The 72,089-nt window shown below is 39.0% G+C and overlaps 2 long non-coding RNA genes and 2 pseudogenes across 4 annotated transcripts; 2 read left to right on the forward strand and 2 right to left on the reverse strand.

Moving 5' to 3' along the window:
- Positions 1 to 20,371: 20,371 nt before the first annotated feature.
- Positions 20,372 to 23,559, reverse strand: LOC306641200 (vacuolar protein sorting-associated protein 72 homolog; annotated as a pseudogene). The gene has a single exon. The product of its transcript is annotated as a vacuolar protein sorting-associated protein 72 homolog (transcript).
- A 442-nt stretch (positions 23,560 to 24,001) lies between these two features.
- On the reverse strand, positions 24,002 to 31,803 carry LOC306642064. The gene is made up of 2 exons (XR_013758366.1): positions 31,264 to 31,803; positions 24,002 to 24,296 (listed from the first exon to the last, which is right to left on the reverse strand). It is a non-coding gene; the product is annotated as an uncharacterized lncRNA (long non-coding RNA).
- A 2,837-nt stretch (positions 31,804 to 34,640) lies between these two features.
- On the forward strand, positions 34,641 to 35,311 carry LOC306642464 (dihydrofolate reductase-like; annotated as a pseudogene). Its single transcript has one exon. The product of its transcript is annotated as a dihydrofolate reductase-like (transcript).
- Positions 35,312 to 51,259: 15,948 nt separating this feature from the next.
- On the forward strand, positions 51,260 to 59,109 carry LOC306641229. Its single transcript, XR_013758074.1, has 3 exons — positions 51,260 to 52,550; positions 53,111 to 53,294; positions 59,015 to 59,109. It is a non-coding gene; the product is annotated as an uncharacterized lncRNA (long non-coding RNA).
- Positions 59,110 to 72,089: the final 12,980 nt, after the last annotated feature.

The raw sequence follows: 72,089 nt of genomic DNA on the forward strand, positions 1-72,089 counted from the left end.
GGTGACCAGCCTCAGCAATTGAGCAACACTCTGTCACAAAAGAAAAGTTGAAAAGGCTGGGGCAGTAGTCCAGTAGTAGAGCACTTTCCTAGCATGCATGACACTCTCAGGTCATCCCTGGTATGAAACAAAATTAATATTCCTTGATAATGACAGTCTCGTTTTCTTAACCATGAAGTGTGCATCTTTTTTTTTTTTTTTTTTTTTTTTTTTTTGGACTGGGGATAGAACCCAAAGATGCTTTACCACTAAACCACATCCCCAGCTTTATTTATTTATTTATTTATTATATTTATTTATTTAGAGACAGAATCTCACTAGGTTGCTGAGGTTGTCCTTGAACTTGTGATTCCCCCACCTCTGCCTTCTGGGTGGCTGGGAATTATAGGAGTGCATCACAGTACCTGGCTTTCAATTTCTTCATCTGCCAAATGAAGATGATATTTGAATCTACTTTAGATGTGTTTTAACACCAAATGATCCATTCTTTTATTTAATTTTCACACATCATTTTTGGTGACTCTATTCCACCACATTATACTAAGCAAAGTAAGATAATTTCAGGATTAATTTACATAAAATATAATAGGGCACACAAGCTGTCTCACTATTCTATTTATAAATTCTTCTTGTTAGTGTAAGTGAAATTTGACCTGTATGCTATGCATATCTGTTAATATAAGTAAAAAATCAAGGATTTTTGAGAAGAGAATGATTCTAATACATTTATTTTTTATTTTATTTTTTGGTACTCGGGATTGAACTCAAGGGCACTTGACCACTGAGCCACATCCCCAGTCCTAATTTATATTTTATTTAGAGGCAGTGTCTCACTGAATTGCTTAGGATCTTGCATTTGCTGAGACTGGCTTTGAACTTGTGATCCTCCTGCCTCAACCTCTTAATCTGCTAGGATTACAGGAGTGTGCCACTACACCTGGCTGATTTTAATAAATTCTTAATTTTCTCCACACATTAAAAATCTATTTTTTGGGTGCATCTCACAGATATATTTATTCATACCATGAAGCAAACAGATGTCATGAAAATGGACAGCAACATTCCAGTCTAGGAAAGCTTCCCAACTGACATATCTTGCTTAAATTGATAAGTACAGTGACATCTTATTTCAGATGCACTCCAAGTAAAGTGGGTGCAATACTCAAACATTTCAAAGCTTTAATTTGTCTCTCAGTACTCCTAATATTACAAATGAATAGACTCATTAGCCAGCTTACTGCACATTTCCTGGTAAATTGGGATACAGCATGACATCATGGGGTTCCAAACTTATTTATTTTTTAGTGGCACTGGAGATCAAACCCACGGTCTCACAACTATAGGCAAACATTGTACTTATAAGCTATAACCCCAGCTGGATTCAAACTTTTGATTTTTCCTGTTTCTAGAATGCAACTCATGGTCACTTTATCACTGAGATTACATTGCCCATACTTTGTATTTTTTATTTTGAGATGGGTTCTTGCTACATTGCTGAGGCTGGTCTCAAACTTTCAATCCTCCTGCCTCAGCCTCCTGAGCAACTGGGATTGCAGGCATGCACCACCACACCTGGCTCAAACATTTTTAATAATACTTTGATCCCACATGCCCCGGTGGTGGTGGGGAGGCTCTTTTGGGCTGTGGAGATAGCTCAGTTGGTAGAGAGCTTGCCTCAAAAGCACAAGGCCCTGGGTCCAATACAGCACCGCAAAAAATAAATAAATAAATACTTTGAAGCATCTCCATTCAGGACCAATGGCTCTGACCACTGTGCAGTCCTCCGAAAAAACCTACCCTCTGTGCAGGTGCCAGGCAGGGCCTGCCAGGAAGGTGCTGGGCATCACATTAAAAGGCACACATAGCATGAAGGCATATGTAGAACTAGGACAAATAGGTTAAAAATTCTCATTATAAACATTTTTAAAGCATGTCCTTTTTCTGTAAACTTTAAAAAATAAAGCATTTATTAATATCCAGAAATTATTGCAAGAGAAAGATGACTCTGAACATGGGGGCAGGGGTCTGGTGTAGTTCTTGGCACTGAAACACCTTCTGAGTAGAAGGTAGATAATATCAGGAAGGTCACAGGAGGAAACCCTGGACTGGGCGAAAGTTTGTGTAATAGGAATTCATAATGTCATTTACAACTTCAAACACCTCAGTTTAATTGCTCAGTTTTTAAAGATTTTTGGGGTATGAATTGCAAATATACTAGGAAATATTTTAAAAATTGCCTTAAGGAATGTTGAAATAAAGCAGTTCTAGTGCATTTGTTTTTATCATGGAAAAAAACTAAATAGCATCTTCTAAATATTCTATAAAAAATATTTTCCCTGATTAGAAATAATACAGATTCTTTATCTGCTTGAAATAAACTCTGAGGTCCCATATATTCTAGGTCCAGAATCCTTAACAAATTAGTTAACCTGCCTTTGCTTCAGTTTCTTTATCAGGATAATAATACCCTAAAAATCTATTTTTGATTCATATTTTGGTTCATGATTTTTTTCTGTATGGATCACATCAACAACAGTAACAAGTACTTACATAATATTTATCTCTGGCAGGCAATATTTTAAGGACATCAATCCTCAAACTTAAAAGGTAGGTAATTTTATTATCTCTATATTAAAGGTCAGACTACATTTAGCTAATAAGCAGTAGAGCTTGGATAAGAGCAAGATAGTCTAGAACGAGGGTTGTTCTTAGAAGACTGAGTGTAAAACAGCAACAGCAACAAAAACAAACATAGGACTAAGAGCTCTGTCCCCTTGGATTTTCTTTCTTTCTTCCTTTTATGCAGGAAGTCGGGAGTGAATTGAACTCAGGAGTACTTTACCTCTAAGCTACATCCCCAGTCCTTTCTATATTTATTTTCTGACAGGGTCTTGCTCTGTTGTGTGTTTCAAACTTGTGATCCACCTACTCAGGTTCCAAAGCAGCTGGGATTACAGGTATGCACTACTGCACCCAGTTTCCTTTGAATTTTCTTTCTCTATTTTTTGGTACCAGGAATTTAACTCAGGGTGCTTAAACACTGAGCCACATCCCCAGCCCTTTTCTTACATTTTATTTAGAGACAAGGTCTCAATAGGTTGCTTAGGACCTTGCTAAATTGTTTAGGCTAACTTTAAACTCATGATCTTCTGCTTCAGACTCCCCAGCTGCTGGGACTACAGGCATGTGCCACTACAACCTGGCCGAATTTTCTTAATGTGTTTTGGTATTAAAATCATGATTTCCCATTATCACCATGAATTTGAATAACAACATCTCAATTCAATTACTCTCTGGCAATTGAAATAGTTAAGTAGGTTTTGAGTTGCAGCAATGTTAGCAAAACATACTCAATCTAGAATAGTGTGTTGCAAAATATTTAAAATAAAGGTTTGCTGGGCACGGTGGTACATACCTTTAATCCTAGTGGCTCAGGAGACGGAGGCAGGAGGATCTTGAGTTCAAAGCCAGCCTCAGAAATTTAGGGAGGTCCCAAACAACTCAGTGAGACCCCCTCTCAAAATAGAAAAGTGAAGGGGCTGGGGGTGTTGCTCAGTGGTTACTGCCCCTGAGTTCAATTTCCAGTACCAAAATAAAGATTTAGAAAGTGGGATATTAGCAAGATGATGGAATAGGGAGTCCTAAGCTCCTGTTCTCTCATGGAGACACTGACTTCACAACAACAAAACAGTTCAAAATGCCTCTGTGAAAATTCCATAAATCAGCCAAGAGTGGTGTAGCACAGAATCAAGTGCCAACCCAAAAAAGAGCTCCAGGAAATGATTTGCAGTTTGGCTGCTTGAACTTCTCAATGCAATGCAGTATGATTGGAAGAAAATTTCCAACACCTGGCTATTTCCTCAGAGGAAAATAAAAAAGTCATGTATACATCTAATATGGGCCTTCCCAAGGGAATGGTATCTATCTTTTTTTCTTGGCTCAAAACACTGAGATGCAACAGAATATTTTGGCTGAGGTATGGGAAGCCATCCTTATCTAGAAGAATCAGACAGTTCCCTGCCTAGTTCCCAGTAAGAGAATGGCTCCCCTAACTCCACCCTATCCTGTCATCACAGAAGAAGCTCCTCCTTGTCTTGGCCCCCTTTACCTGTGAGTCTGTAAATAAAAGCTTGGCCTCTAATAAACTCACGTTGTTAGAGGCCAGAGCTGGTATGACCAGACCAGTATGCCCCCTCTCATTTAAAAGGAATATTAGCTTTTTTGTGTTTATTAAGTAGATAAGTTTATGGGTGATTGATTCATAAAGGGCCAACATCATCCTCCCGCAGTTAACCCTTGTTATGGGGTGCAACTTAAGAACAGCTCAATAACCACTGAGAAGTTTGAATTGAAAGTCTATTAAGCCGGCCCAGCTGACTGTCTCACACAATGCCCCAAAAGTGGTTATTGGGAGAACAGCCCCGACCATAGGGTTGTAGGAGTTTTTATACCAAAAATCACATCAATCATAAGTGTCTGTTGCTATGATTTGAAATTATAAACTAACATCATAAGATCATCAACCTAGGTACAAACTAAAGAACGGTTACTAACGTCCACACAATCGCCGTTCGTATGGCACATTGTTTAGGAGCAATAGGAATCAAAAGAGGGCAATTTTTCATTACATAAGAATTGCTATTTTGTATTGCTAAACATGTCATGCTATGTAACTGATGATGGGCACAGAGGCAGGATGTCCCATGGGAGAAGCTTATTTCCTACATAGTATGGAGTCTCAGAGTAAAATGGAGTTCTGTTTAGTCATTTTCCTTATAGTTTGGCCTACAATATTCTCATGGAGCCAGATCTCTCAGCCCATCACAACACTTTTCTCATCCACATGGGACATGGCTGAGAGACCCCCACATTTGGTGCCTGAACAGTGACTGTTTGAGAGGATTTTAGAAGAAAAAAAGAAAGGTAAGGTGTTGGCCCCTTTCCATGGGAAGCATACATATGTGAATAAGTTTAGTGGTAAAAAAAGGAAAGGGAATTTAATTGTGTGATGTTAAGCCTGGGGAATTCACTCTCTACAGAGAGAGAAATAAAAATAAATTCAGCTATATTCAATACTTAGAGTGAAAATTCAATGGGAAGAAACACAACTCCTACAGTCCTTGAAATATAAATGGAGATCTGATCATGTTAAATACTGACCTGTATGAAACTGAGAATTAACTTGGCTGAGATAGGTGCAAAAGTTTAGAATCCTGGTGAAGCCAGAATTGGGGACAGGTAGTTAGTGTAGAAATAGGGGATCGGGTCAATCGAGGAAATGGAGGCCATAAAATCATCTGCCTCTGGAAGTTGGAGACTGCCCCTGGAAGAAATGGAATGTCAAGGATCTCCGGAGCCATTGATTACCAAATTTACCTGCCTTTATCAAGAACTGCAAACAAGGAGCTGCTAATTAATGTCCCCTGGGCCCTTACCTGCCTGAATCACCTTGGCCCTCCCCCTGCCCATGGCTTTTCACTTAATGCAAAACCAGGCTAGTCACGTAGGCAGGAAGGAGAGATAAAGGGGGAGAGAACTGGAGAACAAAAGAGACTTTAACCTATAAAAGATGTAGGGTGTGCTCACTTCTTGGGACTTTTGAACATCAGCCATGGCCCCCTTCTCCCTGCTATAAAACCTGCTTAATACGCTTGCCTTGGCGTGCTTCTCTAGTGTTCAATCTTCAACATTAGAAGGAGCAGAACCTCGTCACCGGTAAATGGCGGTATCACTGGGAGGAAAGATCCTAATCAGGAATTCAGAGAAAATCTCTAACTTAAGAAGGGGAAATTACTTGTCGAGTTTCCTAGTTTAAATATGTGTGTTCCCTCCATAGCTTCCAGCCCTCCAGAAAACAGCATAGATCCTGCTCCTGGGTAGGGAGGATGGGAAAGCCTACTAAGGAACACTGCTGCTCAGGCAGAGACCCTCAGGGCCAGGCACCAAGATGAAAAGAGAAATAGTAGGAAATTGGAAGCACAATGGCAGCAGGCTGTAGCAATTAAAAAAAAAAAAATGCCTAGGAGGCACAATTGAAAATGTAGAGACAGTTTGGAGAGTTTGGAGTGCAATAGAAAACTTGATTTAATTTGAACCAAGATGTTGATTTATGGATTTGGGGAGGTTTAATCACAGGACCTTAGAAATACTACTATGAATTTCAAATCTAAGAGTCAGAAATATTCATCCTCAAGGATCTCATTATCTTCTGGAAACATATTTAAAAAGTTTTGAGAAGTGAAGCAGTACCCCATGGACAAAGAGATACTGAAGGCTGGGGACAAAATCTCTATTCAGAGACTGGAGAACAAAGTCAAAGGAAGATGAGTTAGCACAGGACTCTGAAATTTGCATTTTGAACTGTTCTGCTCTAGTTGAAGCCAGAATCAAGGACAGACAGTTAGTGTAGAATAGAGAATCTGGTCAATTCAAGGAATGGAGGCCATCAGAGTCTGGGAAGTTGGAGAATGCCCCTGGGAGACTGAAACATCAGTGTTTCCAGAGCCCTTTTGATCACCAAATTTACCTGCCTAACTACCCCTCCCAAAATGTTGCAGGCAGGTAATTGCTAATTAATCTCTCCTGGGCCCCTACCTGACTCTCCATTTGGCCCTTTCCCCTGCCATCAGCTTCTCACCTTTTGTGCCATGTCACTGGCAACTCCTGGCCTAGTTGGGGAAGCAGGAAGGAGAGACATAAAGGGGGAGGGAACAGAACAAAGGGAACCCTAACCTATGGGAGATGTAGGGTGTGCTCACTTCTTGGTATTCTAGATCATTAGTCAGCCCGAAACATTTAGAGGAAATTACAAAATTGGCATAAGGCCCTGATCAACCCTAGATGATCTCCTCCAGTTTGCATCTTCCATTTTTTTTAATAATAGAGATCAAGAGGAAAAGAAAGAAAGGGAACATAAAGACAAGAAAAAGGGCTTATTAAAGGTCATTCCAACCTCAAATGACAGAAACTTTTAATGCCTTGCAACAGCCCATGCAATTCACCCAATTAAGAGTTCAAAGTCAACTGCCTAGTACAAAACCTTAGAATAATTAATGAACCAGTAATTTCCCTCTACACTGTAGTTCTTAATCCAGGTACTTTGTTATCTGAAATTTCAGCAGCTGTGCGGTTTACTATATTAGATTAAAAAGATGCCTTTTTCTATGTACCCTAGACTTTAATTGCAGTATCTGTTTGCCTTTGAGGAACCAGATAGTGGATCTCAACTAACCTGGACAGTGTTGCCTCAAGGACTTGAAGATAGCCCTCACCTATTCAGACAAGCCTCAGGTAAGGATGTAACAAATTTCAGACATAAAACATCTGTAATTGTTCTCCAATATGTAGATGATATCCTCTATGTGTTACCACATAGGAGAAATATCAAGGGCTATTTCAGAGCTCCGAAAAATCAGCTGATAGGGATTATAAGATTTCAAAAAGCTTAATTATGCCATTAACAGGTTCAGTACTTAGAATTGCAACTGTCTCAAGGAACCCACAAGGTAGGCCAGGAAAAAATAACCACCATAGGACAATATCCTCTGCCCCAGACCATAAGGCAATTCAGAGGGCTTCCTAGGGACAACTGGATACTGCAGGATTCCAGGGTATGGGGAATTAGCTAAGCCCATTTACAGTCTCCTTAAAAAACTGTACCCCACAGAGCAACTGCCCTGATGTGAGAACCAAAACATACTAAAGTTTTATAAAATATCAAAAAGTAGCCTTACTTCAAGCCCCTGTTTTTTAGCTTACCTAAGGAAGAAGATTTAACCTGTTTGTCACTGAGAGGAAAATAACTCTAAAAATATTTACACCAAATCACTGGATAGTCAGTCATGGATGAACCAGGTCAATAGCCAATGGCATATCTCAGTAAGGAGCTTAGCGTACTAGCTTCATTCTCAAAAGTAGTGGAAAATTAAGGTCTCAGAATATTCTTTGACATCCAAACCTGTCTGAAAAATAAGAAATGGTTAAAATTCCCTCAGCATCAAGTTTTTGCTGGAACCAGTTGTCTCTCTCTTAGCTCCTTGCAGATCTCAGTGATGGCTTACATGATTGTAAATGGAGAAGACTGGAGGCTCAGTAGGAGACCAGTCTCAAACCCAGTAAAAATAAAGGGGAGGGGACTCCAAGTAATCTAAACTAAAAAGTAAATTGTATGATGCTTTACTAAAATAATTACTGGCCATATCATTTTTCCAGAACTTCTTTTTTCCCTTGAATTCTATATTTTTTGAGCTCATGACTTTTTTTGATCAGTCCTATTTTTATTCACCTTCAGTTTGAACATCTGTTACACTGCAATGGAGATTCCCTATAAAAACTACAAGGGGGGCTGGGGAGATAGCTTAGTCAGTAAAGTGTTTGCCTTGTAAGCACAAGGCCCTGGGTTTGATTCCCTGCACCAAAAACAAAACAAAACAAAACAAAAAAACTACAAGGCCTTTGCTTTTCTGTTATGTGTATATCATGTTGTCTGATATCATGTTGTCTGTCTATATATGTGCGTCCAAATATCATGTACATATCAAAATTGATATAAAATGAGTGCTCATGAATTAAAATTTGAAAAATGGATCCAGATACCTTTAATTTATGTGATTTTAAGGTTCAATTTAATTGGGTAAACAAATGAAAGTAACATGTCATTAAAATAACACAAAACTCTCTACGTGGTCAAAACTAATACCATGTTGCTCTCTATAAAATGGCTAATATCAATTGTTTCTAGAGCTTTTCTTCAATGGGAAATAGATGGCAAATACTATTTGAATACATATCTTGGATTTTACAGTAAATAAGTAAATTAGATTTGTCATGTATGGGATTACTCAAATGTGTTTGCTAGAAGACATCTGATTAATTTACAAAACTTAAAATGCTAACTGTTAAATAACATAGAGTACTCTTAACTCCTTTAATTCCATGGGGGTACATACTTAAACATTATTGGTGTTTTTTGTAGATCAGTAAATAAAAAGGGTTAAATTTGCTTTGTGTCATCACTAAAAACAACATTACAAAGAGTTAAATCCTAACAGGTACAATTCTATATACAAAGGGATCCAAAAGTTTCAACTGTGTTTCAGTTAGAATACTATAAATAACATAAATATTTCATCTCATCAAAATGCAGTACTTTATCTAAAATCAAAAATTTCATAAGAGTTGTTTCACAATGTGAACAAAAATGGGGTCAACAGCTAGGAAAGAGAAAAAATAAAAGGTTTTAGGTATGGAAATAAATTTAGTAGAAGGAAAAATTATTTCTGGGTAGGGAAGTCTTTGTGTGATAAAATATATGAGAGTCTAAATAAGTGCTGAGAAAGTCTGTGTGACTATAAATGGCAAATTTCAACCAGTTGTGTGTAACTAAGTTGGTTATATGTATGTGAGACAATCAGTTAAAGCTATTTAAATTTTTTTCTAAGGTCAAATACTAATGTACTGATATAAACCAAAGTTTAATCCATATGTTAAAATACAAAGATTTCTTTAAAACACTAATTTACTCTTAACATTGAGTCTGTTAAGTTTTATCTTTAGAACAATTAGTCTTAAAAATTAGAGTTTGTACAATTATGGTTAAACAACAACTGTTAGAGTATTATACTATGTAACAAAGTGTAAATTTTTTTAAAAGCTAAACTTGGTTAATATTAAATATGTTCATATCTTCCAGGTATACAAGTCTTTAAAGCAGAAAATTTATCAAGCTCTTCTCCAAACTAAATTTGTCTGTAATGGTAACTTTAAAACTTTAAATCTATAAGAATAGTGAATCTTATTGGGGATTTATTTATATCATTTAAGGTTCTATAATAGGCCCTGTTGTCAATAGGATATATGTAAAATTTTATGTTACCTTCACCACAGGGATAAAAATGTAAATGTATTTCTAAAGTTAGAACCTGATTTACATAAAGATTAATATCATGAAACATGAAAGCATTTTGCCACTTTGTACATGAAAGGAAAGTTAAAAGCTGTCTCAGCCTGTCCTTGGATCATGTTTTAGATGTAATGTCATACTGTGTTGGATGATGCTCATGTAGGCTCAGGAAACAATGTATGTAAACTTTGTAAAATGATGTTTTAAAGAGGAGGCAGGGATCAGCTTCAGAACTAGAACACTTAGGATTTGTGGAAGCCCCACCTTACCTGAAATAAGGCTCTGCCTCCCATCTTACTGCATGTTAGAATGGCTCCAAATATGCCAGACTTCAACTTATTTAAAGTTATAATCAAAAGATTTTTTGTTGTTGTAAATTATTGTGATTACAAACAGGGGCTATAATGTATAACTCAGCCAAGCTATTACACAAAGTAAATATGTTTTTACTGTTGTTAATTCCCATTTCATATTTTCCTTGTAACTGCTCTAACTGTTGCCTGATTAATGTTTTGTAGAAGTACTGCTTCAAGAACAAACGATTTAAATTAATTTGAGCTAATAAGGCATCACCTATAGGACAGATAATATAGACCCCAATAAATAAAAGGTAGTAAATAACTATAAAGTTATAGACATTGAAGGTAAAGTTTTAGTACTCTTACTTTATGACTGAAGAGGATGGCTTATTGGATGTGTAAGATCAAACTTAGAGATGGAGACTAAAATAAAGGGACCAAGAAAACAAGTATTTGGCTCTTGCCTTAAGAGTCAGCCTGAATCCACGGAACAAGAGAAGTTCTCTAAGGAACTTTGTATCCATGGGCCACACAACCTCCCAATCAGGGATATGGATGAGACTTCTAGAGGATGAAAAGCCAATCAGTGCACCTGCTGCAGAGGAGGGTCATTAGATAAGAGAGCCATTCCTGATGCTTCTAAGGGAAGCCACCTCATCAAGGAGACCCTACCTAGTGAATGGCACTAAAGGAGCTAAGAAGCTGCTCTCATGTTCCCCACAAGTGATCCCTGTGGGAACTTAGCTGAGTCATAGGAGACAGGAACAGATCAATTCAACCAGCTTGGTCTTGAACACTTAGGAAAACCATTAAAACAAATACATAGCCATTCTCTAGGCATTTAAAAAAGAAATAATATTAAGTGTAACTTAAGATGTACACTTGTATTAGCCACTACAATAAATAAAAACTGGAGGCTACAAAAGAGAGAATATTCAACATGTTATTTCCTCATTGCCTACCTGCTTTTGCAGTATTAGTCTGTCCATACACATCAAACCTGATAATGCTCCAGGCTTATACTAGTTCTTCTTTTCAACAGTTTTGCCACCAATTTTGTTTTGAACACAAAACAGGTATTCCTTATAATCCTCAAGGTCAAGCCCTTGTAGAACAAGCTCAATCATCTATTAAGCTATAATTACAAAACAAAAAGGGGGAGATAAGACCGCAAAATACCCTTAATCATGCTTATTTGTTTTTAACCCTTTTAAATTGTGATTCTGTAGGTACACAGTAGCTGAGAGACATATGTCTTCTGCTATGACAGGTCCATTGGGTCTAGTGGTGGAAAGATTAACAAACAGGACAATGGAAAGGACCAGATCCAATAATAGTGGGGGTAGAGGCATCCTTGTATCTTTTCAGAAGGAGCATTCTGCCCTATTGAGTACCCTGAACATGCCATCAAATGTGAAGGACCTGGAGCCAAGGTTTAAACTGTTGAAGATCGAAACAGAGATCAGCCCTGACCTCCAGGGAGAACAGGAAGTCAATGAGGAGATGGAAGAGGAAGAACCAAGTGAACCAAACAGTCCACCTGCCATCATGGGAACAAATGAGGAATCTGATTCAACAGACTGAAAGGATGCTTGAACAACAAGGCAAAGTTAAATACCTAATCACAATGATTGTGGCCATGTTAGCTCTATTGAGCTGTCAGATTGCCATACCCTCAGAACCAAGAGCCGGGGAACTCAAAGCAGCTCTCAGAACCAAGATCCGAACCTCAAATAACTGTCCATAATTTGCATTTTAAAAATTTTAGAACGTGGAGATGTGGGAAGCCATCCTTATATAGCAGAATCAGATGGTTCCCTGTCTAGTTGCACTGGAGAATGGCTCCCTGAACTCCACCCTATCCTGTCCATGACAGAAGAAGCTCCTCCTGGGCTTGGTCCCCTTTACCTGTGTCTATAAATCAGAAAGAGTTGGACTACTCCAGGTTGTAAGATGCCAGAGCTGGTATGGCCAGCCCCCTTCACACCACGTCTCATTTAAAAGGAAGTAATGGCTCTTGTGTGTTTATTGAGTAAATAAGTTTATGGGTAATTGACGGATAAACAGGCAACATCATCCTCCAGCAGTCAACTTTTTCTCATCCATGTGAGACATGGCTGAGAGACCTCCACACTAAGGGGCTTTGAAAACAAAGCTGAGCTCTATAGCATTCTACAGCACCTGGGGAGACCAAAGTAGTGCAGAGAGGCACCCAAAGGAGGAAGAGATTTATGATCAAGAAAAGAATGGGCAATCCTCTCTAATTGGGAAGTCACATGTACAAACTCAGAAACATGCATACCAAGAAAACATTTAAGAGGTCCTAGAATCTCTAGGGCTAATTAGTGAAGACCTATTTCTGTATGAATTCAGACTATAAAGGAAAAAGAGATGGCTTATTTTTCCAAGTGTCCAGATCTTATCAAAACATCACAAGCATACAATGAAATAGGGAAAGCATGGATAAATTAACAAAATGAAATAAATCTCCAGAATTCAACCTAAGGAAATGATATCTATGATTTATCCAAATAAGAATTTTAAATAACTAGCTTTAAAGATACACAATGACTGCCAGGCATGGTGGCACATACCTGTAACATCAGCTAACTTGGAAAGCTGAGGCAGGAGAATTGCAAGTTTGAGGCAATTCTGGGCAACTCAGACCAGACTCTGACTCAAAATAAAATTTGCAAAAGGGCTGAGGATGAGTTCAGTGGTACAGTGCCCTTGGGTTCAATTCCCAGTACCATAAAAAAAGATAGCCAGTGACCTAAAGGATAACATAGAAAATTGAACAAAATCAGGAAAATAATTAAAATTATGATTATTAAAATTATTAAAGATTACAAAGTTAACAGACTAGAAAACAAAGAACCAAACAGAAATTCTGGAATTGAAGAATATATAACGGAATTGAAAAATTCATTATAAGGGCTCAAGAGCAGACTTTATCAAGCAGAAAAATCAGCAAAGTTGAAGACAGGTCATTAGAAGTTATCAAATTGAAAGAGCAAAAAAGAAAAATTTAATAAATAAAAGTGAATGGACCCTAAGGGACTTGTAGAACATAATTAGGCAGATCAATATATGCATTATTGGAATCAAAAAAAGGAGAAGGAGAAGACAAAGGCGTAGAGAGCTATATAGAGAAATAACAACCAAACTATTCCCAAAGTTAAGAAAAGAAAGGACCATATAAATTCAATAGGCTCGGTAAATTCCAAGAATGAACCCAAGAAGAGTCACACTTAGATACGTTATAATTGAATTATAAATGTCATAGATGAAGATAGTTTGAAAGCAGCAAAGAAAATGATTTGTTCATGCAACAGAGTGTCTATCTGATTATCAGAATTCTCTGAAGAAACCTTGTAGACTGGAAGGAAGTGAGATGATATATCTGAAGGGAAGAAAGGAAAAAAAAAAATAAGAATACTATATATGGCAAAATTATCCTATGAAAATGAAGAAGAAATGACTTTCCCAGATAAAAATCTGAGGGAACTCATTACCATTAGAGTTGCCTTGTAAGAAATGTTTAGAGTCCTCAAACTGAAATGAAGGACTATAGAGTACATGAACCAAACAAAATATAAAGTTTCCTGGTAATGTATAGAATTCTATAATTTGTAATGTTGTACACAAATTGTATTATAAATCACTTAATTCTCATGTAGAGTTTATAGGACAAAAGCTTATAAAATAACTATAAATCTGTTAATGGACATATACATATATAACATAAAGACATGAACTTGTGACAACTACAGAAAGTGAATGGGGTAGAGATGTAAGGGAATAAAGTTTTTTAATGTGACTGAAGTGAAATTGCTAACTGTTTAAATTGTGTGTTTATAGCGCATGGGGTTATAAAAACAAAAAATTGGCCTTTTGTGACATTAAAATGATTTATGTAATCTGTTTATGTTTGGATATGAAGTGTCCACAAAAGCAGGTGACATGTTTAGATTATGAAAGGTGTGACCTAATCACTGAATCCATTTGATGTGTTAGTAATTTGAATGGATTTCTGAGTGGTAACTGTAGGCAGGTGAGGTGTGCCTAGGGGATTATATATTTTGTTGCTATCCCCTTTTGCCTCTTTCTTTCTGCTTCCCAGCTGGAAACACTTTTATAATCACTACTCACCTTGAAATATAACATTACTAGCATTCACAAATCCCCTTCTTGGTCTTTTTGTGATATTCTCTTAAAAAGGAACCAATATTCTGATTTTTATTTTATAACTTGGACTATTTTATGTGTTGCTAAGCAACAACAAAAGCCCCAAATCCCTTACACCATTGTAAGCCTCTGTAATTTGGGGTGTGGATTTTAAAATTATTTTTAGATATACATGACAGTAGAACACATTTTGACATATTATAGATACATGGAATATAACTTATTCTAATTAGGATCCAGTTGTGGTTGGATATGACATGGAGTTGTTACTGGTCCTGTGTTCACACATGAACATGGGAAAGCTATTCATTTGAGTATCTTTGCTATTCCCATTCCCCCTCACTTCCCCTTCTTTCCCTTTTGTCTAATCCAATAAACTGCTGGTCTCCCCCACCCCACCCTTGTGTGGCAGCATCTGCATAACAGAGAGAACATTTGGCCTTTGTTTTGGGGGGATTGGCTATTTCACTGAGCATGATAGTCTCCAGTTCCATCCATTTACAAGCAATGCCATAATTTCATTCTTTTTTGTTGTTGTTTAATGTTAGATCAAACATTTACTGATGTGCCATTTGTTATTTATGATGATAATATGAACTTAGTAACAGAAAACAGTTTTTCTGAAATTCATATTCAACTTCTATGAAATAGTGTAGAAAGTAATCAACCAATATTCTGACTGTTTAGCAGTCAGAATATTATATAATAACTAATAAAAGTCTAAATGTAAAAATTAAGAAATTCAAAATATAGAATATGATTTCTACACATCAATTCCTTTCTAGCACCATCTTACAAATTAAATATTATGCTTATTCAGTAGCTATAATTTCCGCCATAGGAGGAATTATTTGGGGAAACCAAGGATAGTTTATCCACTAATTAGTGACTTCAAGTAATACAGTAAGATTGGAGTACTCATAAAATTTATGCTATAAATTTCCAAGCATTCTCTAGTTACATTCCACAAATCTTGATGTATTTTCATTTTCATTCAGTTCAAAATATTTTCTTCATTTTTGGCCTTTGGTTTTTTGGGATTGCTTAATTTTGCTTAGTATGATATTCTCCAGCTCCATTCATTTGCCTGCAAATGCCATAATTTCATTCTTCTTTAAGGCTGAGCAATATTCCATTGTGTATATAAACCACATTTTCCTTATCCATTCATCTGTTGACAGGCACCCAGGTTGGATCCATAGCTTAGCTATTGTGAAGAGAGCTGCTATGAATATTGATGTGACTACATCACTGTAGTATGCTCATTTTAAGTCTTTTGGGTATTTGCCAAGGAGTGGGTCAAATGGTGGTTCCCTTCCAAGTTTTCTGAGGAATCTCCACGCTGCTTTCCAGAGTGGTCACACCATTTGGACTCCCACCAGCAATGTATGAGTGTACCTTTTTCCCACATCCTCACCAACATTTATCGTTACTTATATTCTTGATAATTGCCTTTCTGACTGGAGTGAGATGGAATCTCTTCATAGTTTTAATTTGCATTGCTCTGATTGCAAATGATGTTGAACACTTTTTCATATATTTGTTGACAATTCATATTTCTTCTTCTATGAAGTGTCTGTTCTGAGTTTATTTACCTATTTATTGATTGGGATATTTGGTGGTTTGTGTATTAAGTTTTTTGAGTTCTTAATATATCTTGGAGAATTATGCTCTGAGATGCAGGTGATGAAAATTTCCTTCAGTACTCTAGGCTCTCTCTTCACACTCTTGATTGTTTCCTTTGCTGTGAAGAAGCTTTTTAGTTTAATACCATCCCAGTTATTGATTTGTGATTTATTTCTTGCTCTTTAGGAGGCTTGTTGAGGAAGTCAGGTCCTAAGCTGACATGATGGAGAATTTGACCTATATTTTATTCTGGTAGGTGCAGGGTCTCTGGTAAAATACCTAGGTCCTTAATTCACTTTGAGATTAGGTTTGTGCAGGGGAGAGATAGGGATTCAGTTTAATTCTGCTACATATGGATTTCCAGTTTTCCCAGCACCATTTGCTGAAAAGGCTATCTTTTCTCCAATGTGTGTTATGGCACCTTTGTCTAGTATAATTGTATTTATGTGGGTTTGTCTCTATGTCTTCTATTTTGTTCTATTGATCTTCATGTCTGTTTTGGTGCCAATACCATGCTGTTTTTGGTACTGTAGCTCCTAGTAAAACTTAAGGTTTGGCATTTTGATCTTGCTTCACTTTTCTCGCTAAAGATTGCTTGGCTATTCTAAGCATCCTGTATTTCCAAATGAATTTCAAGACAGCTTTTCCTACTTCTATGAAGAATGTCACTGGAATTTTAATAGGAATTACATTAAATCTGCATAGCACTTTTGGTGGTATAGTCCTTTTGGCAGTATTTGTTCTGCCTATTCTAGAACATGGGAGATATTTCCATCTTCTGAGGTCTTCTTCAATTTCTTTCTTTAGAGTTCTGTAGTTTTCATTGTAGAGGTCTTTCAACTCTTTGTTAGATTGATTCCAAGTGTTTTATTTCTTTTTATGCTATTGTGAATGGGATAATTTTCCTAATTTCTCTTTCAGCTGATTTACCATTGGTTTATAGGAACAAAATTGATTTGTGGTTGTTAATTTTATTTCCTTTTGCCTTGCTGAATTTATTTATGAGCTCTAGAAGTTTTCTGGTGGAATTTTTTTGTTGTTGTTTCTACATACAGAATCATGTCATCAGCAAGTAGGGATAGTTTGAGCTCTTCTTTCATATTCATATCCCTTTAATTTCTCTCCTTTGCATAATTGTTCTGGGCTTGCCAGGCCTATATTTTGGGTCAAACTTGGGTGTACAGAACTTGGCTCCCCAGCTGCTGGCCCCCATGCATAGGATGCAAAATTGTTCCTTCCTCTATCTTCTGTGGGCAGCCAGGAGAGATGTGGCTTCTTTTCTACACAAGAATATTGTATAGCATGCCTTTCCGTTTAGTCAGGCAGTGTCTTTGATCTTCTGATCTCTCCATACCAAGACATGGCTCAGGTCTCCTAAAAAAGTGGGTTCATTTACTTCCCTTATTCCTCCCCTTTGCTCTGTGGTGCCTCTGGGGCCGCAGTGGAAGTGGGGATCTCTTCCCCTTTTTTTTTTTTTTTTTTAATTATATAAAACCTCCTTACAGTCTCCAATCTGTTTGAAAGTCCTGTGTTAAATCCACATAAGCCCCCCGATTTCACCTAAAAAATTAAGTACCATGTTTACAATTCCTATTAGTAGAGCATTTAAAAACTAGTGTTGATTAGGGCACTTAAAAACTAGTATATGGTTAAGGTACTAGGTTTTTATGAGAATATCTGATTGGGATTTCCAGAGTCTCTATTAGGTTATTTGGATTGAAGACCTGGATTTGGAATCTGAGAGACTCTGGGTTCTAACCTCTGCTTTAAGGCAGGAGCATGCCTGGCATATCAAGAAATATTGAGGAAGCTGGTGTGGCTTAGCATAGTGAAGGATGGAGAAGCTAAGGCTGGAGAGTTAGGGTGCGGACAGATCATATAGACCTTGAAGAGCACTATATGAATTTTGATTATTGTTTAAATGAGTTTTGCCAAGACCATGATCTGACTTGTATTTTAACAGAACCATGGCTGTTCTGTAGAAACATATTGAAAGTTGATAAAGGTAGAAACAGGGAAATCCAGAGGGAAAGATTGTGATAGTCCAAGTAGTGATGATGTTGACTGGATCCAGGTTGTAGCAGGGAAAGTAGCCAAAATAGTCAAATTTTGGCTGTATTTTGAAAATCAAACATATGAATGTTCTAAAAATTTGAATGGGGGATTCAGAAAAAGAGGAGTCAAGGGGAATGCCAAGGTTTCAGCCTGAGCCTTTAGAAGGATGGACTTACTACTGTATGAAATAACAGAGATTTCACAAAGAGTATGTAGGTTTGGAGGAGAGAGTTGATACAAGAGGCTCGGTTTGGAACAGTTTAAGTCCTGCAAGTCTATTAGCCATCCAAATTGAAAGGCCAAATAAGCCCAGAGTTCCAGCTGGAATACTATGAAGAAAACACTGGCAGATGGATGAAAATTAAAATCAAGAAAGTAGATATAATCAGTAAGGGGAGACATGTGAAAGGAGAAGGAAAGATACCCAAGGACTGAGCGCTGGCATTTTGATATTTAGTAAAGGGAGAGGACAAAACAAGTAAGAGGAACTGAAAAGGAGTAGCTTTGGGGAAACCGAGCAAGTATGGTGTCCTAGAAGCTAAAAGAAGAGCAGGCATTTACTCTCTTGAGGTATATGAAGGCTGAGAACTAACCACTGGATTTAACAACACAGCACATTGTGTTACTGAAGGGAACACTGGCGCAGGAGAAACGAGGTCATTTCAGGATCAATGTCCTTGAGTGGATAAGATGCTGTGGGATTCAGCATAAGACTTGCTTTGCCTTATTTCCAGTTAAAAAGCAAATCAGGTAGAAAATCCTCAAACCCAAAAGTAGTAAGCCATTTGACCAATAAGGAAGAATATCCTAATGAACCTGTAAAATTCTAGAATGAGACGGTAATCTCCTTAACTGGGAAGTTACTTCAATCTTTAAAAGATACTCTGTAAATAATAGGATGCTTTTCACTTGATCACCAGGTGGGGACACTCCTCTGGTAATGCTAAATTTCATCTCATTATTTAATATCCAAGTAGCTTGCTTACCATCTCTTGGTACAGTGCAAAACAAATTCCAAAATAAAATTTTTGAACACCAATAAAACACACACTTGGGATTTCTAGTCATTTTTTATTGTCACTTTCATAAAACAAAATGCAATAGGTTATTTTCTTATAAATCTAGTCAATGAACAAGTTGGAAAAAGAAACCTGAGGCAAAGCCTATTGCAGTCAATGTTCCAGAGATTCATTAATTTATAGTAAAAGACTAATATGACCCAGCATTTAACAGTTCTACTTCTGTAATAATGAGTATTGAGACTAAACATTTCACAAGGTTGAATTCTAAGATTTTAGCTTGATTCATAAATTATATACAAAATAGTAAAAAAAAACTGGCTTTGAAATATTCATTTTATAATATCCAGTTTGAGTTTTTTCATATTAAAATCATGACTTATTAACAATATTATATGAGATATTGTTTCACTTTTTTAAAAAATTTAAAGTTCATAGACTAAGTGAACGTAACATTAAACAAGCCAATTGAAATTCTCATACATACCTGGTGAGATTATAATAGTTCAGTCCCTATCCCAAAGATGAAAAGGAAAGGTGACAGGAGGTGAGCCGAGCCCATGGCCGGGGAAGAGAACAGGAAAGAGCAAGTGGAGCAAGAGGAGAGGTGCTTAGTCATTAAATGATGTGCTCACCTAGATAATAACAGTATCTAGATTTGGTCAGTCCTATTCAATTCTGTCTCAGTTTTGACAACAAAACCATGCCACTTAAACAGAAATAGCTCAGATGTTTGTAGAATTCATCTCAGCCCAACACATGGTGCCTTTGGCAAGGTAACCTCTGTAAGCCTGTTTCCAGCGAATGTTTCTGACATCATAACATTATTCTGAGGGTCAAGTGAGGTCGTAACTAGTAAAGAGCACAAAGCTCCTTAAACCATTACTATTGTAGTTTAATAATAATATATTGTCTTCCTAATTGTAATGACCTTTCAAGGGCAAAGGAGGCAGAAGTATCTATATGGTCTTGAAATTATCTATGAAGTTTCTATATGGTCTTGAAATTAAGTATCATTAACAATGACCTCTAGTAGAACTATTAGAGCAGTAACATCATTTATTAAATTAAAAGAGCTAAGCAAAAGATGCAAGGTTCCTATCCTATCCCTAAGCTAGTAAATTCCTTTATAATTCTTAGACTCTTTTTTTTTTTTAAGAATCTTTCCATTTTATTGGATTTTAAAAAACTAACAAAATGAGTAGGAACCAGGGGCAAAGAAGGGGGAAGACATAGAAGAGGAGCGGGCAAAGATCAGAGATATAAGGGGGTGAAGTAGAGAGGGAAGGTCAAGAGCCCATGTCCCGGCAGGACAGAAGTTTCTAAGAACTAAACATCTCTTCCTTTGATGACAATTTTCTGGCATAAGGCTCGGGGCCCAGAGCCAGGGAGGGGCTCAGGAGGTGGGGGACCAGGGCCAGGGCTGAGCAGTAGGACACCGTCCATGGGCAGCGATGTGCTTCTGTAGGTCTTACGGATGGTCTTGAAGTTTCAAGCAGTGGCACAGGGTATGTCTGTAGCAGGGTCACGAATCGAGCTGGAGGATGGGTCACTGGGCAGATCTCCCGAACACTGACTTTTGGGGGTTGACCTTGGGGGAACTATTCCTCAAATGTCACATCATCACTAAATGTGAAGAAGGCATGTGAGCAGTGAGCAGGTGGTACCACAGGTGCAGCCCCAGCATGGGGAGTCAATGCAGAAGCCATGGGAGCAGGATCAAGTCCTTCTACCTCCACATTCTCTTCCTCGGGGCCCAGCTCCCCAACAAGCGGCACTGTCATTGAATGAGAGGTGATCATGGGCCCTGGGCACTTCCGTTTCTCATGAACCTGCTTCTTTTTGTCAGCCTCAAGTCGCTCATGTGTCTCCAGTGAACGCAAGTTGAGCTCTCCTGTGACCTTGGCTTCCCTGAGAGGTTCTTCTTGGGTCAGTGGTCTCTCACAGTGGGGCCCCTTTCACCGCCGGGACTGGCCCTGCCTCTCCTGTACCTGAAGAAATGTTTGTGGAGGGTGTTCAGCTGTAGATTGATGCTCGGATTTCCAGCTGTCAGAGCCATCGTCCTGTAGTTCTAGGGACAGTAGTGCCTTCTCTTCTCGGGCCTTTTGAGAGCTACCAGCTGGGGTACTGACCTTTCAAGGTCTCAAGCTCTCTAGAGGCTCCTTATAGACTTTAGTGACTACTCGGCGCTTCCTTCTTGGCTCTTCTGTTTCTCCATCACTGGCTGGTTCATCCCCGTCATCAGTGTCAAAGTCAGAGTCCACCTCGTCCTCTGTGTCTGACTGGACCCCTTGACACTCATCATCTCCAGATTCCTTGGTGAACCTCTGCAAGTCATCTGGTAGAACCCTTCTTCTTCCTTTGCCTCCAGAAGCCCAGAAAGCCTGTTCCCTGGGTCTTCCTGGGGGGCCCCGGCCCCCAGCCAAACTCATTTTGCCTAGCAAGACCGTGGGGCCACCAGGGGCCCTGCTCACCCAGCTTGGTTCTCTTTAGCCTCTTCTTAAACAGATGAGCTACACATATTCATCTGTGGTAGTTAAATAAGTTATTCCTGTTCTCTCAGGCATATAGACATAGACAATTATGCCTTCATTAACACTGATGAGAAATATAAATGTTTTATAAGTAAAACTGCACATATGTTCAATTATTTTGTCTTTAAAATAGTGGAGAAATAGTATTTACCAAAGTGAAAAACAAAAGTAAGGTAAATAAAAGGATCAGGTGTTAGGGATTCAATTAATGGGAAACATCACAGATTTTATTAGCGCATTTCTCCTACCAGAATTCTGCAACTTACTTTCTGCTATGACACCTGCTTTGAACTGAAAGTGAATTATTGAGTAGTTAAAAATCAGACTGAGCAGGCCCCACGTGCCTGCTTCCACTGACTTCTTTCTTAATATACTAATGTGCACCTTTCTGAGAATGTTACAGATCACAGAAATTGAGTTTTTAGATTTTGTCACTTAAAAGGAAACCATGATGCCTCCACATCTCCAATCACCATCACTCTGCTTTATTACTCTGTAGTATTTAATCTTTTTCTAATATGCTATATAATTTACCTTTTTATTGCTATTTTATGTTTCATTCTATAAGAATATATGTGCTGCTGCTTGGCAGGGATTTTTGTTTCTGTTTCCTTTAAGTCTGCCAAGAACTTAGAACAGTGCCTAGGCATATAAAAGCAGATAAATGCTTTTACTGAGTGAATGAATGAATGAATGGAATGAATTAATAAATTCTTTTCTCCCTCTTTTAAAAAGACTCATGTATTCTTCCTTTGATCCACATTAGGTTTATAAGTTTCAATGGCATCTTTTGATATCTTTGGCTTCATACCTGGTTTCTGTTTTATCTTACTTAGGTACACGGTGCTGCAGTCTTCTAAAAGCAATCCCACAAGATTTTCTGGAATGACTAACCAAGTTGACCTTCCCTGCTACTGAAAGAACAGTAAATCTTGTGCATGAAACAATAACAATAGTAAGCTCAGCCTAGAAGCCTTTAAACACTCAATTTTACTGTAATTCCTTTTGTTCCAAGATTTTTGTTAATTGCTTGAATGAGTTGTTTTATTAAATTGTTAAGTAAACCTTGTGTATGTTTATGGTATACAGCATGATGTTTTGATACATATACATGTGGATTGGCTGAATCAAGCTAGTTATCATTTGCATTACCTCACAGACTTTTTTTTGTGGCAAGAACACTTAAAATCTACTCTTGGCAATATTCAAGTATACATTGTATTGTTATATAATTACTATAGTACATAGTAGATTTAACTTCTTCCTCTTATCTAAGATTTTGAGTGACCTGGCCCAAATCTCCCAAACCTTCTCCGCACCCAGTCTCTGGTCGCTGCTTCCATGTTTGACTTGTTTGGATTCCACGTGTAAGTGAGATCAGACAGTATTTCTTCCTTCTGTTCCTCGCTTACATCCCTTAACACAATGTGCTCCAGGTTCATCCAGTTGTTGCAGATGACCTGATCCCTTTGTTTTTAAGACTCAAGAGCCCTCCACTGTATATATGTACCACATTTTCTTTATGTATCAATCTGTTGGTAGAAATTAGGCTGATTCTCTATCTTGGCTATTGTGAATAGTGCTATAATGAACATAGAAATGAAGAAATCTCTTCAATAAACTAATTCCATTTCCTTTGTATGCATCCCTACTAGTGGAATTACTGGATCATATGGTAGTTCTTTTTAAATTTTTTGAGGAAACTCCATGTTGTATTAGTCCACAATCCTATCCACAGTTTATAAGGGTTTCCTTTTCTCCATATCCTTGCCAACACTTCCCTTTCACCTTTTTTGATAACAGGTGTGAGGTAATAATTGTAATTTTAATTTGCATTTACCTTATTAGTGACATTAAACGATTTTTAAATATACCTGTTGGTCATTTGTATTTCCTCTTTTGAGGAGGGTCTATTCAGGCCATTTACACATTTTTATATTGGATTACTTATTTTCTTGTTAAGTTCTTCCAGAGTCTTATATATCCTGGATATTCATCCTTTGTCAGATGTCTAGTTGGCAAATATTTTCTTCTGTTTTGTAGGTTGTTTCTTCACTCTGTTATTTCCTTTGTTTTTTAGTTTGTTATAATCCTGTTTGTCTATTTTTGCTTTTGTTGCTTATGTTTTTTTTGGTCATGTCTAAAATAATCGCTGCCCAGACCAATGTCTTAGAGATTTTCCCTTCTGGTTAATTCTGCTAGTTTTATAGTTTTATTTTTCATGTTTAATCTTTAATCCATTTTGAGTTGATTTTTGTGTAGTGTGTGAGGTGAATATCTAATTTTATTCTTCTCCATGTGGATATCCAGTTTTCTCAGCACTAGAATGACTTTTAAAAGATATTCTTTCTCTGTGGACATTTCTTTCTAGAAAAAATACTTCTTGTATCTATAACTACATTCTTTCCAGTAATCCTCCCCCTTTAATAGTATGACTAGGCCCCTACTGTTTTGTTATAATCATCATTTTCTCATTTACCCAATTAACACACACTTATTCCATTGTACCTTATAAAATTCTCAGTCACTGTTATCTTGTGTGTGTGTGTGTGTGTGTGTGTGTGTGCATAAAATCATATTGTTGCAGAAATCAATCTTAGTTCTAAATCGTGGTTTTAATTCTCTAACATCTTCTAAAACTGTTTTAGGTAGTAGAAAGTAATTCTTTTTTACTCTACATTATCTTTTTTTAAATTTTATTATAAACAAATGGGATACATGTTGTTTCTCTGTTTGTACATGGCGAAAAGGCATACCATTTGTGTAATCATAAATTTACATAGAGCAATGTTGTTTGATTCATTCTGTTATTTTTTCCCTTCCCCCCACCCCTCCCACCCCTCTTTTCCATCTATACAGTGCTTCCTTCCTCCATACTTGCCCCCCCAACCCTAACTATAACACTGACCATAACACTGACTATAACTATAATTCCCTAACCCTAACACTGACCCTTCCCTGCACCCCATTATGTGTCATCATCCACTTATTAGCGATATCATTCATCCTTTGGCTTTTTGAGATTGGCTTATCTCACTTAGCATGATATTCTCCAATTTCATCCATTTGCCTGCAAATGCCATAATTTTATCATTCTTTATGGCTCAGTAATATTCCATTATATATATATATATCACAGTTTCTTTATCCACTCAATTGAAGGGCATCTAGGTTGGTTCCACAGTCTAGCTATTGTGAATTGAGCAGCTATGAACATTGATGTGGCTGTATCTCTGTAGTATGCTGATTTTAAGTCTTTTGGGTATAGGCCAAGGAGTGGGATAGTTGGGTCCAATGGAGTGTCCATTCCAAGTTTTCTAAGGAATCTCCACACTGCTTTCCAGAGTGGCTGCACTAATTTGCAGTCCCACCAGCAATGTATGAGTGTACCTTTCTCCCCACATCCTCGCCAACACCTGTTGTTGTTCCTATTCTTGATAATCGCCATTCTAATTGGGGTGAGATGGAATCTTAGGGTTGTTTTGATTTGCATTTCTCTTATTACTAGAGATGTTGAACATTTTTCCGTATGTTTGCTGATTGCTTGCAGATCTTCTTCTGTGAAGTGTCTATTCGTTTCCTTAGCCCATTTGTCGACTGGATTATTTGAATTCTTGGAGTAGAGTGTTTTTAGTTCTTTATAGATTCTGGAGATTAGTGCTCTATCTGAAGTATGATTGGCAAAGATATTCTCTCACTCCGTAGGCTCTTTCTTCACATTGCTGATAGTTTCCTTTGCTGAGAGAAAGCTTTTTAGTTTGAATCTATTCCAGTTATTGATTCTTGCTTTTATTTCTTGTGCTATGGGAGTCCTGTTAAGGAAGTCTGGTCCTAAGCCGACATGTTGAAGATCTGGACCTACTTTTTCTTCTATAATCTGCAGGGTTTCTGGTCTGATTCCGAGGTCCTTAATCCATTTTGAGTTTAGTTTCGTGCATGGTGAGAGATATGGGTTTAGTTTCATTCTGTTGCATATGGATTTCCAATTCTCCCAGTACCATTTGTTGAAGAGGCTATCTTTTCTCCATTGCATATTTTTGGCCCCTTTGTCTAGTATGAGAAAATTGTATTTATTTGGGTTTGTGTCTGTGTCCTCTATTCTGTACCATTGATCTACCTTTCTATTTTGGTACCAATACCATGCCGTTTCTGTTACTATTGCTTTGTAGTAGAGTTGAAGATCTGGTATTGCAATACCCCCTGTTTCACTCTTCCTGCTAAGGATTGCTTTAGCTATTCTGGGTTTCTTATTCTTCCAGATGAATTTCATAATTGCTTGCTCTATTTCTGTCATTGGGATTTTAATTGGAATTGCATTGAATTTGTATAGCACTTTAGGTAGTATGGCCATTTTGACAATATTAATTCTTCCTATCCAAGAACATGGAAGATCTTTCCATCTTCTAAGGTGTTCTTTAATTTCTTTCTTTAGTGTTCTGTAGTTCTCATTGTAGAGGTCTTTCACCTCTTTTTTGAGATTGATTCCAAGTATTTTATTTTTTTCAAGGCTATTGTGAATGGGGTAGTTTTCCTAATTTCTCTTTCTGAAGATTCATCACTTATGTATAAAAATGCGTTGGATTTATGAGCATTGATCTTGTAACCTGCTACTTTACTGAATTCACTTATGAGTTCTAAGAGTTTTCTGGTGGAATTTCCAGGTTCCTCTAAATATATAATCATGTCATCAGGGAACAGGGATAGTTTGAGTTCTTCTTTTCCAATTCATATCCCTTTAATTTCTTTGGTTTGTCTAATTGCTCTGGCTAGAGTCTCAAGAACGATGTTGAATAGAAGTGGTGAAAGATGGCATCCCTGCCTTGTTCCAGTTTTTAGGGGGAATGCTTTCAGTTTTTCACCATTTAGAATGATATTAGCCATGGGCTCAGCATAAATGGCCTTTATAATGTTAAGGAATGTTCCCACTATCCCTATTTTTTCTAGTGTTTTGAGCATGAAGGGGTGCTGTATTTTATCAAATGCTTTTTCTGCATCTATTGAAATAATCATGTGATTCTTGACTTTAAGTCTATTGATATGGTGAATGACATTGATTGATTTCCTGATGTTGAACCAACCTTGCATCCCTGGGATGAAACCCACTTGATCATGGTGCACTATCTTTTTAATATGTTTTTGTATGCGATTTGCTAAAATTTTGTTGAGAATTTTTGTGTCCATGTTCATTAAGGATATTGGTCTGAAATTTTCATTCCTTGATGAGTCTCTGTCTGGTTTAGGTATCAGTGTGATATTGGCTTCATAGAATGAGTTTGGGAAGATTCCCTCCTCTTCTATTTTATGAAATACTGTGAGAAGTATTGGAATGAGCTCTTCTTTAAAGGTTTTGTAGAACTCGGCTGAGAACCCATCTGGTCCCAGACTTTTCTTTGTTGGTAGGCTTTTGATGACTTCTTCTATTTCAGTACTTGAAATTGTTCTATTTAAATTGTGTATGACCTCCTCATTCAGTTTAGGCAATTCATGTCTCTAGAAACCTGTTGATGTCTTTGAAATTTTCAATTTTGTTGGAGTATAGATTTTCAAAATAGCTTCTAATTATGTTTTGTATTTCAATCCTGTCTGTTGTGATATTTCCTTTTTCATCCCGAATTTTAGTGATTTGGGTTTTCTCTCGTCTTCTCTTTGTTAGTGTGGCTAAAGGTTTATCAATTTTGTTTATTTTTTCGAAGAACCAACTATTTATTTTGTCAATTTTTTGTATTGTTTCATTGTTTCAATTTCATTGATTTCAGCTCTGAGTTTAACTATTTCCTGTCTTCTACTACTTTTGGTGCTGGTCTGTTCTTTTTCTAGGGCTTTGAGCTGTAGTGTTAGGTCGTTTATTTGTTGAGTTTTACTTGTTTTATTAAATGCGCTCCATGAAATAAATTTCCCTCTAAGTACTGCTTTCACAGTGTCCCAGAGATTTTGATATGATGTTTCTTTGTTCTCATTTACCTCTAAGAATTTTTTAATTTCCTTCCTAATATCTTCTGTTTTCCATTAATCATATAATAGCATATTGTTTAATCTCCAGATGTTGGAATAGTTTCTGAGTTTTACTCTTTCATTTATTTCTAACTTCAATCCATTATGATCTGGTAGAATACATGGTAGTGTCTCTATCTTCTTGTATTTGCTAACATTAGCTTTGTGTCATAATATATGGTCTATTTTAGAGAAGGATTCATGTGCTGCTGAGAAGAAAGTGTGTTCGCTCTTGGTTGGATGGTATATTCTATAAATGTCCGTTAAGTCTAAATTATTGATTGTGTTATTGAGATCTATTGTTTCTTTGTTCAATTTTTGTCTGGAAGATCTGTCCAGTGGTGAGAGAGGTGTGTTAAAATCACCTAGTATTATTGTGTTATGGTCTATTTGGTTTCTGAAATTAAGAAGGATTTGTTTGACATACATGGATGAGCCACTGTTTGGGGCATAGATGTTTATGATTGTTATATCTTGCTGATTTATGCTTCCCTTAAGCAGTATGAAATGACCTTCTTTATCCCTTCTGACTAAGTTTGGCTTGAAGTCCACATTATCGGAAATGAGGATGGACACTCCAGCTTTTTTCTGAGTCCATGTGCATGGTATGTTTTTCCCCATCCTTTCACCTTTAGTCAATGGGTATCTTTTTCTATGAGGTGAGTCTCTTGTAGGCAACACATTGTTGGATCTTTCTTTTTAATCCAATCTGCCAGTCTATGTCTTTTGATTGATGTATTCAGGCCATTAACATTCAGGGTTATTATTGAGATATGATTTGGTTTCCCGGTCATTTGGTTCATTTTTAAATTTTATTTATTTATTTGTTTGACACAACTTGGTTCCTCCTTTATTTGACAATTCCTTTAGGATAATTTCTCCCTTTGCTGATTTGCTTCTTTGTTTTTCATCTCTTCCTCATGGAATATTTTGCTGAGAATGTTCTGTAATGCTGGCTTTCTTTTTGTAAATTCTTTTAGCTTTTGTTTATCATGGAAGGATTTTATTTCATCGTCAAATTTGAAGGTAAGTTTTGCTGGGTATAAGATTTTTGGTTGGCCTCCATTTTCTTTCAGGGCTTGAAAAATGTTGTTCCAGGACCTTCTAGCTTTTAGGGTCTGGATCGAAAAAATCTGCTGATATCCGTATTGGTTTCCCCCTGAATGTAATTTGGTTCTTTTCTCTCACAGCCTTTAAAATTCTGTCTTTATTTTGTATGTTAGGTATTTTCATTATAATGTGCCTTGGTGTGGGTCTGTTGTAATTTTGTGTATTTGGAGTCCTATAAGCCTCTTGAACTTGATTTTCCATTTCATTCTTCAGATTTGGGAAATTTTCTGATATTATTTCATTGAATAGATTGTTCATTCCTTTGGTTTGTTTCTCTAGGCCTTCCTCAATCCCAATAATTCTTAAATTTGGCCTTTTCATGATATCCCATAGTTCTTGTAGATTCTGTTCATGATTTCTTACCATCTTCTCTGTTTGTTCAACTTTGTTTTCAAGGTTAAATATTTTGTCTTCACTGTCTGAGGTTCTGTCTTCCAGGTGTTCTATGCTACTGGATGTGCTTTCTATGGAGTTCTTAATTTGGTTTATTGTTTCCTTCATGTCAAGGATTTCTGTTTGGTTTTTTTAAATATCTCTAACTCTTTATTGAAATGATCTTTTGCTTCCTGTATTTGCTCTTTTAACTGTCGATTGGTGCGATCATTCAGTGCCTGCATTTGCTCTTTCATCTCATCATTCAGTGCCTGCATTTGCTCTTTCTTCTCATCATTTGCTTCCCTGATCATTTTAATTATGTACATTCTGAACTCCTTTTCTGTCATTTCTTCTGCCATGCTGTCATTGGGTTTTATTGATGTAACATCTAGATTTGTTTGCAGCATTTTCTTTCCTTGTTTTCTCATATTGTTCAGGTATCAGTGGACCACTGAGATATTGCAGATTTCCTCTATTGACTTACAATGTCCCTGAAGATTTCTATATATATCCCCTCTTAGCCTTCAGTAGGCTGAAGTCTTGGAGGAAGTTGATAATGTGGTGCAACACAAGGAAGCTGCCTCTCTAGGAGTGGTGGCCTTCAGGTGGGGTATATTCCCTGCTAGTGGGCAGAGGTGCCTCCATTTGTTGATCAATGGTCATCCAAAGCGGAACTAGGCTGCGGGCTGAGGCAAGGCCTTTTTGGGCCTGCGTCTCTGGTTTTACCGTCCTTGTGGGGAAACTTCATCCGGCAGGGAAGACTCACGCGGTGGGGAAGTCTCGCTGGTCAGTTCCCTCCTAGAGGTTCCCCTCAATTTACAGCTACCGCCTGGGCTGGGCTGCCTTCCTCTGCAACGTTCCCAGGGGCCCGGCCCTACCTCCTGGGCCTGGGAGCCTCACCCTTCGCAGATGAATCTCCTTAGGCTGCCCCTCCTCAGAGAATCTGTCCCCAGTCCTTCAACCTTCGCTCCGCCCCTAAGCGTGTCTCTGTGGGGCTCTTCCACCAAGAAGCCTCCTAGATTCTGGGATCCTGCTCTGCACCTAATCGCCTGGCTATGCAGCCCCTCCTCCGAGCAGCCACCTGGGGCCCGTACAATCGCTCTGAGTTCCAGAGACCCGCAACACTCCTCTTCCTCCAGACAGCCACCCAGTATTCTGGTGCGGTCACTAGGAGTCCAAGAAACTCACTGCGTGCCTCCTCCTCTCACCAACCACCTGTAGCCCTGGGCAATGAATCACTCTGAGTCGAAGTGACCCTCCCCGTTCCTCCTCCTCCTCCAGGAAACACCCCTGGGTGTTCAGGAGCGGTCGCTCTGAGTGGCTCTGAATCCATGTGACCCGCTGCACACATTCTCTTGGCAACCGCCTGGAGCTCTGGTGCGGCCACTCGAGAACAAGCGACCCACCGCACTTCTCCTCCTGGCAGTCCCCCTGTGTTCAGGAGCGGTTGCTTTAAGTCCAAACACCAACTCACCAATCGCCTTTAAGTCCTACTCACCAATCGCCTTTCTCCTCTGAGCAGCCGTCTGGAGCTCTAATGCAGTCACTGGGAGTCCAAACGACCTGCTGCGCTCCTCCTCCTCCTCCTACTCCTCTGGGCAGGCCCTGGTGTTCAGAAGTGGTCTGAGTCCAAACAGCTCGCCACATAGCTCCTCCTCTGGCAATCGCCTGTAGCTCTGGTATAGTCACTCCGAATCCAGGCGGCCGCGCTCCTCCTCCCCCTCCTCAGGGCAGGCTCCGGTGTTCAGAAGTGGTTGCTCTAAGTCCAAACAGCTCGCTGCACTGCTCCTACTCTGCAAACCGCCTGTAGCTCTGGTGTAGTCACTCCGAATCCAAGCGGCCACGCTCTTCCTCCTCTGGGCAACCACCTGGAGCCCCAGTGGTTGCTCCAAGTCCCAGCGCTGTGCTGATCGGCCTCCTCTCCGATGCTCCCAGTTGTCTGAGTTCACTGCTCCAGCGGGGGGAGGGGCGTCTTGCCGGGCAGCTCTACTTCACAAAGTTCCCTGTGTTCCAGGACTACCGTCCCATCGGGGACGCCTCCCCAATGGGAGAGACTCACCCGGCTGCTTTGAGTTGGTCCCAAGTCTCTCAATATCTCCTCTTTTGAATCCTGAGTCCTGGAGCAACATGAAATGCAGCCACCCTCTAGGCCACCATCTTGAAACCAACATTATCTTTTTCATAGACTTCTAAGATTTCTTCCAACTTGGAAATAATTTTTGACTCAAGACAGTCCTGTGATACAACTTACTGAGAAAGGTTGCTGTTTTAGATTTCCTTCCACAACATCATCTTGAGATATCTTAAGAACTTCTTCCTTCATCTGTGTTTCTACCATGTTTTAACTCTTCTATCTAATTTGTGTATATTGGAGATACAATACTTTCAGAGTTCTACTAATTAATTATAGGGCTGCATGACACTTTGCTTTAGTCTAAAAGAAATGACAATAGTTATTAGTTCTTGGCTTCATATACTATGTTAACATAATAAAGACCTTTTTTGTTTCAAAATAATATTTTTATTATGTTTGTGGTTTATGCTATCGGCAATGCAACATTAGCATTTCTCCCAGTTCTTAGTTTTCCTCAATAGAGGCATTTACTTTAGAAGACATATTTTTGATGTTTTCTTTGTCAAAATTCCAAAGATATATTGTCATATGTCTTCATGTTCAATGACAATCTAGATCTCTTTCTATTCCAGGGATTCTAAATTCTAACTCAGAATTCAAGCTGTTTCGGATAATGAAAGACTATCAACTTCTGTCATTTTTCATTTCTTTCTTTTTTTTTTTGCTTTTGATTTTACATAGTCATTTTAAAGATTCTTGCTCCAAAAATCAATCTTTTCTTCCTCGATGCACAGAACTCATAATATACTAATATATGTAATGAAACTAAAGTGTAATGAGTGATTAACACATATGATGGGTAGTCCATTTGAAAGGGCACCATTTTTCAGTTTTTGTGCCTCCTATCAACTTAGGTTCAGGTTATTAATTTCTCCAAGACAAACTCTGATCTCCTTCTATATCAGGTTCCACTCAGACCCTCTTCCTATTCCGGACATAGATAGAATCGCTATAATACATATATTTAAAAATATATATTCAAAATATGTTCATAACTGTAACAGGAGTTATACAAGCTTTTGGTCATAAAAGTGTTTATAATATAGCATGAGACATATGGCATGAAACACTTGACTATGAAATAAATATGTTAAAAACTTGGGGTGGGTGGTGAGAGACCAGGGCAATCAATGAAAAATAAATAAATGGCAGAAGGGGAAGATGTGGGTGGTGTGGGTGTTGGGAGTCTTCTCAGAAAGTGAATCATTAGAGCAGGGGGAATATTTCATGTTCATGAAACTGCTCAACTACAGAAGAGTGAGTATAGAATCATATGTCATTTAAAATTTTGCATATTATGCAAATATTTATAGATATTGAACTTAAAATATTCACTGAAATACTTCTGCTTCTATTTTTGTGAATATTTACATATTTTTTATACTTTACAATCTTGTCCTGGAAAATCCCTGGGTATGATTTTGTTTATCAAGTTCAAAAGAATTTAAACAAAGGATTTGTTGTGATGAAGAATAAAGGGCAGATTGGGAGGGGTGAAAGGAGTGGGAAAAGGATCCTCCTTTTTTCCCTTTACTCTTTTCCCTAGAAGCTAAACAGAGATGAGATATGATTTGCCATCTTAGAGTGAAAAGAAGCTCTCATTCTTTGTCTGGAACATGGCAAAAATCATTCTCTAGTTAGATGTAAAATGACTGAATTGCAAGGTGAACTGTATTGGTGATATCTCATTTTCCCTCACCTACAGCACCCTCTCTTCCCAAGATCAAGCAATTTTCCTGTGTAATGAACTGTGTCTGCTCTCAAGTGGCCTGGAATTGAGAGGTCCAAAGTGCCTTCCAAGTCCTTGTTTCCTGTTTGGCATCCTGATGTCCTTTGCTGCTGTAAACACTGGTCTGTGTTTTCCAAGGCTATACAAAGGAGGAATGCAAAAATGAATAGAAATGTAGAACAGTTATATATATAGGAGAAAGGCTTCAAACAATTTTAAATTATTCAGGGAATAGTTTTCTAGCTATTGGGTTGTCAAATTCTTTGTATCAAATGCTTTTGTCCAGTTGATAGCCCTTTGGTCAGCTTTTTAGCAATCAGAGGGGAGCAGATGGAAGAAGGACATGCTTTGAAACCAACATCAAAAGTGGATTCAAGTGGTTTTATTTACGCTCATAACATACCTAAAATCTGGAGAAACTGAGTTCAAGGAAAGACAACAATATAAGTAAACTAGGTAGTAAGGAAAAAAAGAGAAATACAAACAGAATTCAAAACTATACATTTTCTTAATTTACTAGGTCTTCCATGGACATAGAAAACAAAACAGAGAACTGAAATAAATTTACTTGATATGCTCAAAATACTAATTATAATTTCTTATAATAGCAATTTTTAATCTTTTGTTAGCAGACAACATATGAATCATTTATTCTGTGAACCATTTCTGCTATAGTTTATGCTAAACATTTGATGTTTTATATATTCATAAATTACTTTTTGGCATTCACTGAAAATATCACCAGTTAGCTAATGAAAATGTCTGCTGGAAGATTATATATATATTTTATATGGAAAATGGACTTTTTTAAAACTAGCATATTTATTGGTGATTTTATAAATCAAAAACACAGTATCAATGAGTAGATTCAGCAAATAAGTTGAGCTACTAAAGAGAGAAGGTACTTATTTAATGACTAATTATATGAAAAGAAATAACAAAATTCCACAAATATTTACAACACTGTTAGTTGTTAATACCAAAAAATGTTGAAGAACGTTGATTCCAAATGTGTACATTTTACAATTTTAACTAGGAATGACTTTACTGTCAATTAAAATATAGCTACTGAAATAAAACAATGGAAGTACCTAAACCTTTATTTAAAAAAAAATAAAAAGATCAAAGCTAGAAATAAAACAACTTGGCTCTTTGTGGGCATTTTTATGATCTAGGAACACCTTACAAATTAATCTTGAAAGAAAAATGTAATTAAATTCAGTTGCATTTACATTAATGGAGCACCTTGGACAAAGTCTAGGTAGATAATTTCAGAGACAAAACTGGTTATAAACCCAAAGCCAGTCCTTTGCCAAACTCTTCAGGAAAAAAAAAAAAAAAGTAATGTTTTTCAAAACCAGATCAAGGTGAATTTAACATGAAAGAGCCTGATTCAGAGCTGGAGTGATCACTGATTTCATCCAGTATGGAACTTATTATATGTTTATAGATGTTCTTGTTGCATTTAAGTGTTTTCGTATATAGTTATCCTAAAATGGCAAGGAATTCAAATGTTTTCAGTGTGTGTGAATAAACTACCAATTTTGGAAAATTTTAAATCATGGTCAAACTCTAAATAAATCTCTAGTGACATCATGTTTCTTCAATCCTTTTCAAAAGTAAGCTGACAATCTCTTTAAAAAGACAAATATTGACAATTTCACGCCAAACTCCAGTGTCCGGGTGCAGCAGGCAAGCTGGGAGGGATCACTGCTACTATCTGGTTCGTCCCCTAAACTGCGTCATTGCCGTGTCCCAGAACATGGGCATGGGCAAAAATGGGGATCTGCCCTGCCCCCACTCAGGAATGAATCCAAGTATTTCCAAAGGATGGCCACCAACCCTTCAGTAGAAGGTAAACAGAATCTGGTGATTAAGGGTAGGAAGACTTGGCTTTCTATTCCTCAGAAGAATCGACCTTTAAAGGACAGAATTAATACAGTTCTCAGTAGAGAACTCAAGGAACTTCCATAAGGAGCTCATTTTCTTGCCAACAGTCTGAAGGATGCCTTAAAACTTACTGAGCAGCCAGAATTAGCAAGTAAAATAGACACGGTTTGGATAGTAGAAGGCAGTTGTGTGTATAAGGAAGCCATGAATCAACCAGGTCATATTAAACTGTTTGTGACAAGGATCATGCAGGAATTTGAAAGTGACACATTTTTTCCAGAAATTGATTTGGAGAAATATAAACTTCTTCCAAAATACCCAGGTGTTCTCTCTGAGGTCCAGGAGGAAAAGGCATTAATTACAAATTTGAAGTATATGAAAAAAATGATTAGTGTGAAGATGTTTTCTGATTTATTTCAAGTTATCCCTCCCTCTGAAAAATTATACATTTCCACCTTAGAATAAAAGACTTGTGTTAACTTAAAAAAAAAATAAAAAAGAAATATGGTCATTTCCATCTACTAAGCATTTCCAGGTTTGAGAGTATTCTTGAGGAAATTATCAAAAATCAAACAAAACAATACTGTATTACATAGCATTGTTTATTCTTTATAAAACAAAAATAAGTAAAAGTTTCAACAATATGAAACTGGTTTAATAAATTACACTTATCAGCTTGAATGTTACAATCATGTAAAACAAATGTAATGGTTATGCAGCTATGTAGGAAAATGGATATATGTTAAGTGAAAACAGCATAATACTAAATTATATGTTCTTATATACATGGAAAAATTAACAGTTGTAACTACCTTAACTATACATGTGAAATAACATTGAACAATACAATCTTTATTGAATAACACTTTGGGGGTAGGATTTTTTCTCTGAGCACTACGGAATGGAATGGTTGTGGCAGGTGCTTATCTGTCTCCTCATATCCCTTCTGAGTCCAGACCACCTTCATGCACAGAAGTAGGCCCTGCAACAAAATGAAACAGAAACACGGAGATGCAGAGGCAAGTGATGGAAAGGCACCCCTGTACATTTAGAGGTTTCTGATTCTTGATTTGTGAGACCTGACTTCACTCCTACTTTTGGATTCTGTGAAAAAAGAATCATTAATATCTTTATGATAAATTTCTACTTTTGCTTTTATAGTTCAAATAGGTGTCTGTAACATGTAAACCAAGAAACTAAGGTAATTTTTATATTTCTTTCATAATCTTTAACTTGCATTTTTAAAATGAACCTGAATTAGTGTAGCAAGTGCCACAGGCTAGCTAATGGCATTGCAAATAGTGTTGTTTATCCTAGGGTAGGAAGTGTACTTGTCGTAGAGGCAGTTCCTTCAACAAGATAGCTAAAGTAAGCCAACAACCTTTCTAGAAAATACAATATTCCAATTAATGCTAAACAAAACATGTTAACATTCTCTCCTCCTTTTGCTCTTTAGTTACACATATGCTTGAAATGACAATTTCAGGGATAAAAATTATCTTTTACCCTTGAAGATAAAGGCACTGTGTAAGAATTCTAGTGGTTTATGCCCTTGACATCTGACTTTAATCTTTGCCTGAGAATCTCCTATTTTTTGTTACCTTTTATGTACTCTTTATCAAATGCCAGATACCATGTGCAACAGTCCACATACACTATTCTATTTGCTCTTCACAAAACCCCTGTGCTGGAATGACTTACCAATGATGAGAACTTTCCATCTTTTCCATAATTATTAAGAATACTTCAGACAGGTACTGCTTTCAGTATCAAAAACACAAAGATGACTAGGAGAGGGGTCAGACATAAACGAAACCAAACAAAAAGCACATATATTTAAGTGATAAATGCTATACCAGGAACATGGACAAACTACTCCAGAGTATATGGGGAATTATAAGCTATGTGGGGTTTAATTCTACCAGATATGCATCCCCAAAGCACTATACCTTCACCTTAGGATTTGCATGCACTGTGACTTCTATCTTTGAATTCTCTCACCTCATCCCATCAAAGCTCTAGGATTGAAAATAGGTATTGAATGAAGGAGGAACACCAACATGACATTAACCAGGAAATTAACCAATTTAAAATTTTTGATGTTTAGAGAATCATAAATTACTGTACTCAAATGTGTTTGGAAAGTGAGGAACACCAGGAAATTTGTGCAATTTAAACTTGAAAATAATTTATGTTGAACTTTATCTTAATTTATACATGAATCTTGTGTGAAAAGTAAATAAGTGCAAATTATGAAAAATATAAAGAAAAAACTCAATAATGAAAATATTCTATGCATTTACACTTCCAGTAAATTTTGAAAAGATTATAATTCATTTGTAGAATAACTTTTCTTCACATATATAATCACAGTGCTTAGTAGGAGCACTTTCAGAAAGACTTCCTATCAGTTTAGCTCTCTCTCTTTCATATACCTTGCCTCCCTTCCATTTGTATAACAGCCTTTTGGGAAATGCTTCTCCCACAAACCTGTAACCTTCTTGAGGCCAGGCACTGTATGCAGGGTCTGTCACATAGAACAGTTTCAAGAATATTTTAGAATATTCTCAAGGATATTACTTGAATAAATTAGCCAGTGAATAATTATTTTAAACTATGGGGTGCAATACTAAATGTTCTGTAAAGAGTAATGACCAATTAGCATAATGCTATAAAGTTGCATATGTATTAAAGATAAATCAAGTAAAAACATATTTATAAATTACAAAACTTAAATTTTTTACACTGTGAAGGTAGAACAGTGGGTCCCCCAAATGTGTTCATATCCTAATTACCCAAACCTGTGAATGCTAGATTATATCACAGGGGAATTAAAATTGCAGATGGAATTAAGTTTGCTAATCAGTTGATCTTCAAACAGAAAGATGTTCTGATTATCTGGGTGGGTTCAACTGAAGAGCAAAGTCATTTTTATGTGGAAGAGGGAGGCAGAATAAAAAGAACCAGTGAGCTGGCAATATAAGAATAAGTGCCAGATGTTGCTGGCTTTGAAGATGGAAGAAGACTCTAAAGAGCCAAGGAATGGGAGCAGCCTAGGGGCTGGAAAAGGCAAAGAACCAGACTCTTCCCTACAGTCTTCTGGTGTAGACCCATCTTGCCCAAACCTTGATTTTAGTCTCATGAGACCCATTTTGTACTTTGATGTGCAGAATTACAATACATTTGCTTTAATCCATTAAATTTGGGGTAATTTTTTTACATTAGCAATAGGAAGCTAATACAAATACCCACAGTGAATGAGATAGTTTTAGATATATCTCTCAGATAACCTAAGTTAACTGTAACTGAAATAAGGTAGAAGTTTATTTCTGTCTGTGAAAATGGGGGAAGTAGGAAGTCAAGGGCTGATCATGGCTTTCCAGTGTCAAGGACTCTGCTCTTCCAGTCTTGTTGCTCTGCCTTCCTTAAGGAGCTTGAACAGCAGGTCTAATTTCAGCCAGCAGGAAGAAAAGAAAGAATGGCAAATTATCTTTTGAAGAACGTCCTCAATGTTGCACACACCATTTCCACTTTTATATCTCATCGGTCATATCTAGTAGCACCTAGGTACATGGAGAGAGGGAAAGAGAGACATTATATCAAGGAGCTATGTGATAAAAGTAGATAGTTCTACCATTCAAGAGTAGGAAACATCTTGGGGACAACTATCTAGGATCTCTACCTTAATACTGTGGTATTTTGGTCTTTTTTTTTTTCTCTTATTGTTTTAAGAACCTAAAGTTAACCCAACTAGATTTTGGATCAATTAGGACAGAGGTCTGCATTCTACCCAGTTATTGAACAATTGCTATGCAACTGTTTTTACTAGACTTTGCATGTACACATACATTAGAACATGCAAATGTACACGTTCAACGAATGACAGAAGACACATCATATTCAAACTTTAAGGCTATAATTCATGTGAGCAGAATTCTTGGGTGATAATAGGGTTAAAATAATTTTAATGTATATTTATGTGTTACTTAGGGCCCTGGCGGGAAGCAGATGACACACTCAAAGGGGAACTGAAGAAGGTATAATGAAGAGACTATTCACAAAGGTCTGGGCAGGTTTCAAGGAAAGGAATGATAAAGCATCCAACCATTATCATCCATAGACCTGAAGGGCACAAAGGGAATGAGAAATTTCTGGAGCCCTGCAAGGTCTTCACGCATGGGACGGAGGTGTCTGACAAAGGACAAGGGTCTTAGTAGAATGAAGCTATAACCACAATCAGGCAGGGAAAAAAGTGGAATAAATATCCCCACATGGCACCACCAGCCCCAGTGGCACTGCCCTCCAGCCCCACTCCTCCAGGCCCTGGTGAGGCCAAGGTATCGTCCAGTCAAGGCATTGGTTAGGGCCCAACCACCCACATGGAGTGAGGGACGTCGACATCTGATGGTGGTGGATAATCCCATGCAGCTAGGTGGTGTTAGGATAAGTTGGAGTTGGAAAACGTCACACAAACTCTGGTGGGGAGGGTTTTCAAGATGGCGGCCTAGAGGGTGGCTGCATTACGTGTTGCTCCAGAACTCAGGATTCAAGAGAGGAGATATTGAGACGCTTGGGACCAACTCAAAGTAGCCGGGTGACTCTCACCCCCTGGGGGGGCATCCCGGATGGGACGGGGGTCCCGGAACGCAGGAAACTTTGTGAAGTAGAACTGCCGGCGAGACGCCCCTCCCCCCGCTGGAGCGCCATAGAGGAGGCCGCTCGGCACAGCGCTGGGACTCGGAGCAGCCACTGGGGCTCCGGCGGCTGCCCGGGGGAGGAGTGGCGGGGAGAACTGTGTGGACTCAGGACACCGGGGCCTGCCCTGAGGAGGAGGAGAGGAGCGTGGCCACTTGGATTCGGAGAGACTGCGCCAGAGCTGCAGGCGGTTGCCAGAGGAGAAGCCGCGCGGCGAGCTGTTTGGAATCAGAACGACGCTTCTGAACCCCGGGGCCTGCCCTGAGGACGAGGAGGAAGAGGAGCAGCCGCTTGGATTCGGGTGACTATACGGGAGCTACAGGCGGTTGCCAGAGAAGGGGCTGCGTGGCGAGCTGTTTGGACCCTGACCACTTCTGAACCCCGGGGCCTGCCCGGAGGAGTAGGAGAAGGAGGAGAAGGAGCGCGGCGGGTCCTTTGGACTCGCAGTGACTGCATTAGCGCTCCAGGCGGCGGCTCAGAGGAGAAGGCGAGTGGTGAGTGGTTTGGTCTTAAAGTGACAGCTCCTGAACACAGGGGGGGTGCCTGGAGGAGAAGCGTGGTGGGACGCTTGGTCTTGAGGGACCACACCAGAGCTCTGGGCGGTTGCCCAGAGGACCGGTGCAGCGGGTCACGTGGATTCAGAGCCACTCAGAGGGACTGCTCCTGAACACCCGGGGGGTTATCTGGAGAAGGAGGAGGAACGGGCAGGGTCACTTCGACTCGGAGTGATTGATTGCCCCGGGCTACGGGTGGTTGGTGGGAGGAGGAGGCACGAAGTGAGTTTCTTGGACTCCTAGTGACCGCACCGGCATACTGGGCGGCTGTCTGGAGGAAGAGGCCTGTGGCGGGTCTCTGGGACTCAGAGCGATTGTTCGGGGCCACAGGTGGCTGCTCAGAGGAGGGGCCACGCAGCCAGGCGATTAGGTGCAGAACAGGGTCCCAGGATCTAGGAGGCTTCTGGGTGGAAGAGCCGCACAGAGACAGGCTTAGGGCGGAGCGAAGGTTCCAGGCCTATGGGCAAATTCTCTGAGGAGGGGCAGCCTAAGGAGATTCATCTGCGAAGGGTGAGGCTCCCAGGCCCAGGAGGTAGGGCCGGGCCCCTGGAAACTTTGCAGAGGAAGGCAGCCCAGCCCAGGCAGTAGATGTAAATTGAGGGGAACCTCTAGGAGGAAACTGACCAGCGAGACCTCCCCACCGGGTGAGTCTTCCCTGCTGGGTGAGGTTTCCCACAAGGACGGTAAAACCAGAGGCTCAGGCCCAAACAGGCCTTGCCTCAGCCCACAGCCTAGGTCCCCTTTGGATGACCATTGGTCAACAAGTGGAGGCACCTCTGCCCACTAGCAGGGAATATACCCCACCTGAAGGCCACCACTCCTAGAGAGGCAGCTTCCTTGTGGAGCACCGCATTATCAACCTCCTCCAAGACTTCAGCCTACTGAAGGCTAAGAGGGGATATATATAGAAACCTTCAGGGTCATTGTAAATCAACAGAGGAAATCTGCAATATCTCAGCGGTCCACTGATATCTGAACAACATGAGAAAACAAGGAAAGAAAATGCTGCAAACAAATCTAGATGTTACATCAATAAAACCCAATGACAGCATGGCAGAAGAAATGACAGAAAAGGAGTTCAGAATGTACATAATTAAAATGATCAGAGAAGCAAACGAGGAGATGAAAGAGCAAATGCAAGCATTGAATGATGAGATGAAAGAGCAAATGCAAGCATTGAATGATCGCACCAATCGACAGTTAAAAGAGCAAATACAGGAAGCAAAAGATCATTTCAATAAAGAGTTAGAGATATTGAAAAAAAACCAAACAGAAATCCTTGACATGAAGGAAACAATAAACCAAATTAAGAACTCCATAGAAAGCATATCCAATAGGATAGAACACCTGGAAGACAGAACCTCAGACATTGAAGACAAAATATTTAACCTTGAAAACAAAGCTGAACAAACAGAGAAGATGGTAAGAAATCATGAACAGAATCTACAAGAACTATGGGATATCATGAAAAGGCCAAATTTAAGAATTATTGGGATTGAGGAAGGCCTAGAGAAACAAGCCAAAGGAATGAACAACCTATTCAATGAAATAATATCAGAAAATTTCCCAAATCTGAAGAATGAAATGGAAAATCAAGTTCAAGAGGCTTACAGGACTCCAAATACACAAAATTACAACAGACCCACACCAAGGCACATTATAATGAAAATACCTAACATACAAAATAAAGACAGAATTTTAAAGGCTGTGAGAGAAAAGAACCAAATTACATTCAGGGGGAAACCAATACGCATATCAGCAGATTTTTCAATCCAGACCCTAAAAGCTAGAAGGTCCTGGAACAACATTTTTCAAGCCCTGAAAGAAAATGGATGCCAACCAAGAATCTTATACCCAGCAAAACTTACCTTCAAATTTGACGATGAAATAAAATCCTTCCATGATAAACAAAAGCTAAAAGAATTTACAAAAAGAAAGCCAGCATTACAGAACATTCTCAACAAAATATTCCATGAGGAAGAGATGAAAAACAAAGAAGCAAATCAGCAAAGGGAGGAATTATCCTAAAGGAATTGTCAAATAAAGGAGGAAACAAGTTGTGTCAAACAAATAAATAAACAAAATTTTAAAAATGAACCAAATGACCGGGAAACCAAATCATTTCTCTATAATAACCCTGAACGTTAATGGCCTGAATTCATCAATCAAAAGACATAGACTGGCAGACTGGATTAAAAAGAAAGATCCAACAATATGTTGCCTGCAAGAGACTCACCTCATAGAAAAAGATACCCATAGATTAAAGGTGAAAGGATGGGGAAAAACATACCATGCACATGGACTCAGCAAAAAAGCTGGAGTATCCATCCTCATTTCCGATAATGTGGACTTCAAGCCAAAGTTAGTCAGAAGGGATAAAGAAGGTCATTTCATACTGCTTAAGGGAAGCATAAATCAGCAAGATATAACAATCATAAACATCTATGCCCCAAACAGTGGCTCATCTATGTATGTCAAACAAATCCTTCTCAATTTCAGAAACCAAATAGACCACAACACAATAATACTAGGTGATTTTAACACGCCGCTCTCACCACTGGACAGATCTTCCAGACAAAAATTGAGCAAAGAAACCATAGATCTCAACAACACAATCAATAATTTAGACTTAACGGACATTTATAGAATATTCCATCCAACCAAGAGTGAATACACTTTCTTCTCAGCAGCACATGGATCCTTCTCTAAAATAGACCATATATTATGCCACAAAGCTAATGTTAGCAAATACAAGAAGATAGAGACACTAGCATGTATTCTATCAGATCATAATGGATTGAAGTTAGAAATAAATGAAAGAGTAAAACACAGAAACTATTCCAACATCTGGAGATTAAACAATATGCTATTATATGATGAATGGATAACAGAAGATATTAGGAAGGAAATTAAAAAATTCTTAGAGGTAAATGAGAACAAAGAAACATCATATCAAAACCTCTGGGACACTATGAAAGCAGTACTTAGAGGGAAATTTATTTCATGGAGCGCATTTAATAAAAGAAGTAAAACTCAACAAATAAACAACCTAACACTACAGCTCAAAGCCTTAGAAAAAGAAGAACAGAACAGCACCAAAAGTAGTAGAAGACAGGAAATTGTTAAACTCAGAGCTGAAATCAATGAAATTGAAACAAAAGAAACAATACAAAAAATTGACAAAATAAATAGTTGGTTCTTCGAAAAAATAAACAAAATTGATAAACCTTTAGCCACACTAACAAAGAGAAGACGAGAGAAAACCCAAATCACTAAAATTCGGAATGAACAAGGAAATATCACTACAGACAGGATGGAAATACAAAACATAATTAGAAGCTATTTTGAAAATCTATACTCCAACAAAATAGAAAATTTCGAAGACATCAACAGGTTTCTAGAGACATATGAATTGCCTAAACTGAATGAGGAGGACATAAACAATTTAAATAGACCAATTTCAAGTACTGAAATAGAAGAAGTCATCAAAAGCCTACCAACAAAGAAAAGTCCGGGACCAGATGGGTTCTCAGCCGAGTTCTACAAAACCTTTAAGGAAGAGCTCATTCCAATACTTCTCAAAGTATTCCATAAAATAGAAGAGGAGGGAACCCTCCCAAACTCATTCTATGAAGCCAATATCACACTGATACCTAAACCAGACAGAGACTCATCAAGGAAAGAAAATTTCAGACCAATATCCTTAATGAACATCGACGCAAAAATTCTCAACAAAATTTTAGCAAATCGCATACAAAAACATATTAAAAAGATAGTGCACCATGATCAAGTGGGTTTCATCCCAGGGATGCAAGGTTGGTTCAACATCAGGAAATCAATAAACGTAATTCACCATATTAATAGACTTAAAGTCAAGAATCACATGATTATTTCAATAGATGCAGAAAAAGCATTTGATAAAATACAGCACCCCTTCATGCTCAAAACACTAGAAAAAATAGGGATAGTGGGAACATTCCTTAATATTGTAAAGGCCATTTATGCTAAGCCCATGGCTAATATCATTCTAAATGGTGAAAAGTTGAAAGCATTCCCCCTAAAAACTGGAACAAGGCAGGGATGCCCTCTTTCACCACTTCTATTCAACATCGTTCTTGAGACTCTGGCCAGAGCAATTAGACAAACCAAAGAAATTAAAGGGATACGAATTGGGAAAGAAGAACTCAAACTATCCCTGTTCGCTGATGACATGATTATATATTTAGAGGAACCTGGAAATTCCACCAGAAAACTCTTAGAACTCATAAGTGATTTCAGTAAAGTAGCAGGTTACAAGATCAATGCCCATAAATCCAACGCATTTTTATACATAAGTGATGAATCTTCAGAAAGAGAAATTAGGAAAACTACCCCATTCACAATAGCCTCGAAAAAAATAAAATACTTGGGAATCAATCTCACAAAAGAGGTGAAAGACCTCTACAATGAGAACTATACAACACTAAAGAAAGAAATTAAAGAACACCTTAGAAGATGGAAAGATCTTCCATGTTCTTGGATAGGAAGAATTAATATTGTCAAAATGGCCATACTACCTAAAGTGCTATACAAATTCAATGCAATTCCAATTAAAATCCCAATGACGTACCTTACAGAAATAGAGCAGGCAATTATGAAATTCATCTGGAAGAATAAGAAACCCAGAATAGCTAAAGCAATCCTTAGCAGGAAGAGTGAAACAGGGGGTATTGCAATACCAGATCTTCAACTCTACTACAAAGCAATAGTAACAAAAACGGCATGGTATTGGTACCAAAATAGAAAGGTAGATCAATGGTACAGAATAGAGGACACGGACACAAACCCAAATAAATACAATTTTCTCATACTAGACAAAGGTGCCAAAAATATGCAATGGAGATAAGATAGCCTCTTCAACAAATGGTGCTGGGAGAATTGGAAATCCATATGCAACAGAATGAAACTAAACCCATATCTCTCACCATGCACGAAACTAAACTCAAAATGGATTAAGGACCTCGGAATCAGACCAGAGACCCTGCAGATTATAGAAGAAAAAGTAGGTCCAAATCTTCATCTTGTTGGTCTAGGACCAGACTTCCTTAACAGGACTCCCATAGCACAAGAAATAAAAGCTAGAATCAACCACTGGGATAGATTCAAACTAAAAAGCTTTCTCTCAGCAAAAGAAACTATCAGCAATGCGAAGAAAGAGCCTACAGAGTGGGAGAATATCTTTGCCAATCATACTTCAGATAGAGCACTAATCTCCAGAATCTATAAAGAACTCAAAAAACTCTACTCCAAGAATTCAAACAGTCCAGTCAACAAATGGGCTAAGGAAATGAATAGACACTTCACAGAAGAAGATCTACAAGCAATCAACAAACATATGGAAAAATGTTCAACATCTCTAGTAATAAGAGAAATGCAAATCAAAACCACCCTAAGGTTCCATCTCACCCCAATTAGAATGGCGATTATCAAGAATACGAGCAACAACAGGTGTTGGCGAGGATGTGGGGAGAAAGGTACACTCATACACTGCTGGTGGGGCTGCAAATTAGTGCAGCCGCTATGGAAAGCAGTGTGGAGATTCCTTAGAAAACTTGGAATGGAACCACCATTTGACCCAGCTATCCCACTCCTTGGCCTATACCCAAAGGACTTAAAATCTGCATACTACAGAAATACAGCCACATCAATGTTCATAGCTGCTCAATTCACAATAGCCAGACTGTGGAACCAACCTAGATGCCCTTCAATTGATGAGTGGATAAAGAAACTGTGGTATATATATACTATGGAATATTACTCAGCCATAAAGAATGATAAAATTATGACATTTGCAGGCAAATGGATGAAATTGGAGAATATCATGCTAAGTGAGATAAGCCAATCTCAAAAAGCCAAAGGACGAATGATATCGCTAATAAGTGGAGGTTGACACATAATGGGGGGGAGGGAAGGGTTAGAGTTAGGGTTAGGGAGGGGGGCAAGTATAGAGGAAGGAACTACTGTATAGAGGGTAAAGAGGGGTGGGAGGGGTGGGGGGAAGGGAAAAAAATAACAGAATGAATCAAACAACATTGCTCTATGTAAATTTATGATTACACAAATGGTATGCCTTTACGCCATGTACAAACAGAGAAACAACATGTATCCCATTTGTTTACAATAAAAAAAAAAAAAAAAAAAAAAAAAAAAAAACTCTGGTGGGGTGCCCCTCTATTCCTAGAAAGCCACTATGGGGGACATCTGAACCCTGTCAAGTATGAACACTAAGGGGAGCTGGGTGGCGGCTGTGCTACCTGTGAGGGTGGGAGGCAGTGTCAGTGAGAATGTGTGTGGGAGGCAAGGAGCCAGCAAGCCAGCCATCATCCAGGCACCTGCACACACTGCACCTGCCAGGCCATCTGCATCTGCCACTGCCCCACACCAGGGAGCCTTCCCTACTGCTGCTCCTTGGGTGGATTTCCAGGAATGACAGTCACCATGGTTGCATGTGGCCATGGTGGAGGGGGCCCACGTCCCTAAGGCGGCCCTCAAGGGTGTTCATCGCTTGCAGGACTGCTCTGCAGTCAGGGCTGTCAGTAGCGATGCAGGGGAGACGCCAAGCTGTCCCCCATCCTGCGCTGGGAACCTGGGACCTGGGCTGTGTCCTTTTGCAAGGAGCTTGAATCTCTCCCTTCCAGCTGGTTCAGTGCTGTCACAGGCTGGGCTGTGGGTTAGAGACCTAGAGCTCCAGGAATGGCGAGGGAGGGGCAGGAGAGGGGCGTGGCCGCCTAGGGCCACCCGCGATTTTGGCGGGACTCGGAAGCCCAGGCCTTGCCCAGACAGCACCTGCAGGGTAGGTCAGTGCAGAAGCCCAGAGAAGGAAAGGAATTCAGGCAAGATCACACAGCGACTTTTACAAAGGGAACTGAAGCAGCCTCCACACACATCCTCATACCAGCTCCCTGCCTGCAAGACTCTCTGGGTGACACCTACTGGCCAGAATCACCATAACTTCACAAAGTGCGGGCAGTCATTTCCAGGGCATGTTGTAACACCCACAGCCCTAGCATGGCCCCCAAGGCTGAGAGGATGGGCCCTGTTCCTCTGGCTGATGATCTCCAGCTGCCTCCCTCCCCACTGCCCTGCTCCCTCACTAGCAGCCTTGCTCAACCTCTGCACACAAGGGTGTGCACATCACAGACTTTGGACCCACAGAGGCCTTCCACTTGTGTTTTCAGGCCTTCCAGCTCAGATTTTCTACTTAAAGCTGCCAAAAACATAACACTGCAGAAGGACCGAGAAACTGTGAAATTCCTATTTCAGTGTTCATTAAAAATCATTATTGGAGCATACCTGCACCTGGTCATTGAGGGCTTGTTAAGGCCTTCTCTGCTATGAATGTAACAAAGTGGAGCAGTCGCAGCAAGGGGCCTGTGGCCCTCAATAGCTGCGGTACTAACTCTCTTGGTTTGAACAAGAAAGGGTTGACACCCTGTTGAATGGGAAGGGCATGTTTGCTCCCACTTCAGGAGCCCTGCAATAGCTGCCCTCTGCTGGTTTGCCCTCCCTCTGATGACATGTGACCTGTCCCTTATTACCAATCATGACATCCTCATAGGGTCTGTCTCTGCCCACCTCCCTGCAACTCTGTGAACCTTCTCAGATCCATTTACTGAATTTAACATTTTTCCTGGGAGCTACCCACCTGCCTTGTCTTCCCAATTTTTCAGGATTCTCCCTAGAGTCTCAGTTCCTGCCCTCCTGGGGGAATGTTCCTGCATCATGTCGGGTGATGCCTGGATGCAGGATCAGTCCAGGGCCTGCCACATAGCAGGTGTTCACTGAATGTCTGTTGACTGAATATTGACTGAAATATAACACAAGGAGCAGGCCCAGAAGCCAGGAGCAAACCCCAAATTCAAACTCACACAGGAAGCCTTACTACATTTTTTATGGAAATGGACATGGAAGGGAAAGAGTTTCTGTCAGGAATCCCTCTTTGAACAGAGGCCAGTGGAGTTTAGAAGGACGGTGTGAAAGAGCACAGCCCAGGAAACATGAACAGAGGTTGCAGTATCTCCACCCTGAAGCCTGCTCCCCTGCCTGGCAGGATCCCCACCTGGAAACAGGGTCAGCTGCTTCCAAGGCTTCTCGTAAATATGAGTCACATGACTGCAATGTGTCCTATTTGCAGATGCAGTTCTCCCAGGCCACTTTGCTTGTCTGTGACATATCAGAGTACATAGGTGAGGTCTCAGAGGTGGATTCATGGGGGAGGTTTGCAGAGAAATTTGGTGCCCATTCTGTCACCCTGAAGGCACAGCCCTCCAGAGAATCATACCCACTCGGAAACAGCATCTGGTTCAGGAGAGGTTATTCCTGCCAACATCCCCCAAAACCAGACGAGGCCTTTCTTGAAGGTCATTCTCCCTGCTTTCTTTACTTGCACTTCCATGAAAATTCACAAGTTTTTCTGTCATTGTCCGTCCAATCAATTCTTGCAGTTCCAAAAAGCTGGATGGAGAAACCTGGAAGTGCAAGAGAATTGACTTATGCTAGCTTCCAGGATGAACTTCCTGGTAACACTCTGTGACCCCTAGATGGCTATTCACAGGACATGAATAGGAAGATTCAATAAATACAAGCAATACTTCCATGGCATGGCTAAATGATGGCCCACTCATGTTGTCCTTGTACACCTTCAGGGGGTGCACCCTGTTAAGATGCCAACCAACATCACCACTTTAAGGAACAAAACTGAGGTTCAAAGAAGGAAGAAATGAGGCCAGAGCCAGCAAGTATGAAGCAGGACTATAAACTCAGCTAGTATTCTGCAGTCCCAAGGACTGTGGGACTGTGTGTGTTTAATGGGGACTCAGGCATCTGGTCCACTCCCCACACTGTGTTTATCTAAGCCTTGCGCCACCACTGAACTTGGTTGAGATGCCCAATGCACCCATACTGTAAGAAGGCAGGAAGAGATGGATGTGATGCCCCTCCATGCCATTTCTTTCCTGTCCTGCCTTCTCAGCCACCCACACCCAGCACCCCTTTATCTTACTTTTCTGGACTATGATAGAGTGATGCTCATGTAACCACAGGGCACCAGAGGCTTCATTCCCTAGGAGATATGGGGACACCCTCTCCTTCTGGGCCTTATGGACACAGTGCCCCATGGTAATGGCTTAGCCCTGTTGCCGACTGTGCAGAGAACCAACTGGGAAGGGCATGAGCCCTCCCTTCGCTTCCACATCTGTCTTGACATTCAGCTCAGGTGCACCCTTCCCTGCATGGCAGCTGCTGCAGTTGCCTCAAGAGACCCTGAGCTGATGGGAAATCAGTCCCCATAGGGATGAAGGGGGCGAGAACTGCCAGCCGGGAGGTTCCAGGGAGGCACATTTCATGCTGGCTCATCTGCAGAAGACTCTGGAGTCAAGATCCAGTCATTGGGCCTCAGGGGACCCAGAGGCCGTGGAGGGTGGAGGCTTCTGTTGATGGGGGAGTGCAACAAGTCTCTGAGGAGAATGTATAAATATGTGTGTGTATATGTAAATGCAGTGTGTTGCTTTTGAAAGGAAAATTCAAGGTTTTTGGTTTTGGTGGGGGTGGAGTAGAGGGTGTGGGTGTTAATTATTATTTCAGTAACCATTTTATTTTGTAATAAATTTAGGTTTACAGCAAAGTTGCTGCAGAGAATTCCTGTATATCCTGTACCCACTTCAGTTTCCATTTCAGTTTCCTCTAGTGATATTTTATATAGCTGTGGTATTTCGTTCCAAACCACAGAATCAACTTTGGCGCATCACTGTTAACCTAACTCCAGGCTTTCTTTTGCCTTTACTGTCCTTTTTCTGATCCAGGGACTAATCTAAGCTCCCACAGTGTGCTCGGTCATTATGGTTCCTTAGTTTCCTCTTGTCTGCTTCTGGTTTCCCGTCTTCTTGTTTCTCATGACCTTGACAGTGTTAAAGAATATCTGTCAAAAGTTTTGTGTAAAGCCCTTCAGTTTGGCTGGAAGGAAAGTGAGGGAGCTCTCTGGATCCATTTTATAGGAGCATTAATTCCATCTGAGGGCTCCATGCTCTGATGTGATCCCCTCCAACATCCTGCATCAGGGGATAGGATTCCAAGGAAAGAATTATAGGAGAACACCAACACCAGGCGAAGTATTCTTAGGACCCAGAACTGTACCTGGCCTAGGACAGGCTCCCAGTATGCATGTCCTGAACAAAGGAATGAATGAAGAAACTGAGGCAAGAGACAGACACAACGAGCAAGTGCTGGGCTGCATCTTGATCCAGGCCAGTGTGATACTGGAGCCAAAGTTCTCAATGACTACTACGGTCCTAACTGCTACACCTGTACCAGCCAGTCTCGTGGATCTGAAAGGTAAATCTATTCTGCACAATAAGACCAAGAATATATTTGCCTGGTTCCTTCTCATTCTCACATGAGTACATGGTGGGACCTTCCAGAGGCTCCATGATCTGTGATATCTCAGTTGATCACAGGCAGAAGCAAATATGATCGTTCGCCTTTTTTCTTTTCAGTCATACATTTGAGAGCTTTTGTGAATATGTCAAATTATATTCTTCTCATGGAATCGTTTTCAATTTAAAAAGCATATAGTTGCTAGTGTAAAGTAAAGGTGACATGCTCACCTTGTCTGCTAAGCCATGCAGCTGGCCTCTTGGTCCCAGTCAAAAAGTGGCAGCCAACAATGGAGTGGCAGAGTGTCAGCCCAGATTGTGGCCTGGGTGGTTCAGATGGCAAGTGGCAAGCACAGCCTGCAGCCTGGTGGAGCCTGCCATACAGGTGCAGCCACAGTGCCCAGGAGAGTCACGGTGCACCAACCTGTCATCCTTTGGAGGTTGGGTCCAGACACGATATGGACATCTGCTACAGATGCGCAGTCCACTCATTGCTGCAGCCCCATCCCACCACCTCAATCTCCCACTTTCTGACCTTCCATGGGAAAATAAAAATGGGGGACAACTTGATGAAAATTGGGCTTCAAGAACTGACCAATATGCACTTATACATCGCTGGCACGAATGCAGATTGGTACAAACACTCTGGAAAGCAGTATGGAGAATCCTCAGAAAACTTGGAAAGGAACCACTTTTTCACACAGTTATCTCACACCTCGGTATATGTTGATGCTTATAAAATCAGGAATGAAGAGAAAGGATGGGGGGGTAAGCAAAGGAAAGAGCATGGAATGAATCTGATATAGTTTTCCCATATACATACATGAAAACAACACAGTGAATCCCACCACTAGCTACATGTAAGACTGGCACTCTAACTAGAATAAGATGTATTCCATGCTTCTGTAATTATATCAAAATCAATTCTGCTGTCTTATATAACTAAAAACAACCAATAAAAAATTTACAAAGAAAGCTCAGCATACAACATGAGTTATTTATGCAGTGTTCATGGATAGAAAGAAAAGTTCACTCAAAAAATGAATTGCTGCCAAATTAATGCATAGAATATAAAGATGCTTTTAAAATCAAAATCCCAACAAGGGTTTTCAAGACACATGGAAAACATACTAGAATTGGAGCCAAGACCATTATGGATAGAGTAGCACTGGCATTTACCAACATTTTTTAGAATCTAAATATTTTAAAGAAAATGTTCAGTTATATTGAAATTTAACGAGCATAATATATTGTTTATTATTTTTAGTTGTATTGTTCTCCAGATTTTTACAAACCATGCATGTTGTATGACTATGAAAAATAAGATGTAAAAGCATTTGGTTACCCTAACATATTTCCACATGCACCTGTTCAGTTTCCTCCAACCATTCTAAATCCCTTACAAGCCTTACTTTTTTTTTTTTTTTTTTAAGTATTGACTTATGAAATATCTTGCAAATAGAAGCATGCTGGTGGACTAGGGCTCGACCACTGTGTCTGACAGTTGGGAGAGGGCACCACACTGAATGAGTTCGTGATCCTGTTGGGTACTCCTCCTGGATCTTGCTGATGAGGAGGCTCCCAGTCCCAGACTCTGTCCCTCCACCAAGGCAGAGGGCCATTTGGAAATCCGGCAGGCAGTCAGAGCTCTCTGCCTCCTTCTCACGACAAGCAGCGCAAAGTCCACCTGCTCCATGCTTCCTGTGTAGTGCCCCTTGGCTCAGTCGTTCCCAGCACCACTCAGAACAAAGACGAAGTTGTCTGGCCTGAAGATCTGCCCAAAGGGCCCAAGCGCATCAAGTCCATAGAGCTGGTCTCCAGGTCCATGAGCACAGCAAGGTGCACATACTTGCCATTGGTGTCCCTGCTGTAGTACATGTCCATGCGCTCCAAGTGCAGATGACTGTCCCCGTGGTTTACGCTGGTAGGATCAATGCCATCCTCCTGGTTGATCACCTCCTAGAAGTTGACACCGATCTGGTTGCCACACTGCCCACCCTGCAGATGCAAGATCTCCCTCCTGGTGGTGGTGGCACAAGAAGTAAGATGAACTAAGGTGGGTGGGGGGGGGGTGGCTAGTAGACCCGCAGAGTGTCTTGAGTAAGGTTTTATGTATTGATAAATATTGCTTTTTCACGCGTTCTCCTTTACTTATTGTTTCTTGATGATGTTATCTTTTTTGTCTTTTCTCTTTTGGAACTGGGAATGGAACCCAAGGCTTGATGAGTTCGAGGCTAGTGCTTTGAGGCTGAGCACATCCAGCCCATTCATGCTTGTGTTGATGAACTGTTATGAATGAATCTACAAAAAATATTCACAAAAACTGACCAATAGCGTTAGTACGTCTCCACGCACTAATTAGCATAAATTTGGACCAATAGCGTTAGTACGTTTCCACGCACTAATTAGCATAAATTTGGACCAATAGCGTTAGTACGTTTCCACGCACTAGTTAACATAAATTTGGACCAATATCATTGGTCCTTCTTCTAAACCCTAATTTGCATAAGGTTGGACCAATAGCAGGGAGTCAAGGGCTATATAAACCCCTAAGCACAGTGGGGTGTGTGGTGCTGTTTTATCTGTTCTTTTGTTTCGGAGTTATTCTTTTCGAATGGAAGCGGTTGCTGGCGAGCTGCTGCGGTGTCTTTCTCCGCTTGAAGGCGTGGACCGTCGTTAGGACCTGCGACATTTCTGGGCTACAGAGACATGCGACTTGCGCAGATCCCCCCACTCGCCTGCAGAAGCCGGGAACGGTGTTTCATCGCGGAATTCCGTAACACAGGTATTGTTACGTTAGATAACTTGAAACTTTCTAAATTTCTCAGTTTTAACTCCTGGTAGCTAGCACCCTACCTCTTAATACGTTTTTCCTAACGCATGGGCGTTTCACACATTCTGCACTTGACTCTCGCCTGATCTTCTGTGGGTGTTCGGAGTTTGCACTCTTAATTCCCTTACTGTCCAGGTTTCTCTGTAGTTTCCACTCGGGGACTGTGATTCTCGACGCTGATGTGACGTCATGTCACAGCTCACGCTTAGGGCCAAGAGAACAACGACCACGCATCCCTTGTGTCCTTGAGCTTGTTTCCTGCCTGGCACTGCTTTCCCGACTTGTCCCTGGTGCCAGTAGGTCTCCTCAGTGGGTGAAGGTGACTGCACGTGAGGACAGGCTAAGAGTAGAGAGGGTGGGGAGGAAATTGAGAAAGATGTTTTCCTGTAAAAATTAGTGGACTTTTATTTTTAGTATCTCTGGCAGATTAGGTAGTAAGTTTTTTTTCATGATGTAGTACCTATTTAAAAGATTACGTTATTTGTTCTATGTTTAATAGATGTTATAGAAAAGGTTACAAGAGGGTACTGCGATGTGAAAGTAGGATAATTTAAATAGTTTACAGTCCACCGTTCAGATACACTGTGTGTGTGTGCGCGTGTGCACTGGAACTGACAGCATATTTGTATTTTGTTAATGCCAAGTAGGGTCAACTACTACTGTGTTGGGTGTAATTTTCATTTAATAAAGTCTGATGTACTACTACATTTTCTTCATAGAATTTTGACCATAGATTAATATTCCGTTACAAGGATTACTGATAATCAGTTGAGCCACTTAATGTTGGAGTTTTTAGCTTATTTTTTTCTGGTTAAAACATTTTTGTCTCTAAATATTTCTGTGCATTGCTGACTGAAACCTTTTGTGGCCCCGAGGAATGCGTTCAAGAGAACAAGCTGGGGGACTGGAGGAGGAGCTCAGTGGCAGAGCATGTGCCCAGCACGTGTGGCTCTGGTGGTTTTCAGCACTGCTTTGTGGGCCTTCGCACTCTTCACTTTGACTTCCTTTACTTTTGGAGCCACATTCGTGAAACTCCAAAGCCAGTGTGTTAATCCAGAGATAGAGTGGACCCAGGGTCACGGACCTTCACTGTCCATCTCTTGGCTGGCTGCCAGTCACCATAGCGAGATGGCTGCAGGGTTCTAGTTATTCTGTCTAGACAGGACAGTGTCCACAGAAAGAAGGGAGACCACTAGAAGAATATGTTTCCAGAACCTCTTTCCACACCAGAGTATTTGCCTCATTAACCAGAGTTTGGTCAAATCCCACTCCTAATATAATGATTGAGAGAGTAAAAGTAACCACTGCAGCTTGGAGTGGGATGGCTCCCCCTGGGGCACCTGGCTGTGTGGCAAAGACCTGCACAACCGTGAGGTCCTACTGCAAAGGAGAAAGGGGGGAAGGCATGTGCAGCCCTTCTCTCAGATGGCCTGGGATTGTTGGGGGAATACAGCCTGCAGCTCACAGGCTGTCTACTGAGACAGGCACTCAAGACCAGCACCGTCATTATGAATTTGACAGAGTATGAGACTGGCCTCTGTGGTGCACTTTTTGATTTGCATAGGTTAAACCAGCCTTTCATCTTGGATAGAAACAAGTTTGTCATGATGTACAGTCTTCTTAACATGCTGTTGTTAAATACAATTTGCTAATATTAGGAGTATTTTCTTCTGAGTTCATTAGGGATGTTGGTTACTTCATGTGCTTTATCTGGTTTTGATATGAGTGAGATACTGGGTTTATAGAATGAATTTAAAGTGTTCAGTTCTTTTTCATGGAGTAACTTGAGGAGCTTTGGAATTCTTGAAATTTCTGTAAGATTCAGGTGAGAATCTCTCTGGTCCTGTCTTTTCCTCATTGGAAGAGTTTTTACTACTGCTTCTATTTCATTTCTAGTTACTGGGGTGCTTAAGTTTTCTGTGTCCTCCTTACTCAATTTAGTCAAGCCACATGTCTCCAGAAACATTTCCATTTCTTTTAGATTTTCCAATTTGTTGGAGTGTAATTTTCTGAAATAGTTCCCAATGGTCCTCTGGATTTCTGTGATGTCTGTGGTGATTTTTCTTCTCTAATTTTATTAATTTGCCTCCTTTCCTTTGGTTAGTTTGGTTTAGGGCTTCACAATCTTGATTAACCTTTTGAAAAACCAACACTGTTTCATTGATTCTTTTTTATTGATTCTGTTTTTATTCTTGAATACATTTATTTCAAATCTAATCAATTATATCTTTTTAATGGTTTTGGAGTATTTTTTAATTGTCTCTGTTTTCAAGGGTCTTGAGATGCATTGTTATGTTGATTTTCAGTTTTTTATTTTTTTGACATTTCTGGTTTTCTTATGTATGTGCTTATAGTTGTAAACTTTCCTTTTACAGTTGGCTTTATAGTGTCCTAGAGGTCCTGGTATGTTGTATCATTATTCTCATTTAATTCCAGGAACTTTTTAATTTCTCCTCTGATTTCTTCTATTACCCATTGATTATTCAAAATTGTATTGTTCAATCTCTATGTTTATATTGTTTCTGTAGGTCTTTTGGTATTTAATTTTATTCCATTGTGATCAGAATTTATGTAATGAATTACATCTTGTGTGCGTGTGTATGTGTGCGTGCGTGCACGTTTGGTAAATGTTGCTTTGTCACCTAAAGTATGGTCTGTTTTGGAGAAGCTTTCATGAGCAGCTGAGAAGTAATTATATTCAAATATTATTGAAGGAAATATTCTATAGATGCCTATTAAATTCTTTTTTAAAATACTTTTTAGGTTTGAAGAGCCTTTACTGAGTTTCTGTGTGACTGGTGAGAGGGGTGTGTTGTAATCACCTTTATTTGTACTGAGAGCTATCTGAGGTTCTAATCACAGTGTTACCAGTTTTATGCAGTTAGGCTAACCAATGTTTGGGGCATAAATATCGTTTTATTTTATCATTTTGCTGGATTGTCCCTTTGCCAGTGTGAAGTGACCTTTCTGATCTCTTTTGGTTAATTTAGGCTTGATTTCTGCTTCTTTGGAAATGAAAATGGCTAGTTTGCTGGTTTTCAGACTCTTTCGCATGGTATATCAATTTCCATCCTTTCATTGTCAGCCTGTGCCTGTGTTTGCCTGTAAAGTGTGTCTGTTGCAACTAGCACAGTTAGTTCTTGTTTTTTAAACCATTCTATCAGCCTACATCTTTTAATTAGAGAGTTGAGACCATTTACATTCAATGTTATTACAAGGAGATGTTTATTAGTTTTTGCCATTTTGATTTATTTCTTATGTTAAATTTGGTCCTGTTTCTCATTTTCTTAACTACTCTTCAAATGAGATTTTTTTCATTTGCAAGTGCTAGAGTTTTCTAAAATTTTTACCATGTGGAATATTTTTGTAATTTTTTTTATAGTGATGGCTTAGTAGTTATGAATTCTTTGACTTGCTGCTTATCTTAGAAGGTTCTTATTTCTTTTCTGATTCTGAGAGATAGCTTTGCTGCATATAGCAGTCTTGTTTGACAGTTATTTTGTTTCAGGGCTTGGGACACATCGTTCTAAGCATTCCTGGATTTTAAATTTCATGCCAAGAAGTCAGAAGTAATGCTGATTGGCTTGCCTCTAAATGTGGCATGACATCTTCCTCTTGAAGCTTTTAAAATTCTATTATTTTTTTTTTTGTTAGGTGTTTTAATTACAATGCATTATGGAGAATTTTTTTTTTTTTTTATCTTGCCTATTTGGGGTTCTGTATTTGGATGTCCATCTCATTGTCAAGGTTTGGAAGTTTTTCTGTTGTTACCTCCCTTAAGAAGTTGTCCATGCCATTAGTTGTATCTCATAACCCATTTTAATTCCAATGATTCTTAAATTTTATCCCTTAATATCCCAGACTTCTTGTTATTCCTATCATGTTTATTTTCTTACCTTAAATAGTGTCTGAATGTTCAATGCTGGCACTTTGAATTCCAGCTCTGAAATTGTGTCTGCAAGCATGGTCTACACTAACAGACATTCAGATGAATATTATAGGATTTATTGTGTCTTTCATTTCTAAGATTTATGATTGGTTGTTTTTCATTTTGTACAACTCCTTATTGAATTTCTCACCCATATCCTTTATTAACTTCCTAATTTGCTCAGATGATATTTGTGTTTTCTTGGAATTCATTGATCACTTTTCTAGTCATTCTTTTGAATTTTTTGTGATTTTTCTTTCAGTATCTTTAGGGTCAGTTGCTGGTGAATCATGAACTTGAGGAGGTATTGTATTACCTTGTTTATTCATATTTCATGTTTTTCTGGGTTGGGTTTTATGTATCTTTTGGGATTGACTTACATGTGGGATTTTTTAGGGCGTGGCCTTCTCTTGCTACAGTGTCTTCTGTTTTTCTGTGGAAGTAAAGGTCCATGAGTGGAAACTAAGGGTCCTGTCAATTGTTCCTATTGGGACCTAATCATTTGTTCTAGGGGTTTGACTTTTCTGTGATTTTTAGGTACAGTGTTGCTGAAGTTTGTGGACCGTTAATTTGGGTGTAGATCAAGGTGAACTGTCTTTTGACTGGGTTTGATTTAGTTTAGTAGCAGAATTAATTCCCTGTGAACTTGTAGTTTCTCTGTAGATTACTAGCACTTCACAGAAGAGGCAGGAAAAAAATTAAAAAAACATCTGATGCAAACTGCATACAGCATTATAATAAATAACCCAGTACCTACTGTGACATCTACAACACTAATTACCCAAAAACAGAAATGGCAAGGTCAGCAATTGCCAGCAGCAAAAACAATAAATAACTCTGGGAACAAGAAGTGACATTATAATGAGTGGCAGGTGTCAACTATGCCATCCATATAATTAATAACCACAATAGCATGAATGGTAGGGGCAGCAGTGACATGGACCAGATAGTTCTAAAAAATAGTAGAAATACAGTTCATTAAGGAAAAAAAGAAAATGTGATAGGAAGGTTAAAAAAAAATTGAGAATGCTTAAAACTTGATTTGAGAGAACATAGATATAGCAACTGAAGGTTATCAATAAGGAGAAAAAAGAAAAAGTGGAGGAAAGAACAAAGAAACTTACTTGTTAATGGGAGAAGGAAGAAGAGAGCAAGAAATGAGAAACAAGCAAACAAAATAAAACAAAACAAAAATGTCATAACCCTCAAACAAGGCACGGAAAAAAACTTCATTAAAAATGCTGAGGATGAGAAACAAGAAATATGTGTGTGTGTGATACACACACACACACACACACACACACCGTGAATCAATCATCTCAGCAGGAACACCAAGAAAAAAAGAAGGGAAAAAAGATTTCATAATATAAAATGAAAGAATTGTTATCTATTAAGTTAGTTAAAACTGTCCAGGAAAGATGGTTTCTTAACAATAGACTGCCATTTATGATGGACTCATTTAGCCTAGCCTTAAATCATACAAACACAATTGTACAATGAGTATTTTTATGTAATTCTTCCCTTCCCCTTTGAAAATGGCACTCAGTATTTGAAGTCACTTGAATTATTTGAAGAACATTTTATTTCCTGTGCGATTATCTATCTTCCAGTCCTTTAAATAAGCCTTCTCAATTTTCTTTATGATTAACAGACAACACTGTGAGCCAGACTTACTTCCTTAAGTCAGGTTAGCATATTCTGTATGACAGCTGGTGGTATCTCATGGGGATTCTTTACCTTCCAGGAAATAATAAGCCTCGTGCTGGAGTGCATCAACCAACTGCACGTCTGCAGCAGTGCCACGTTCTTGTCTGGTGTAACACCACTGGGCAAGAAGCCTTTTGTGTGTTTGTTTCCTTAATGAATTTTTAACCTTGCAATAAGTTTGATTTAAAAGCATCATGTTTTAATGTACTTTCCAAACACATTCAAAACTCTGAGCTTTAAAACTGAAAATCTCAGTAGACTCAACAAATTATCACATTTCTATCCACTAGTGTCTTGCTTCAAAGGTGAGAAAATGCATCTTAGTCTTCTTTCTTAATCTAATTTTTAGATTTGAAAGCATTTAAAAGGAATTATTTTGAATAATAGAAAAGCATCTTAATATGTTATTTACCAATCAACATGCACGTGTTTTGAATTTACATCAACAGAATGTATTTTTTAACTACTAGAAATTAAACAGTATAAGAATTCCTCTTCAGAAATAAACTACAAGCAAATTTCAAAATTATGAATCTGGAAAGATGTGACTTCCAGCCGTTAAAGTATGCAGTACTTTAAAATGAAGTGTGTTGGTTTCTAAATAACCAGTTTTGTCAGCATTGATCCTGTGCCTCTAGGTGAGGGGCTCCTGACAGGGGCTTCTATAAGATGACGTGGCACCTACATGTGGCAATGCAGTTGCCAATGGATGTGTTCCTCATCATTGTTGCTGGAGGACAGGAGGCCCTTTCTTCCATATGCCTTTCACAATGTTAGAGGAAATGCATAACTCTGTAAAGTTATCTGTAAATCAAAAGCAGTAACATTAAATCATGGGTCAGTGACAGAAAGATGTTTGCTGTGATTTCAGGGGCCTGGATGCTCTCAGCAAGAAGGCTAAGTCTCCCTTGGCTGACGTGCCCTTTGAGTCAGTGAGCCTGAGTCTGCAGGACCTCATTGGCTACTTCCACCCACCCAATGAGCACTTGGAGCATGAGGACAAGGAGAACGGGGTGCATGTCCTGAAGAATTGGCAGAACCTGCTCCAGGAAGAGGTGAGTCTGCCCATTTCTTCTCCTTTGTTTTCTTGGGAAGAAAATTTCTCGGTGGGGAAAATTCTCCTTTAATTCTCCGTCTTTGTACTTTGAGGTAGAGGACAGCAGGTATGCCACTGCACTGGGAAACACACCTGGGAGGTACATAGTCATTACTTTCATTTCTGTCATTGAGTGTCAATTTTACAGGATGAAACTTGCCATTCCCCTGGGCAGGGGCATGTACTGTTACCTCAGCTCTCACCAGGCCATTTGTGAGCACTGCGGTTTGCTTCATGTTGGTTACATAAATAACAGAACCTTAAAGAAAATAGAGGCATTGGAAAGCATTAGAGCTTTCTCACAGCTTGCAAGTGATAGTTCAGGACCACAGGAGCTTTGTGTGCAGAGGGGATCTGCACTGGAGATGGCCCGTACCCCCAGGAGGAGGCTGAGTTCTGTGTTCCTGTGGGAACAGGGCACACCCAGACTTTTGGTTTTAGTGGCATAAATTACATTTCTCTGGCTGATTTTATTTCACCAAACTTGTACTGTTAGAACGAGTTTGCAAGCTATACTTTATAAACAGAGTAAAAGAAGCACCAAGTGATAGGGCAGGTGTTTCCATACTGTCATCCTGGTACCACATATTCCAGAGCTTCAGGGGAGGCTTTCAGGGTTGATAGGAAGTCCTGGGGTCAGAAAGACTGGAAGTTCTTCTCCGTTTTCCCTGGATGGGGAACAGTATTTTCTTTTTACCACTAAAAGTATGTTTGCTAAAGTATCTAAGAACAAAGATTTTGAGGACATTGCTGAGAGCCCATAATCCCTAAAGCTGTTGTTGAGTTTTAAAGCTGTTTTCTGATATCTTTGAAATTGACATGAATTTTTGAGATATTTTTTTTTCCTATTAGAAATGAAAAGACAAAATATACAATGTAATGGAGACCACAAAGCCATGGAAACAAAGAAAATGTCAACATAAACTAGTAACATTGTGGAGTGATGTCTTGGGAGCTTTTAACTTTACATATGCCAAGTCATTGTTTAGTTCCTTGAAGAATTAAACCTAGATTTTAAATGTTGATTTAAATATTATTGACCTCATTGGATTAGGTTATTTTTGCTTTCCTTCTTCAGTTTCTCATTTAAGACAGTCTGGATAGAACCTAGAAATGTTTTTAGGTGCATGGCACCTCTTGAACTCTCTGCATGAAATAAAACTAATTCAATTAGTCATTTATTGCATGTCCTTTCATTCACCCCATTTTGAAAACCTTGGTCTAGGAATAATAATACCATATTTTCAAATTTAGGTTTCTTCCTATGGAATTGTATAATGAAATTACTGTGGTACTTTTTTCTTTTTAATTGGTGCATTATAGTTTTACTTAATGGTGGGATTTTTTTTACATATTCATACATGCACACAGTTAAATCACATAATTTGACCAGTATAATTCCCCAGTTTTCCCCCTTCCCTCTCTTCTTCCCTGCCCCTGGTTCATATATAATAAACACAGACACTCGTATATTTCTACTATACTGATGTCCCTTTGATTCTAATAAGATTCCCCCCATGTTTCTTTTCATTTTTACTCTTTAGCTCCTACATATGAGAGAAAACCTACTAACTACCTTTGGCTTTCTGAATTGACATTTCATTTAACACAATTTTCTCAAGTTTCATCCATTTTCCTGCAAATGACATACTTTATTTTTTCTTTATGGATAAATAAAACTCCATCTGTGTATGTGTGTGTAGAGAGAGAGAATGAGAGAGAGAGAGAGAATCACATTTTCTTTATCTATTAATTCATTGATGAACACCTAGGCTGGTTCCCTGGTTTGGCTATTATGAATTGTGCTGCTGTAAACATCGGTGTGCTACACTGTGCTGACTCTGAATTTTTAGGGTAAATACGAAGTAGTAGTTTAACTGGGTTATAAAGTGATTCTGTTCCTAATATTTTGACAAGCCTCTATGTTGACTTACATGGATATACTAATTTCTGATCCCACCAACAGTGTAAATGTGTTCATTTTTTTCCAAATCCTTTGCGGCATTTATTATTATTTTAAAATTCATTTTTATTGTAAACAAATGGGATACATCTTGTTTCTCCGTACATGAAGTAGAGGCATACCATTTTTGTAATCAGACATTTATCTAGGGTAATAGTTTTTGATTCATTGTTATTTTTTTTTTCTTCCCCTCACCCCTCCCACCCCTCTTGTCCCTCTATACAGTCCCTCCTTCCTCCATTCTTGCCTCCCTCCCACCCCCCATTATGTGTCATCATCTGCTTATCAGCCAGATAGCATTTATTATTGTGTTTTTAATGGCTGCTATTCTAACTGGAGATGAAATCTCAGTGTAATTGATTTGCATTTCTCTAATTGCTAAAGATACTGAACTCTTTTTTCATATATTTGTTGATCCTTTGTTTCTTCTTTTGAAAAAAGTCTGTAATTCATTTGCATGTTTATTAATTGGGTGTTTTGTTTTTTGGTGTTCTAAGTTTTTGAGTTAAAGTGTTCTGAATATTAATCCCCTAAGGACCAGGTGGCAAAGCTCTTCCATTCAGTAGGCTTTCTTTTCACATTCTTTTTTGCTTTGCAGAATCTTTTCAGTTTGATGCCATCTTAATTTATTAACTCATTTCCTGAGCTTTGGGGTACTGTGGAGAAAATGATTGCCTATGTCTATAAATGTTGGAGTGTTGAGCCTATATTTTCTTTTAGAAGTTCCATAATTTCTGGTTCTATTTGTATGTCTTTGATCCATTTTGAGTTGACTTTTATGCAGGGTGAGAGATAAGGATCTAGTCTCATTTTTCTACATAGATGAATAACTGGTTTTCTGAGAATCCTTTTTTAAAAAGGTTGTCTTTTCTCCAGTGTGTGTTTTTGGCACCTCTGTCAAAGACGTATGGGTTTGTCTCTTGTTTTCTATTCTGTTCCTTTGGTCTATGTGCCTGTTTTTATACTAGTACCATGCAGTCTTGGGTACTTTATCTCTGTAGGATAATTTGAATTCAGGTATTGTGATGCCTCCAGCATTGCTCTTTTGGCTTTGCTCTGGCTCTCGGTTCTTCTGGGCCTTTTATTCTTCCAAATGAATTGTAGGATTTTTTTCTCTAGTTTTATGAAGAATATTTTTGGTATTTTGATGGGCATTGCATTGGATCTGTCTGTTGCTTTTGGTAGTATGGTCATTTTAACAATACCAGTTCTGCCAATTCATGAACATGGGAGGACGCTCCATCTTCTAAAGTCGTCTTTGGTTTCTTTCTTCTATGTTCTGAGTTTTAATTGTAGAGGTTTTTCACCTCTTCAGATTTAATCCTAGGTATTTTAAAATTTTGAGGCTACTTGATTGTTTTGCTGATTTATTTCTGATACATAGGAAAGCTGTTGATTTTATATTGATTTTGTAACTTGGAACTTTACTGAATTTGTTTTGACTCTAGCAATCTTCTGGTGAAGCTTTTTAAGTATAGGATCCTTCTAAGTATAGATGATATCTACAAATTTTTCTTTCTTATTTTTATCTCTTTTATTTCCTTCTCTTCCTAATTGCTCTGGCTAAAATTTCTAATACTGTATTGAATAGGAGTGTTGAGAGTGGACATCCTTGTCTTGTTCTGGGTTTCAAATTAAATGCTTTGTTTTCCTCCATTTGTTATGATGTTAGCTTTGGGTTTATCATATATAGTCTATATGCTGTTGAAGTAGGTTCCTTCAATCTTTAGTTTCCTCTGTGTTTTTATCATGATTGAGTGCTGAATTTTATTGAAGGTCTTCTCTGCATCTATTGATATGACTATGATTTTTCTCCTTAATTGTATTTATGTGGTGAATTTTCATTTGTTGATTTGCATATGTTAAACCATCCTTCCATCCCTGGGATAAAACCAACTTGGTCACGATGTACAATCTTAACATGCTGTTGTTAAGTACAATTTGCTAATATTTTATTAAGAATTTTTGCACGTAAGTTTATTGGTGATGTTGGTAGTTTTTTTTGTTTTTGTTTTTTTATTCTTTGTGTGCTTTATCTGATTTTGGTAGGGGTGAGATACTGGCTTTATAGAATGAATTTAAAGTGTTCAATCCCTTTCTGTTCCATGGAATAATTTGAGGACCATTGGAATTGGTTTTTCATGAAAGGTCTGGTAGATTCATTTGAGAATCTCTCTGGTCCAGGTCTTTTCTTCATTGGTAGGCTTTTTATTACTGCTTCTGTTTCATTTCTAGTTATTGGTCTGCTTAAATTTTCTGTGTCATCCTTATTCAATTTTGGTAGGTCATATGTGTCTAAAAACAGTTCCATTTCTTCTAGATTTTTCTCTTTTATTGGAATATAAGTTTCCAAAATAGTTTCTAATGACCCTCTGGATTTCTGTGTGTTTGTGGTGATTTTTCTTGTCTAATTTTATTTTTTTGTGTTTTTTTCTTTTGGTTAGTTTGCCTTAGGGCTTATCAACCTTGGTTATCTTTTTGAAAAGCCAACTCTTTGCTTCATTTTTTTTTTGTATGTTTATTCTCAAATACACCAATTTTTAAATCTAATCTTAATCATTTCCTTCATTTTACTGGTTTTGGAATTTTGTTGTTGTTGCTCTTGTTTGTTTTGTTTTTCAAGGGCCTTGAGATGGATTGTTTGTTTTTATTTTTATTTATTTATTTTTTTTTTGGGCCTTTCTGATTTTCTTACTTATGTGCTCACAGCTATAAATTTCCTTTTAGAGCTGACTTTGTAGTGTCCCAGAGCTTCTGGTATGTTGTGTCATTATTCTCATTTGATTCCAGGAGCTTTTTAATTTCTTCCCTGATTTCTTCTATTACCTATTCATTATTCAAGAGTGTATTGTTCAATGCCTATATATATTTATATAGTTTGTGTAGGGCTTTTGGTGTTGGTTTTTAATTGTATTCCATTATATTTAGAATTATATGGTTTTCTTTGTGTGTGTGTTGTCTGGTAAATGTTGTTTTGTGACCTAAAATATGGTCTTCTTTGGAGAAGGTTTCATGAGCAGGTGAAAAGAAAGTATATTTGACTATTGTTGAAGGAAATATTCTGTAGATGTCCGTTAAGATCTTTTTTATAATATTTTTTAGGTTTGAAGAGTCTTTACTGAGTTTGAATGACCGTCTGTGAGAGGGGTGTGTTGTAATCACCTAATGTTGTACTGGGATCTATCAGAGGTTTTAGTTGGAGTAGTATCTGTTTTATGTAATTAGGTTGACCAATGTTTGGGGCATAAATATTTATTACTGTTACATCATCTTGCAGAATTGTTCCCTTTACCAGTATGAAGTGACCTTTCTGATCTCTTTGGTTAATTTTGACTTGAATGCTGCTTTATTGGATATGAAAATGGCTAGTTCTGCTGGTTTTCAGACTCTCTTCGCATGGTATATCAATTTCCGTCCTTTCACTTTAAGCCTGTGGTTGTCCTTGCCTGTAAGTTATGTCTCTTGCAAAGAGCACATAGTTTTTGTTTTTAATCCATTCTACCAGCCTACATCTTTTAATTGGAGAGTTGAGACCATTTACATTCAATGTTATTACAGAGAGATGTTTATTGATTTGCCATTTTGATTTATTTCTTAGGCTTAATTTGGTCCTATTTCTCATTTGCTTAACTATTCTTTAAATGAGATTTGGTCATTTGTGAGCTCTAGGGTAGTTTTTTTATTTCCACTGTGTGGAATATTTTTGTATTAAGTATTTTCTGTAGTGATGGCTTAGTCATGAATTCTTTTAGTTTCTGCTTATCTTAGAAGGTTTTTCTTTCCTGATTCTGAGGGATAGTTTTGCTGTTATAGCAATCTTGTTTGATAAGTTATTTTTCTTTCAGGACTTGGGACACCTCATTTTAAGCATTCCTGGATTTTAGAGTTTGAACTGAGAATTCAGAAATAATTCTGATTGGCTTGCCTCTAAATGTTGCCTCTAATTGTCCTCTTGAGGCTTTTTAAGATTTTAGTCTTTCTCTTTATGCTAGGAATTTTAATTACAGTGCATCGTGGAGAAGTTCCTTTTTGATCTTGTCTGTTTGGGGTTCTGTATTTGGATGTCCATCTCATTGTCAAGGTTTGGAAAATTTTCGGTTCTTTTCCCTGAAGAGGTTTTCCATGCCATTAACTGTATCTCAAAACCCACTTTAATTCCAATGATTCTTAAATTTGTCCTCCTAGTGTTGTCCCAGAATTCTTGTTATCCCTATCACGGCTCCCTATTTTCTTTCCTTAAATAGCGTGTGAATGTTCAAGGCAACTTGCCTTCTACCTCTGAGATTCTGTCTGCAGCATGGTCTACTCTAGCAGAGAGACTTTCAAGTGAATATTGTATTTTGATTTATTGTGTCCTTCATTTCCAGGATTTATGTTTGGTTCTTTTGCAACATGTGTAACTCCTTATTGAATTTCTCACCCATATCCTTTATTAACTTCCTAATTCATTCAGGTGTTATTTGTGTTCTCTTGGAATTCATTGATCATTTTTTATAATTCTTTTGAATTCTTTGATATTTCTTTCATTTCAATATCCTTGGGGTCAGTCGCTGGGAGATTATGAACTTGAGAAGGCATTTTGTTACCTGGTTTATTCATATTTTATGTATTCCTGGGTTTGGATTTTATGTATCTTTTGGAATTCATTTCTCTTCCAGTATTACGTGTGGGTTTTCTTAGGGCATGACCTTCTCTTGCCAAGTTGTTTTCTCTCTGGTGCGTTTTGTTTTGTTTTGTTTTGTTTTGTATATGTGAATGTCCATGAGTGAAAATTGAGGGTTCTGTCAGCTTTTTCCTTTTGGGGCCTGATCATTTGACTTTTCTGTGATTTGTAAAACAGTGTTGCTGAAGTTTTGAGTATGGCTAATTTGGGTGTAGATCCAGGTGAGCTGTCTCTTGGCTGGGTTTAGTTTAGTAGCAGAGTTTACTCCTGTGAACTTGTAGTTACCCTGCAAATTCTTAGCACGTCAAAGAAAAGGCAGGAACAAAATTAAAAAGCAACAACTGAAGCATTAAAATAAATTCCCAGTGCCTACGATGACATCTGTACCACTAATTACCCCAAAACAGAAATGGTAAGGTCAGCAGTTGCCAGCAGCAAAACAATAAAGAGCTGTGAACAAGAACTGACACCATAGGAAGCAGCAGGTGTCAACTATGCCATCTATGTAATTAATTACTGCAACAGCACGAATGGTGGGGAAGCAGTGACATGGACCAAATAGTTCTAAAAGATGGTAGAAATACAGTTCATTAAGAGAAAAGGAAATGTGATAGGAAGGTAAAAATAAGTTCAGAATGCTCAAAATGAGAGAATACAGGTGAAGCATGTGAAGGTTATCAAGATGAGGAGAAAAAATAGCAAAAAACAAAAGTGGAAGAGGGAGAGAATAAGGGAATTCAGCTGTTAGTGGGAGAAGGAAGAAGAGAGAAATGAGAAATAATCAAGTAAAAGACAAAACAAAAATGCCATAACCCTCATACAAGGCAAGGAAAACTAGCTGCATTGAAAATGCTGAGGATGGGCTGGGGATATAGCTCAGTTGGTGGAGTGCTTGGAGTAGGTTTTACTCCATGATGCACAGCTGCAGAATTAGTCCTGTCTCTCGGGGAGTGGCTCAGCACCACATTGAATCTGCAGGGGAAAGGAGGGGCTGACCTTCCAGAAGAGTCCATGGTGAGCGATCACCTCTCTGATGAGATATTGGCCATCTCTCCTGCTCAGCCAGTACTCCAGAAGAGCCATTTCCATTCATTATGGGGGTGGGGGTAAACCTGCGTTTTCCCAAAGTCCACCTTCATCCTCTATATCTAAACATATCAGCAATAATTACTAAGTGATTTTTTCCATAAGAGAAACACATTAGAATTGGTATTCAGTAAATATTTAAGTTGATAGATTTGTAAAGTGGTATAAAAACACCCATTTCCTTTAGAATAATACCTTTAAAAAATGATTTAAATCAGTTCACTTTTAACCCTTTGCTAATGCAGTTTAGTTCAGTATTAATAGCCATAAGTTTAGAATTGGCAAGAAGAAAGCAAGGATTGTTTCATTGTATTACAGGTTTTGGTAGGATGTTCTAAAAATCTGCCCTGCATATCCTCTGAGGACTCATTTCTAGTGTGGTATATGTGCAGAAGAATGAGTTCATATATTAAATAATAAGAGCAGTATTCAGATGGTGCTTTATATGGAACTGTCATGAGCCATGATATTGTCTGCTCTGGAAGTGACAAAAGGGCTCTGTGTGAATAGAACCCCACCCAGGATTTTAATTCATTTCTACAAATGTTAACATCTTGTTCCCTGTCTGGCTCCTATTTGGCACTCAATAGAATCTGTTGAATGGGAGAATGAATGAGTGCTTACCATGTGTAATGCACTATTGTAAAGGAGTCAGATATGACCTGTGGTCTCAAGAAACCACATTCTAATAGATACACATACAAACTTAGAGAACCCTTTTCCCAGTTCCCTTGTTTTATTATACTCAAGTAGATTATTATCTTGGGTGCAGGTTGTTTTGTTTTTTTGTTTATTTTTTTCTGTTTTTTTTTTTCGCATATGCCAAGCATAACAGGAGAACATAGGATGCAATAATCAATTCTGTTGAAAAGGCATCACAGAGGAAACAACAATGGCGTGAATGTCTTAGACACAAAAGCGAAAGAAAATTCTAAGGGTCATAGGTGTGGGATGGAAACCCTTCTCAGGGAATAACAAATTGTCCACTATTGCAAGGTAATTAATGTGAGCAATCAGTGGTGGGCAAAGGTGTATGTTCTGAACCAGTTTGTGAAGAATCTTGAATATCATATGAAGGACTTTAATTTTAAAAAAAAATGGTATAAACTGATTTTTAAAAAGTAAGAACAGGGGGTGATGCTGTGATTTAATATGAATTTTAGAAGAGACTCTGATATCAATATACAGAAAGACTTAAGAAGGAGAACAAAGATTGTTGACAATAATATTTATGCTGAGACCATTGTAAAAATGTAAATGATGATGGTGATCTCCCAAAAAGCAGAATCAGTGGAAATAGGGATAAAGAAATAGCCTACCCAACATTCCTCCATTCAGGTAGTCGCATACCCATTCATCTACCCACCCACCCATACATACATGCACTCAGTCAAAACATACTTGCAAAGTACCATAGCAGTGTCCAGACTCCCCCTGTTGAAGGAGGTTGAGGATGCTTCTCTTGTTCCACATAGCTGCAGATGTTCATCTTCCAGGTGGTTCTTCACCTGGCAAGGATAGGGGACACTGCTGCGTATGCAGGCCAGGGGCTCCACTTCCAGCCTGCTGGGGCCGGAGCCTGGGTAGCTGTGCCTCAAGCTACATCTCTTTTGGACAGTGACTCTTTGCTTCCAGGACTCGAGAGGTTGAGCAGGATCTGGGTGCTCACAACCTGGATGCAGTCCCAGACAACCAGGGGTAACACCAGGGCTCTATGAATGGGCAAAGATACATGTCCAAGTAGTGAGTTCTGAGAGTTGGGGCTGTGGCCAAGTTGAGGAACCTACCGCTGCCCCAGACAACTAGCTGCTGAGGAAGAGCAGGAAGCCCTGGAGCAGGAGGTAAGAGGAATGGGGGAAGAGATCTTAAAAACTTTTGCTCAGTCTCTGGTATCCTGATAGCTGCTAAGGGGTCATTTTAACATAGCCATAACTGTAGGAATGGTGGGACAAGTCAGTGACCTGTTTAAAAAGTAAACACAGAAATGTTCTGAAATGATGCTTCAATTAAATAATGGAAAGAATTCCAATATATAGTTTTCTATTAAAGGTAAAATTAAGGTGAATCTGGTCTGCAGGAGAGAGGTGGGAGACCTGCATATATGCTGTAGAGTTCTTCCGAGGGTATTTGCTGGTTACCCATCAAAGTTCACTCTCCAGACCATGTATTTTGCACGTGCCTCTGAATTCACCTAAAGAGCCTTCTATTGCTACCTCAGTTCAATTGCAGTGGAGACAGGGAAAGGCACAGTGGCTTGTGGCAGAGGAACAAAGCCAGGAATGAGCACATAGAAAAAGTTGGATTGGGGAGTGTCATTGGAGACAGGACCTTCAGCATTCTGAAGTTCCCACCCAGGCACAAAGCCTGCTTTCCCCCAGGTGCGAGCTTGTCCTGAGCACGTCTGGAACTCTCAGGACAACTGCCAATAGGGTTTCACATTTGAAAGAAAACTGTGGGCGGGTGTTGGCCCCGCCCCCCCCATGGCCTCGCCCACGCGCGCGCTGAGGAACCCTCCACGGCCCAGCCAATCAGAATGGTGTATGGGCGGCTCTGGCGTTTGGAAGGACGCCTGGCAACAACAGTTTCCTAGTGGCCAGCTGGCGAACTGTAGAGCTTTTGCTTTTGGGGCGCTGTGAGCAGACCCAATTGACTGGCTCCTTTGGAAGTGGAGTAGATTGAAGGGGAGATTTTTGTTGAGTCGGGAGGAAGTGGTCTCACCTCTGAGCCCCTCCCTGGCCCGGGCAGACTCAGGAGCAGGGGCCCTCGGGCTCCTCTCCTGGCACTACAATGGAGTGCCTGGGCTTTGGGCTCAGGCGGTGTCACAGAGGTCATTCCAGGAGGTACCAGTCTGGGTATGTCCCTGGAAATAGTGTTCTCAAGGCTGTGACTGTCGGTAATGTGTCAAAAGTGGAGCGAATGGTCCGTGGTGGAGACGGTGGAATCAATGAGAGGGATGAGAAGAACAGGTAGGTAATTGAGCTGGAACCCGCTGGCAGGGGGCCAGACAAGCTGGCAGACCACATGTGGGCGAAGTGAGCAACCTCCAGGCTTTGTGGAGGGGGAGAACACTGAGAGTTCGGGTCTCCCCTCCCCAAGATATTTGACTTTCCTGCCCTTTGAATCTCCCCAGCCTCTGGGTCCAGCAATTTTTGGAAGGGGTAGTGCCTAGCCACGCTATTGAGTAGCCAAATCCTTTGTTTTCTCTTCTTTTTGGGAAAGGGAGGATTGAACCAAGGGAGTGTGTTCTAGACTCACAGGTGAAGCCAAACCTCAAGGCTAAGAGGAAGCGTTTGAAGTTGTTTACCAAAATAAAAATCAAAATGCACTGTACGTCAGCAAATTTCAGCTAAATCAATGTGCTTTCAAAATATTTATAGTGTATATAGGCATTAAAAATAAACCTTCCATTTATAAATGTTTCTTTCAAATCATTAAGGAAAATCTGGAACAGTGAATTCTGTATCATTTCATTCTTGTGTATCAGACCAATGGGCCTCATGCACGCTAAGCAAGCATCCTTGACTAAAGTGCATTCCATCAGATCTCCAAGTGACACTTGAACATCTTTAAAAATATTTAGCATTCTTCATAGAATGAATTTTAAGTTTTTTTCTTTTAAAATTTTTCATTGGGAACTGGGGTGCACTCAACCGCTGAACCACTTTTTCATTGTTTTTCAATTACTTTTTGTTGTAATATTTTGAGGCAGGGTCTGGCTAAGTGTCTTGAGAATTCACTATGTTGTTGAGGGTGCCTTTGAACCTCGAGTCCTGCAGCCTCAGACTCCAGTGTGGCTGAGTTTAAAGGCATCTGCCACCTTGCAGTGCTGAAGTACTGTTTTGCAGTTAAAATTCAAGTGAAAACGAAGAGTATTGATTCTTACACTGCTTCTTTAAAGTGTAATTTGCTTATGCTTTTTCCAATAAGTAATTTGATGGTAAATACTATGTGGCAGTTTAAAATACCTGTGTCCTCAGTCATCACTTTCATGATGCCAGAAGATTTTTGGTAAATAATTAGGTAACCTTTTCCATTGTCTACACAGTTTCAAATACCAATGTACTATGAAAAACCCATTGGACTTAATAAGCTATTTGGAATGCATCTGTCAGAAGCAAAAATTGTTGATGATTGAAGGTGCCATAGATATGGACTGAAGTGGGAAGATGTATTTTTGTGTATCAATTGAGAAAAAAACCAGTTTTTTTCATATACATGCTAATTGATTTTGGTCTCATGTTATCAAAAATACATACAAAATGTTTAAAGAATCATCATTTGAAGACATTTGAATTATAACAAAA

Source organism: Sciurus vulgaris, assembly GCF_902686455.1.
Source record: "Sciurus vulgaris genome assembly, chromosome: 12".
Classification (NCBI taxonomy): domain Eukaryota; kingdom Metazoa; phylum Chordata; class Mammalia; order Rodentia; family Sciuridae; genus Sciurus; species Sciurus vulgaris.